Source organism: Artibeus jamaicensis, unplaced genomic scaffold (assembly GCF_021234435.1).
Source record: "Artibeus jamaicensis isolate MK-2021 breed Jamaican fruit bat unplaced genomic scaffold, CSHL_Jam_final scaffold_1964, whole genome shotgun sequence".
Lineage (NCBI taxonomy): Eukaryota > Metazoa > Chordata > Mammalia > Chiroptera > Phyllostomidae > Artibeus > Artibeus jamaicensis.
The window spans coordinates 17,927,240-17,988,862 of record NW_026522030.1 but is presented as its reverse complement, the minus strand read 5'-3'; the positions used below and the strand labels follow the sequence as shown (position 1 = coordinate 17,988,862).

The 61,623-nt window shown below is 49.9% G+C and overlaps 1 protein-coding gene across 1 annotated transcript; it reads left to right on the top strand.

Moving 5' to 3' along the window:
- Positions 1 to 1,344: 1,344 nt before the first annotated feature.
- Positions 1,345 to 30,022, top strand: GALNT12 (polypeptide N-acetylgalactosaminyltransferase 12). The gene is made up of 10 exons (XM_037140788.2): positions 1,345 to 1,771; positions 10,682 to 10,851; positions 14,044 to 14,233; positions 15,749 to 15,934; positions 18,729 to 18,846; positions 20,144 to 20,320; positions 22,994 to 23,125; positions 25,261 to 25,374; positions 27,189 to 27,335; positions 29,588 to 30,022. Exons 1-10 carry the CDS (start codon positions 1,407 to 1,409, stop codon positions 29,726 to 29,728), a joined length of 1,740 nt encoding a protein of 579 aa, XP_036996683.2. The 5' UTR covers positions 1,345 to 1,406; the 3' UTR covers positions 29,729 to 30,022.
- The last annotated feature ends 31,601 nt before the right edge of the window (positions 30,023 to 61,623 follow it).

Genomic DNA, 61,623 nt, shown 5'->3' with positions numbered 1-61,623 from the left:
TGTATTGCATCAAATGGAGAGTACTCGGAAGGTGACTGGAGTTTAAACATGTAAGAATAAATACACAATTTTTATAAATAAATTCTGTTTTATTGGAGGTCCCCTCTCATATATATATATCCATTTGATCCCCATCGAGATCAAGATATAGAAATCAGGGCTGGGATTAGGGTGTGTAAGGTGGGTGAGATGAACTGTGTAAGCATAGGGTCAGATTCTGCCTTTATTGAAAATTTTGATATTTTGTTTCATCATGGATTTTTGGAATCATTTTGATTTTTAAAATATTAATAATTTTGACCACTGAGTTTTTTCCAGCCCACTCTTAAATTTTGCACCTCAGAGGGATCCTCATGTCTGATTCTTGTCTTGACCAATTAAATATTCCCAGCACCCCAGGGGCTCCTTCATTCCCTCAAAGCCCCCAAAGGAAACCTGGAGTCAAGGCCTGGGGGATTGAACATGAATGAATGACCTGGGGTGTGTGTGATAATATTATGGGTGTTTATGTATGTTTTTCTAAGGGAACAGTTCATTGCTTTGATCAGCTTCTTGGAGGCGTCTGTAAGGTGAAGATAAGAAACACAAATATCCACTAGCAGAGCGCCAGAGGAGGGCTTGTTGAATAACAAGAGATCGAAATAGCCGTCTTAGGTAGGGCTTGCAGGCCTCAGTGGACAGCCTGGTGTCCCTGAGTCTCGCTGTGCCGGTTTTCTCTTCAGTAAAAAAAAAAAAAGGAGTTTATAGACTTAGTACCCCTCTTACTCGACTATACGAGTCAGATATCGGAGATAATGTCAGTCAAATTCTTAGCACTCTGCAGCCCACATTTACTGAACGCTTACAATGTGCCAGTTGCTGAGCTAAAGGTTTTACGCTATTATATTTTTTTAAAAACTGATTCTAGAGAGAGGATAAGGGAGAAGAGAGGGAGAGAAATATCCATGTGGGGGGAAAACGTCAATCCGTTGCCTCTTGCATGCCCTGGGCTGGGCGAGGTGGGGGGTGAGGGGTTGGGGGGGGAGGTCGGACCAAACACTCAACCCAGGTATGAAGTCTGTGCCCTGACCCTAATGGAACCCAGCGACCTCATGGACAACGCCCAACCAACTGAACCAAACTGGCCACGGCTGCGCCGTTACCTTTTAAAGAATGCACATAGCCCAGCCAGCAAGGTACTAGTCTCGGCAAGCCCGAGCAGAAAACCTGGTAAGAAGAGCCTTCCTACTCGGCTTGGGGCGGCGCTCCCGCGGTCTGGCGGGCGGGCTGGGAGGGAAGGGGGCGGGGCGCAGGTGGGGCGGGCCGGGGCGGGGCGGGGCTGCGCGGGGCTGCGGTTCCGGGATCCGGGTCCCCGACTGCGCCGCCGCCTCGGGGCGCGCCGAGCGCTAGCAGTTGCTGGTGGGCGCATGTGGGGGCGCGCGGCGTGGCGGCGCTGCCCACGGGGGCTGCGGCGCGGCCGGGAGGTGCTACTGGTGCTGGTGGCGTTGCTGGCGTTGGTCGGGCTGCGGTCGGTTCTGCGGGCACATCGCGAAGCCAGGGCGGCGGAGCCGGGACTCCCACGAACACCGCGCTCCGGCCGGCGCGACCCGGTCCTGTCACGGCCACCGGTGCCTGAGGACGCTCTGGGCGCGCGGGGCGAGGCGGTGCGGCTGCAGCTGAAGGGCGAGGAGCTGCAGCTGCAAGAGGAGAGCGTGCGGCTGCATCAGATCAACACCTACCTTAGCGACCGCATCTCCCTGCACCGCCGCCTACCCGAGCGCTGGAACCCTCTGTGAGTCCTCAGGTGGCGGGAGGAGCCCTGTCCAGGGAGTCCCGAGGCCTCAGTTTTTGCATCTGTGAAGTGGTGGGGTGTTAAAATACCTGGGAATCGCGCGTCTTACTGAGTCTTTCTCGGGAGTTGGCAGCGTAAGGGTTATATGGGGGGAGGGGCACAAGAAAGTTTTTTTAAAAGAAAATAGAAAAATGTCAGAAATTGAGAAATCTGTTCCTAGGTGGTCTCTTGGCTCCCTCCCCGTTGAGAAGGGCTGTCATTTGGTTCTGGGAAGTGGGAGTCTGGGCTAAGTAGACAGGTTTAAGATGAGACCGGTTTTGGGTCCCCTTTCTGGCTCCCACGGCACCCTCAGTCCCGCTCTGCCGGTATTGTCCGCTCCATTCACTTAAGTGTGCACCTGTGTCTGTGAGTGAACTGGAGGGGTGTGCACCCCGGGCAGGTGAGGTGAAAGGTGGCCAGAAGGCCACGTCAGAGGCAGTAAGCCACCTTCTTTCTCACCTGAGCTTTGGGAGGAGGGAGGCAGGAAGGAGTGGCTGGTGGGAAGGGCTCCTTCTGCCTGTGGTCTAGCCCACTTCACTCCTGTGGGTGGTGCAGGCTCAGAGTCTGTGTAGTCAAACGCCTAGTTCCTGTCGGAGCTGCTGGCTGGGCTCGTTGCCCCCACTGCCCAAGTTTCAAGAAGGAAGCAAGTTGGCAGGAAGATGACGGCGGCCCTTCTGGCTTTCTCCTCCTTTCCTTCATTGGTGGGAATCTTCCATGTCCCTGTTTGAGCAAGCCCCTCAAAGACCTTAAGGAAAAGCGGGGTCTCTGGGAGCATCTAGCTGGGCAGCCTGCTGTGTGCAGCAGGCACCTGCCTGCCATCCCTCCCTGGTCCTTGTCTTTCCTAATTTACAAGTGTGGAAACAGGCTCAGAGAGGACAGGTGACAGCTAGAGAGTGGGGGAACTTGAGGGACTGTGATCCTCCTGGTCCCCTTGGCACTGTGCTGATTTCAAGATTTAAGGGACCTGCTCTGTGGATCCTTGGCCAGAGAGCAAGAGTGTCTGCATGAGGTGGCCCTACCTCTGCAAAATTTGGATGGACTTGCCCCTACCTTTTTTCCCCCTTGCACCTGCTCATCTCTAGCCTCATGCTTTTGCCCGAAGCATTTCCCATTAATCTTTTTGAGAAGTTTGTTTGCTGGGGTGGGTAGCAGTTCCCCCAACTCCAGCCAAATGGCTGAATGCATGCTTATTTCCTTAAAACTCCAAGGGTGCTCACTGAGTGACCATTGGGAAGCTTTCAGGTCAGACCCAGGGTTCAGGCCCAGCCCACGGGAGATAAAATTCTGACTCTCTTGCTTATAAGCTCTGTGACCTTAAGCCAGCTAACTAGTTAGTGTCTTCGAGCCTGTTTCATTACCTGCAAAACAGGGAATGAGTAGAAATAAAGCACCAAACACCTGGGAACACACTACGTGTTCAATTCTTGTTAGTTTTTCTTGTCTTTCCTGTTGCTAACAATATACACAGGAGGTCACTTTTTAATTATCCAGGGATTGGTTATAAAGTTTTTCTTTTCTGGGTTCCAACTTCCTTTATTGTCCCATGTTGTGAAATCTCTTTCAAACACTGTGGATGACCTATGGGGCTTATGGTATCCCATCTCCATGGTGACCCAGCTGCTCTGTGGCCTATCAGAATTTGCTCATAGATCCTGCTGTGGCATTGACCCTGGGGCATTAATCCAAACCCAGCGTGATAAGGAGTATGAATGCCTCCTGCCTTTAATTCCTGCAGCAAGGCCTGTTGGGTTATTCTTGCCTAGCTGGAGAGAGGGCATGTTTATCTGTGTTGGGCTCAGCCAGGCCAGAGCTTGAGGCAGCGCTTCAGCGTGGCCGGTAGCGGCAGGGCCTTTCAGGGAGACTCGCTTTTATTATAGTTCAATACAGGGGCGGGGACCCTTTCAGGCTCTTAAGATTTAGCCTGAGGATTGGCAGATTATGAGTTGAGTTCGTGGTGGGGATGGGAGGGATGGTCCCCTGGGCATCAAATTAGTAAACCGAGGGGTGGCGAAGGTCCTTGAACTGTGCAGCAGGCAAGGCCCGAGGTAGCATCCACTCTCAACTCAGAGAAAAAGCCACAGGAACAGCCAGATGTGGACATGGCTGATCTAGCACCCAGATCTTTTATTCCCTCCTCCCTTTTAGGGTGCAGGCATTTATTTCTCTATTTTAATTATGAAAACCTTACATGTTCACTCTAGACATTTGAGCATATGCAGAGAAGCAAAAACTAAGAATAAAAACCACCCATAAACCTACCACCCCAGGGAGAACCACTGGTAACATTTTGCTGTGTATTCTCCTAGACTTTTCCAGGCATAGAAATAGATTTCGAAAAATATGCATATGGGTAAGTGGGTAAGAACGCATTCAAACCCGAGTATTTTGTAGGCCCACCCGCGTTTTTAACTGGTGTTTACGCTACAGCAGGTCCTCGAATAGCATCGTTTCATTCAAAGTTGTTTCGTTCTGATGTTGATGAGAGGGCGCAGGAACTCAGCTTCTATTTATATTGATTAACCCACAGTAAAGTTGGTTTCATTATACGTTGTTTCGCTTCAAGTCAGAGAATCTATGGCTGTTAAGTGAGGACTTGCTGTACAGTGGGTAAACCTGTTAGCACAGGCCGGGAGCTGGGAACTCCCAAGGGACGAGTTGGCTTGGCTCTCCCTGGCGTCTGCCAGCCTTGGGTCTGTGTGTGCTGCCTTGGACAGAGCCAGGCTGATAGGGAACCTCAGGAAAGCTGGTTCTAATTTCTTGAGACTGGGTGCAGCCCCCAACCCTCCTGAGTCTAATACTTTGCAGGCCAGGGCATTAGAGCACAGCTTTCCCTCTGTTAGCTATAGTATTGAATCAAGGAGTTGGGGGGAGGCCGACGAGGAATCCTCGCATGGTGATACAGTAAGTACAGGGTTTGCAATACTCTTTAGCAAACACCATCTCATTTGAGGTTAGGAGGGAACTTTCACGCTGAGATGACAGCAGGCCAAAGCAGGGAGCCAGATAAGCTGCGTTTGGGGCCTTTGGAGACTTGTAAAACTATTGATGCTAAGGACCTTCCCCAGAGCAAATAAATAGAAGTTCTGTGGGTAGAGCCTGCGCTAAGGCTGATGTCAGCTGGGGTTGAAAGCTGCTGGCTGAGAGCCTGAAGCTTTCTCATGGGGAAGATTAAGGGCGGGAGCTTTTCAGGGTGTGGGAGAATACCAGAATTAGACCACTTGGGGGTTAAGGTCAGACCAAGTGCAGTTGAAGTTAGTGGTGACATCACAGTGAGTTGTGTAAGGTGTGTCACAAGTAAGAGGTTGCTAACAAGTTTGTACTACTATTTGCAAAAGGTTTTGGTTTTCACAGATCAGAGAAACCTCAAGATAATCACTAGAATGCCATTCTCGTTTGCATTCTGACTTATGTAGACAGAGATCAAGGCGGAGTGAGCGCGTTTCCAGGGGCACCTGGGTGAGGATCTGCTCATGTGAACAGCCATTCCTGCTGTGGCAGAGGGGTTGTGCAGCCCCGGGTAGGGGATTGTGTAATTACACACAGGTTTTACGTTTCTAAGAGGCGTGCTTTTAGTCTCATTCATGCTGCAGTTGCCGATGGGTTTAAGTTCAGGGATCGGGATGTGCAGGCTGGGATGATGGTCTGGAAATGGCTCCGAAGAGGTAGTTTAGCAGAAGTGTTTGGCGTCTTCCGAGGGTTGAGAAGAGGGAGTTGGTTGGGTAGGATTTCTCTTTTTGCAGAGAGGTAGCCTGCTTGTATGTTCTGATAACATTCATCTTTGGAAAAACATAACCTGGTGTGGAGACTAGAATGGTGTTTCTTTTGCTTCTCCAACAAGGCTGTAAACTGCAAGATAGTTTATTAATTCTCACTAGACTCGTCTTGTGGCCGTCTGCATGGCACTCTTTCTTCAACTCGGTTCACGTTTAAAACATGTTTAGTTTTTTTAGTATTTTCATACCTTTTCTCACTTGCTCCATGCCCTCGTGTTTTAGGTGTGTCTCCAGCATGTTGCTAGATTTGTGTTTCTTTTAAATCCAGACTGATAGTCTTTGACTTTAACTAGATGGTTATGTTCATTTATATTTATTGCGCTTATTGACACTTTGGGATTTCATTATGCCATCTTATTTTATGCTTTCTATTTGTTAAGCTTTTTTCTTTCTTAGTCACAGTTCTTTGGGTTGAAAGTGACTGAAAACCCAATGGAAACTGACTTAAATATAAAAGAAAATATATTTACTTCTATCACAGAATATCTGGTGTGAGAGCTGGGTCCAGATTATTTCAGGCCCTGGATTCAGGAATTCGATTGATGTCATCAGGAAGAGGTTGACTGGTGAGGCCTGGGCATTCAGCCTTCCTGGAGGGCCGTGTGTATGTAAATGTACATGTGTATGTATCCGTGTGTGTGTGTTTAACCCTGCACAGACCACACAGACGAGAGGTCTCTGAGAGAGAAATCCCAGTGCAGTGAGGTGAGAAAGGAGAAGGTGTGTTTCTGGGCCGGTGAAACACACAAATGGAGGTTGTGACCTTCCTGGCCTGTTCTATGAAGGCCAGGAAATATGAATTTTCATTTTTTAAAGACATTTATGTGATAACCCTGAATACAAAGCTAAAAGATTGGAGGCATCTACTGCAGCCATTTCATTCACATCCATGGACTACATGGACATGTCCTGTGCCAGTAGAGAATGGAGTGGTCCCCACCCAACAGGGCATTGTGAAGGGTAAACAGAATAACACAAGCAAAGTGTTCAGCGCACTGCCTAGCATGTAGTAACCACCCATAAATGTTACTGTTACCACCAGGCACAGTACGGGCATGCTGAATAGCCAGGGGAAAATGCAGTTTGGCCCCCGCCCTCCGAAAGTTCATGGATTATATGTACTTTCTTATAATCCATGGGAGAGTCAAGGAAAGGATGGCTGGCTGGGATTTGGCAGTCAGTTTGGCTGCTAAACTCAGGGCGGGGGTGGAGCCCTGAGTGATGCAGACCAAGCCTCTTCTGATCGAAGGGTGCACAGCTTCCTGTATAAAACCCTAACTCCCCTTTTCCTGACTAACCCTATCAGTCCGGAAAAGGGGAGACCGTAAGGGATGTTTTAGAGAAAGGAGGAGAAGCTCCCAGACCAAGAAAGAAAGAAGTCAGGATATTACATCGTTGTTCAATGAAGGCATTTGCTGTGGGGAGCTAAAGAAATATGATCCCGCTTTAAAAAAATTATCTTCCTTTGTGATTATCAAAACAATGCATATTCATTGTAGGACAGTTTTGGCATGCAAGAAGATACAAAGACCTAAATAAGACTCTGCGATAATCCACTACTCAGAGATCAGAATTGTGAACACGTTGGCATATTTCTCTGTATTGTGTACTGTTTACGTGTGAGCGCGTGTGCACACGTATCGTCATGTATAGAAGTGGCATTGTGCCGCACAGATCTGAACCCTGCTTTTCTGACTTCACGTTGTGCTGTGGCCATTGTCTTTTACTGTTATATGTCCTCTGAAATGTGATTTGGATGGCCGTGCAGCATGGCCACACGCAGTCAGTCATGCTGCGCCTTAGCTACTTCTTGTTGGATATTGAAGTTGTTGCCAGATTTTTGCTACTCTCAGTGATATTACAAAGAAAAATTCTTGCTGCAAGCCTCCTTCAGGGTATCTCTGATTATTGCCTCAGGTGAGGAATTCCTAGAATGCTAGTAGGGGATCAAAGAGAAGAGGAACATTTGAAAGCTCTGAGTGTGTGCTGCCGAAGTGACACCCAGCTTCCTTGTGATTTAAGAGGGCACAAACAGAGCAGCCACCTGGACCCTGGAGAAAAGTGGCCTTGGGCTTTGGGCTGTCACAGACCAGTGGAGACGGAAGAACACCGAGTAGGGACGGACACGAGGACCCGACTCTGTCCAGCGAAGCAGAGCGTTTTCTTCCCTCCTGCTTACGGTCGTGAGGGGAAATGAATTTTAATCCCAAACCACAGAGACATGATTTCAGACTAAAGTACAGTTATTTAGGTTGAATAAACTTTATTTTTCAAGACCTCACTTCATTATCCTTATTTCTACTCATTTTGCTTTGGATCTATGTATATTTGAATATAAATTTTAACTTTACCTTTTTTTTTTTAAGGTAAAAAGCTTTATTTTTAGGTTTCACAAAAAAACACACTTTCCATGTAGTGTAAACAATTCTTCATGATCCTTCCAGTGGGCGAACATAGCTTTTCTGTGCACCCTGCCCAGCACGCAGGGGCTTATTAAACCCAGACATACTTACTCATATTTTCATACATGTACATGTCTCCCTGCGCTAGAATGTCTGTCTGCAGGAGGACAGCTGCTGTGGTGGGAGTGGAAAAGAAGGAGAGAGGACGGGGCCTTCATCGCGTCCATTAACCAGCTTGCTCTCCCCTTGGCAACATTGCACTTTTCCTTTTTGCATTAAACTTTTAATTTTGAAAAATTGAAACCTAGAGAAAATTTGCAAGAATAGCACAACAAACTCCTATATATCCTTCACTTAGGTCCACCGATAATGTACTTTGCCCCGTTTACTTAATTTTTCTCTTTCTATTAGTGTATTATATTATTACACACTTCTGAGAGTAAGTTACAGAAATAACCATCCTTTTATCTTTTGCTACTTCTGGGTATATTTTCTAAGAACCAGGACATTCTCTCATGATACTGTGGTGTAGTTATCAAATTCAGGAAATGTGTGCAATATTGGAATGTTCCACCTGTCCCAGCGTTTTTCTTTCTGATCTGGTACCTAGTTAGAAATCAGGTAACTCACAGGCACTCTGTGACCTGCCCACGTCACTCACCTTTCTGAGCCTTGCCTTGAAAATGAGAACTATAAATACTCACCTAGGAAGCGGTTGTGAGCGTTAAATATAAGTACTGCAGTTCATTGATCCCAGGGCACTTTCTTATTTTTAAACGTTTCTGAAATGAGGATATGTATTAAAATCCATGTACCCTACAATTGTCTACCTTAGTGGTTCAAAAAGAGGGACATGTCTCCCAATCCTCGGGTTCTTCACTTGAATGAAAAATTGTAGACCGGAGATAGGATAGCATTAAGGAATGACTGATTTTTAAGGTGTTACAGTGATATTGTATTTATTATACAAAAGAGTCCTTATCTCTCAGAGATGTATATTGAAATGTTGTGGACATTGTGATATGCTGAATATTGCTTAAAATAGTCTGGGATGAGGGTGAGTGGGTGAGGAATATTGGCCAGGCTGTACTTACCTGGCCAAGGAGGTACCTCGATCACGGAGACTGACCAGGCTAGGTGACATGGAGTTTCTTGCAGTATCTCTCTACTTTTTATATGTTTGAAAATTTTAAAAATAAGATAAAAGACAAAAACACAAAAGAAAAAAGTTGCATACATAAAGGACTCTTCTGTGGCTTTTTGTGGAACTGAGTCCGTCATCATTCAGGTCTCATCCTAAGTGCCGCTTCCTCTCAGAGGCCCTCCTTGATTACCTGTCCTGCGGTTGCTCGCCTTCTCCCTTCCCTCTCCCCTCTGTGTCGCTCTGTGTCATCGCCCTTCTTCCGGTCATTGTCTGGTCACTTTTGGAAACCATTGTTATGTTTGCTGTCTTTATTATTGCCCCCCTGGAGGTAAGCTTCGTGACAGCAGGGGTTTTGCCTCTCGGTCACATAGTAGGCCATCAGGAACGAGCCGATGACGGGCCTCGCAGGGGGCAGATCATCAGCAGATGTCAGCTGCACCCCTCGTCCTGCTTGGTTCTCCATCTCTTTGATTGGCCACTCGGCGTGTTGGTAAGGCCATCCCTTCCTGCCTGTGGCCTGGCTGGTTGTCAGCACTTCCCCCTTTCTAGAAGTCCCAGCCCAGCGTCCAGTCCACCTTCAAACCTTGGTCCTTCTGGTATCCCTCTTAGGTTTTTGTCCCCTCCATCTTGCTGCCAGCCATGGCCTGCTGGTGATTTCCAGGCACTGCCCAGTCCCTGGGGTGACACTGGGAGTTTGTCGTGGGTCACTCTAAGGAGAGAATTTTGTTTCAACCAGTACCATCCTTACACAGGAGTAGCAAACCCTACCAAACGAAGAGGGAGCCTACTGGTTCCTGTCACTGCCAGTCAAGGGCCACCCCCAGAGAGGGTGGGCTCAGCCTCCCCACCACCAAGACACTGCCACAGAACAGAGTAGGGATGACATGGGGACAGGGAGGGGGGTGGTGGGCAGTCACTGTCCTCTCTCGAGCCCTCCCTGGAGCGTTTGTATGTCCTGGCCCTGGTTCTGGCTGATGCACTCAGTGCAACACCGTTGTTAAGTGTAGGCAGACTCTGCTTGGACGAAGTGTGGGGACGATGCTGGGAACAGGCAGAGGGAGACGCAGATGGGGCGTGAGTGACCTGAGTACTGTGAGTGACACACAGGGAGACACAGGTGAGGGGTGGGCAGAGCGGGGAGGTTCCAGGCAGAGGGCACGGTCTGAGCAAAGGCCCAGCAGGGGGATGGAGAGGAGTGGACAGAGGGGAGAGCCGCGGGGCAGGGAGAAGTGGCAGAAGTCTCCCTGCCTTCTGATTCGCTTAGTGTGCACATCACTCAAGCCTGAATGTTGCTTTAAAGCGTAAAACCAGCATCCCACAGTTCAAGTCTGTGGGGTGTCATTTTAGAACCTTTCTTAGAATCTGTTTGGCCTCCTAGTGGAACGTGGGGGGATCTGCAAGATCCCAGAAGATTATTTCCCATTCCCCAGAGGGAGGCTTAAGATGGGGACCTATGTTCCGTGCACCACCCCATCCCCAGCACCCGCCTGGGCTGGGTTCACGCCCGGTCAACAGCAGGTTCTTCATTCCTGAAGCTCTGTTGTATTTGCAGGTGCAAAGAAAAGAAATATGATTACGATCTTTTGCCCACGACATCTGTTATCATAGCATTTTATAATGAAGCCTGGTCAACTCTCCTTCGGACAGTCTACAGTGTCCTCGAGACGTCCCCGGACATCCTGCTGGAAGAAGTTATTCTTGTAGATGACTACAGTGATAGAGGTAAGCCCCCGATGTGGCCTCTTGGAGGAGCCCAGCTTTCCGTGGCAGTGCCTGGGAGATGACAGTGTGACATGAGGCATGTGGGAGAGGCCCAGTGAGGACAGGCTCCCTGCATGCCCCCGTGTCCACCAGAGCCTGGTGGAGGGACACACTTGTCCTGACAGAGGGCTCCTCCACATGGGAAGCTGGAGAGGGATCTACTCTGCCCGCGTGCCCAGGATGGGGCAGTTGGCCTTACTCTCGAAGGTCGAATAGTTTGTGGACAGCAAAGGAGGAAAGAGGGTGTTTCAAGTGGAGGCACCGTTGTGGGAAGGCGTGGAGGCGCTGCGTGGATCGTGTAGGATCTGCCAGTAGTTCAGAAAGGACGGAGGGCCCGCTGCTGCGGGGAGTAGTAGCAAGAGAATGGGGAGGGGGGCTGGAGATGGAGGCAGGCATTAGACACAGGCCAGGGAGCTGGGACTTTGTTCGAAGGGCGGGGAGAGCCAAGGCAGGGTTTAAGGCAGGAGGGCTGTTTGGGAGAGTCCCTCTGGCTGGAGTGAGGAGAGGAGTGTACCCAGGAGCTCGGTGAGGGGGACAGGGGGCTGTCGGGGTGGCCCAGGTGAGAGATGGAGGCTAGGAGTCAGGCGGTGGCAGAGGGAGGGGAGAGGGCGGATGAGAGATTTTCGAGAGGCGGTGTCCGCAGAGATGAAGACTGGCCAAGGTGCAGGGAGGACTGTGAGCTTCTGGCCTGGGTCCCTGGGTGAATGGCAAGGTCATCTTAGGGCTGGATGAGCCACCCAGGACAGGAGGGCTGGTTTGGGAGAGGAACGCGGATGTTTGGTTTTTGGATGTGTTGAGTTTGAGATGAGATCAGAGGGGCGGCCCAGACAGAAGAGCTGAAGCCAGGGAGGGGCAAGCCAATGAGAGGGTGGTCTCGTGCCTGCAGGCCTGGCCAGTGACCGGGTCCAGCAAGTCACGCACAGTCCGGGGCAGCCCTTTGTTATTCGGTGAACGGTTTTTGAGTTTTAAGGTGTGCAGCACACTGGTCTAGGCACTGGGGACTTCCTGGGGAGCAAGGCAAGTCCCTGTTCATTTGTCTTCTCGCTCGTGACCGGGTTTGTCCACACCCGTCTCAGAGAGTTGCAGTCAGGGGTAAGTGAGATCCTGCGCACACAGACACGTATATGGAACAGAACCTCGTGGCCCCAGCGCGCAGCAGGCACTCGTCTCTGTTCCCTTTGTCCTTTCCTCCCCTGGTTGTTTTAAACCTGTCTGGGTGGACTCTGGTTCTGGGTGGGACTACATAGGCTTGGGTCCGGCCCCAGCTCCTCATAGCCGTACCACCTCGGGCAAGGAGCATGGCCTGTTTCAACCTCGGCCCTAGCCCGTCCGTGTTTTATAATAGATTAATATAATCAATTAGCATAAATTAAATAATAACAGTTCCTTCCTTGTAGGGTCATTGTGAATATTAAATGAGGTAAAGCAAGGCCAGTGCCTGGCATATTGTTAGCACTTGTTAAATGATAACTTCTACTTTTATGAAATATTAAACCATAAAATGCTGAAAATATCAGAAATATCTTCATTCAGAAGCAGATATTAGATTTAAAGTTTTATCTTTAGGGAATTAAGCAGGATTTTTGGGATCCTGTGGCTGGCGGGAACACGGTCTGGACCCTCCGGCACAGCGCGGTTCCCTCGTAAACGTGCAGCAGGGCCGTGGTCCCCCCAGCCCCCTGCAGGTGACCTGTAAAGCAGGCGAGGTGCCCGCCCAGCCTGTCCTGCCTCCTCCCGCCCTTTCTGCGCTGCCAGGCCGAGCTCCAAGACGGTGGGTCAGCCCCTCCCCGGTGTGGGAAGACAGTTCAGGCAGACAGAAGGTGAAGGCCGACCGAATCTCTGCTGCGTGTGTGCGGGGAGGCCGCAGGTGCGCTTCTGTGGGCGTTGGCTGAGCATCATGGTGACGCCTGTGTGTGGGAAGTGGCCGGTCTGACTCCTGCTTTAGGCTTATTTACAGTTATGTTTAGGATTGAAACAAACCAATTCATGTGATGAATCTTTTCTTTTCTTTTTGAGTGGCAAGAATACTTAGGGAAACATTTTCACTAATTGTGAAGCAACCTGGAACAGTTTATAAACTTTTCCGCTTCCTGATGATTGAAGACTTTGAGACAAAGCCCATGTGGGTGTGAGGAAATTCATTCACACTTTTGCCCGAGTGGGTGCCCACTCACCTGACTCACAGAGGCCTGTGAGTGGGGGCCTCCATCGTGGGGCCTGAGTGTGGGGTCGGGCGTCCTGGAGCCAGCCCTCACTGCGGGTGCTTCCTTTGAACTTTGAAGGACTCATTTCGTTTTCTGCAAAATGGGATGTTCTCCCCACAAGTTTTGGGTTTGTTAACAAGGATGAGAAGGAGCATGCTCTGTGGACTCAAGAAGGCAGGGTCTCTGGGTTTAAATGACAGGTCCTCAGCACACTTGGTCTGTGACCTTGACCCTGACAAGTTACTTAGCCTCTCTGGCCTTAGTGTTCACCTCTGTAAAATGGGGATGATAGTGGCACCTCCCTCACAGGATCTCTATGAGAACTGCGTGAGTTGTGTGCCACTCACTCAGGCAGCGATGAGCTCGGCAGGCCCTCGCAGGTCAGCTGTCATCGTTACTGGGTCACTGGGCCACCTGATGTGTGCTCCCGAGAAAATGCACAGTAGCATAACTGTGATCACATGATACTGTCAGATTTTCACTAACGTAACTGTAGTAGTGTAACTATAATGACACAAAGTTTGTGTTAACATAATTTCGTGTAAATCAAAAGTTTGTAGCATATGGTATCATTAATTAATGTAACAAGTTTATGTTAACACAACTTTTTAGAAAGATGGTGGTTGGGTGGTTCCTGTGCTTTTTATTTTTGAGTGTTCACAAGTCAATGTATAATGTATTCTGGGGGCTCATGCCTCTATGTATTCAGCTATATCCACATACCATATCATGCATGTCAAACATCCCGAGATTCTGGAATTCCTCCGCCCCAGCCCCCTGGCCTGCGGGGTGCGGCCAGCCTTGGCTCGCATGGGGGCCAGTGTGTCCCAGGTGGCACAGCGAAGGAGGCTTTTGTCTATCTGGCCTTCTTTTGGGGACACGGAGGCCCTGGAAGGACCTGGCTGGGGATATGTGGGGGTGACCCTCGTTGTTCCGCTTGCCTCCCCAGAGCACCTGAAGGAACGCCTAGCCAACGAGCTGTCGGGGCTGCCCAAGGTGCGCCTGATCCGTGCCAACAAGAGAGAGGGCCTGGTGCGAGCCCGGCTGCTGGGGGCTTCCGTGGCCAAGGGCCACGTGCTGACCTTCCTGGACTGCCACTGCGAGTGCCACGAGGGCTGGCTGGAGCCGCTGCTGCAGAGGTGCGCCAGCCGTCCGCGGGGGGCGGGGCCTTCACATTGCGTAACCGCTATTCGGAGTCCTCTCCTCCCGTTCTGGTTCCCGGCTTTCCCTTCTTGGCTTTCCCTTCTTGTAAAAATTAGGCTACCCATGCTTCCAGCCAGCTTGTTACAAGTCTCGTGTTCTCGGGGTCTTTGCCAGGGGCCACACAGCACCTTCGAACTGGCTGGCTGGTCTGCTGTTGTCCCTCTCACCCTTTTAATAATGTCCTTTGTTTATCCAAAGACCTGGGCGTTGGCAGAGAGTGAAGGCAACTTCCCCAATTTAGTGAGCTCACAGTTTGGATTCTCTGGCTTACATAATCTGTCCTGAACAGTGCAGTTTCCCATAAAACTGTAATTCTTACCTCAGGGTCATATTCATCATACCTCCTTAACTTTCTGGTGTTATGCTAAAAACACGTACAGCTCAAGTTTGGCTGATCTCTGTTTTTCACACCATTTTGTGTCTATGTGTGTGTGTGACTTCTATGATTTTTTAGGGTCAAATTCCAGATAAAAGCCCCTAAAATGTAACCCAGAGAAATCTAGTGTTCACCCATGGTCCAGTCTCAGATCATCTTTCCTGGTGTGCTGTCAGATGCCAGAAAACAGTTGGGAAGCCGTGCCGACGGATGGCTGGGCTTGCGGTAACCGCTGTGGGGGGACCAGTGAAAGCAGGCACACTGGCTGGTGCCTGCCACAGAAAACCACAGTGTTTCCCTCTGTGTGAGATAGTTCACAATGACAAAGATTAAAGGAAAAGAATAGCAATAGTTCCAGGTTCTCTGCCAGCCATCCTACGTGTATTCTCTGGGCGTCTTCATCTTAACCCTGTGGGAATATACAGGGTGGGGCAAAAGCAGGTTTACAGTTTATTTTGCATTGTTCTTTAGTAAGTATTGTATTATTTTCCCTGCAAACCACCTGCTTTTGCGCGAGCCTGTTCCAGTGTTACCCGTGAGGCAGCTGGCCCTGAGAGCTGAGGTGACTCAGCTAAGGTCACATGGCAAACAAGGGGCAGGAGTCAAATAGATACTTTTACTGACCTGACCCTTTGGTCTGGGGACGTCTCTGCACAGGGAGATAATTATTTCTTCACTTTTTGAGATTCGTTGTGATTCAATGAAGAAGCCTTCTGCGATCTTGAGAAGTCAAAAATCTGCTTTCTGTTTGAAAAGTTACCTTTGATTTTTCACGTCTTGACTTTCGTAGAGGGAGGCACGTTGAGCCGGAATATCCACAGGTCCAATCAGAGTGTCAGAGCCGTGGGGCGTTTCATATGAAAGTTGGGATCCTTGCTCCCCCCTTTCCCCCAGGAGTCCCCCAAGATGCTCACCTGCCTGACACGGCCGCAGACCTGGAACAGAGAAGCAGGTCTTCCTCGTGCGGGGGCTCCTCCCTCCTGGGGGAAGGGCGAGGCCAGTTCACCCCCAAATCTCCGCATTGTCCTCCCGCGCCTGTCCACACAGAGAGACGGGGTGTCCTGGGTGTTTGCAGGATCTGGGAGGAGGAGTCGGCGGTGGTGTGCCCGGTGATCGACGTGATCGACTGGAACACCTTCGAGTACATGGGGAACTCCGGGGAGCCCCAGGTCGGCGGTTTCGACTGGAGGCTGGTGTTCACCTGGCACGTGGTCCCCCGGAGAGAGCGGGCGCGGATGCGATCCCCCGTCGATGTCATCAGGTCAGGAGCGATTATTTGTCATTCTGCTCACTAACGCGTCATCGGTAGAGTCTTTGGTCGAGCCTCTGCATCCGGCTGACATGTCGGTGAAGGCCATCGGCAGGGACATGCTGCCGGGCCCCCACCTTCCTCCAGGGTATTTGTTTGTTATTTTTATTAAAAATCTTCTCTCTGTACATGGATTTTATCTTGGTGTTTGAGTATATTTTAAAAATCATGGTAAAATATACATAGCCCCAAATTTACCATTTTTAAGCATGCAGTTTCGTGACACCAAGCACATCCACAGTCTCCAGCGGCCGTCACCTCTGCGTATTTCCGGAGCTTCTTTGTCACCCTGTACAGAGACTCTCTGCCCTTGAAGCAGAGACTGCCCTTCCTTCCCTTCTCCGGATCCTCGTAACTTCTCTTCTGCTTCTGTTCCTGTGAATTTCCCTGTTCCAGATACCTCGTATAAGTGCAGTCACTCAATATTTGTTGTTTTTGTAGATGAGGGGGAGAGAGAGAGAGATTAATTTGTTATTCTGCTTATTTATGCACTCATTGGTTGATTCTTGCCTGATTGGGGATTGAACCTGTGACCTCGGTGGATTGGGACGATGCTCTAACCAACTTAGTTACCCAACCAGGGCCCAGCTTCATTCTTTTTTATGGCTAAAGGGTATTCCATTGTCTATACATCCACAGTTTGTTTATTCATTCATCCATGGATGGACACTTGGGTTGTTTCCACCGTTTGGTTATTGTAAATAGTGCTGTTGTGGACGTGGTGTGCTATTATTTGCTTTGAGTCCCTACTTTCAGTTCTTCGGGTACATACCTAGGAGAGAATGGCTGGGTTCACGGTGGTTCACGTTTGACATCTTGAGGACATACTGTCAGGCACCTTTTGGACTGGGGAGGTGAGTGGACCTGGGGGTGACGAGCCTGGGTCTGAGTACAGTGACTCGAGGGATGCTAGTGCTCCTCCTTGAGGTGTTGAAGGAACAGATCGTTGTTCCTCCCCTTCCAAGTTCAGGACCTGTTGGGAGACAGAGGTAAGAGTCAGGCAGATAGAGATCGGACTTCAGCTTCATTGCTGGCGTTTTGAGCTAGAAATGGTCTCTGCACCCACATTTGGGCTTTTGAATCCTTCCACTTGAGTTCTGACCTTGCGATGACCCACTGCTGTCTGAAGTGGACTGAGTATAGAGATGGTATTGAGGGGTCGGGCGGAGAGGTCAGTGGGGTCAAGTGAGGTGCAGCCTTGAAGGCCACGGAAAGGGTGTGGGCTTCACCTCGAGAGGGTAGAAGCTATGAAGGGACTTTAGCTGGAAGTGACCTTGGCCTGTTAAATTCTTTAAAGATTGTGCTGGGTGCCAGTGGTGAGGGGCCTGGAGGGAGCAGGCTGCAGGCAGGGGCATCACTGGGAGGCACTGCAGTGTTGCAGGGCAGGAGGAGATGGTGCAGGAGAAGGTGGAGGGAAGCAGTGGGCTCAGAGGTGTTGTGGCGGGAGAACTGGGGGGACCGACTGGGAGTACGGCAGGGAAGAATCAAAGGTAACTCCCAGGCTTCTGGGGGACCCCTGAGGGAGCATCTTGCCTAACCTCACATTGTACAGGTTTGGAGACGGAGGCACAAAGCAGGAAGGGTCTTAACCAGGGTCACATATCCAGCCTGTGATGCTGACATGTACTCTTGTTGCCTGACCCCCCCACTGCCACCCTACACACATGCTTAGGGACGCTGTGGCCAGCTACCCCACCCCCATAATACCCTAGGCCTCAGTTTTCTCACCTGTGCAGTAGGTACGAGCATATCCACCCTGTCTATTTCCTAGACTTTGAGGATGAACACGTGTGAAAGTGTCATGTAGTCTAGGACCTTCCTTCCCACAGGGAATCTGGCTGTCCGTTCCTCAGCTGGCCTAGAGTTTGGGGCGCAGGGAAAGTCGGTACTTTGTCAAGGCCTGGATGTGCGGCTGGAGGATCGAAAACTTAAACTTGGGTTCTTTGTATTACACAGTTCCCCGTTTCCGAATTTATTCTTTTCATTTGTTTGTCTGCGGTGTGCTTACAGCTTTCTGCTGTGGTGGGGTGGAAGCCTTGGGCTATTTCTGAGGCCAGTGTTATCTTCCAGAGGAACCCGGTAGAGAGAAAATGGGGCCAGCTGAGGACACAGGCCAAAGCCGGCGTCCGGATCCTGCAGGGGGCAGTGCTCGACCTGGAGAGGAGCAGGCAGGCCCTCCAGGAGCCGTTAGAGGCCGGTGCCTGTTATGATCTCCTACTCACCAGCTTCTTGGGGGCCTCTGTGAGTGCCACCACTATGACTGGGTGCCCCAGGTCGCCACCACCTGGTACCTGCCATTCTCTGGGGGAACGTGGTCTTATCTCCTGGTCCTCTGTGCTTCTAAAAGTACAGGGTTTCTCTCCATCTCATGCCTTTGCTTCTGATGGCATCTTCTTGGAGAACCACTCCATTTCTTTTCTCGGCTAACTCCCCTTTGTTGTTCTGCATACCCTGCCTCTTCCAGGAAACTGAGCTCCCCGCCTCTGGCCGCCCCCCATGACCTCTTCTGTGTTCACACAGGCTCAGGGCAACTTAGTTAACACATTTGTCCTACACCCAGTTCTGTCCCTGCCTGTTGAGCTGCCTGTGCAGCCCCCAGGTCTCGCTCGGTGCCGGCCGGAGTGTGAGCTCGGGGTACTCTTTAGAGATGGATGACTGGACTGGCGGGCATGTGGTGGGCGGGGAGGTCAGCTAACTGGTGGTTTCCTGCTGCTTGCGCTGCAGTGTGGGTCTCATATGCTTCCAGGTCTCCGACAATGGCTGGCGGGCTGTTTGCTGTGAGTAAGAAATATTTTGAATATCTGGGGTCTTATGACACAGGAATGGAAGTTTGGGGCGGAGAAAACCTCGAATTCTCCTTCAGGGTAAGTATTCCAGCTTTCTCTTTGGACTCATTCTTAACCTGTCTCTCTCTCTCTCTCTCTCTCTCTCTCTCTTCGGGAAGGATGGAATTTTATGAGAGCCTGGTAGACTTTTCCTCCATATTGTCAGCTTATCCAGCAGTGCTGAAAGATGGCAGTGGCATACGAATCCTGTAACCATGCTTGCCTGCTTGTTTGAACTTTTAAAAATATCTACTTTTAAATAGACTTGGGGTAGGAAAAGGCCTCGCAAGTCACCCAGTTCTTTCCTCTCACTACAGCGGGGAGGGACTGAGGCCCAGGCCTGAGGGGGAGTGGCTTCGCTCAAGGAGTGGGTGTCAGAGACTAGACTGGAAGTGAGGTCCCTACCTGCTGATCCCATCTTTTGGAGACTTGTTTCGTAGAACTATTTATGAAGTGGCCTCTTTATTTACCGTACTGACTTCCAAACTTTGACCCACATAGAATTGTTGGGGAAACGTCTTAAAAAGGCCGATTTACGGGCACCATCCCCAGAAAGTCAGACTCGGTGGGTTTACGGTAGGGACCAGGAATCTGCCTTCTGTGATAAAGCCCACCCAGCAGTCCCACTGGCCGTGACTCACGGATGACACCCCTTTAAGAAGCTTTGAGCATCTCTGTGGGGTCTCCGGTTAACCAAACCTTGTATTTTAAGTATCAGAACCTTAGGTCAATGTTAGTGCTTTTCAATAGAAAATTTAAAACTTTAGTAATATTTGATATGGTTTCCTGCTTAAAAAGTATGATTTAATAAATAAGAATTTGGCCCTTTGCCCCAGCAGGAAGCAGCCCGGACACCTCAGCCCGCTGAGTTTCCGTGTGCTCTTAATGGTCTTTCTGCCTTCTCCCCAGGTGTCAGGCCGCCCTGCCTGCCTCTAGAAGCTCCTCCTTTCCCCCTTCCACACTTCTCTTCCTACTTGCTGCTTTCCTATCTTCTGTGGCTAGGATACCAGGTAATTAGCCTGTATTTTACGCACTGAGTAGCTGGGTTCCCAGCGAGGTCAGCTATGGGCACAGCCAGGAGTCAAGCGCGTGAGCTTTAGTGCATGGACGTGGGGTCTAGGTTCCAGGGCTCGTTTGCCTTCAGGGCTGCCTTCTTACTCTGACTGCTTTCTGTGTTCCAAGTGTGCTGGGGGAGCCACCTGCTGTCCCACGGGGGGAGGGCTTGGCAGTGGTCGTCATGACGTCTGTGTCCAGCCACCTGGCTGTGGGCACTCTGGCCAGCACCTCATTCCCTTCCTGCCCCCCCCGCCCAGCCTCTTCTCTGCTCTGTGTGCAGATCTGGCAGTGCGGTGGGACCCTGGAGATACACCCGTGTTCTCACGTTGGCCATGTTTTCCCCAAGCAAGCTCCCTACTCCCGCAAAAAGGCTCTGGCCAACAGTGTCCGTGCCGCCGAAGTGTGGATGGATGAGTACAAAGAGCTGTACTACCATCGCAACCCCCACGCCCGCCTGGTGAGTCCCTGGGCCCCTGCACCCGGTCTGGCCTCCTCTGAACAGGAGGAGCTGACTCTGGCCTCGGTGCCGTAGCAGACTTGGTTCCAGAAACAGAAAATTAGTTGGGTGCTCTTGATGCAGTATGGGAAAATGTTATTCCTTTATTTATAATTTACAGTTGATTCTTATTATCTGCAGTAGCTCTGTTCTATATAGTCACTGCAAACACTGCATTTGGGAGTCCTGACCCCCTGCTCTTGAAGGAAATAAAGTCAGGGTTAGGTTCCCAGAAGCCTCTAGCAGGTTGACATTTTTGTCAGCCGATCAACACGTAACCCTGTTTTATGTGTTTCTGTTTAAAGATACCTTATTTACCATGTGTTGTTGGTTCACTACATTGGGCTCGCGGCCTCCAGTACTGCCACTCATGCCTGAAAGAAGTTGATCAAACACTGTCTCTCTGCATCAGGCACGTCACAGCCTTCTCCATCTGAGGCTGTGCTCCGGCGCTCTGCTGGGGGGCCACTCCATAGAGCGGAGTCCCCATCGTGAAGCACAAAAATCTGAAATGTGCAGCACTAGACAGACCGCAAAAAGGCACTCGTGTACAGTGTGCGAACGGCACACTGGGTGACTCAGATTTTTGCCCCCCTGTGCATGTCCTCACATTGCAGAATACAGAGAACAGCCCAAGTGTTGGTCTGAGGGTTACAACCACACTTTTTTCTTACTTTTAAAAAGATTTTATGTATTTATTTTTAGGGAGAGGGGAAGGGAGGGAGAAAGAGAGGGAGAGAAGCATCAGTGTGTGGTTGCCTCTCACGCATTCCCCACTGAGGACCCGGCCTGCCACCCAGGCACAGGCCAGCATTCAGTCCACTGAGCCACACCAGCCAGGGCCAGTTACAAACAAATTTTGACAAATAGGTCCACTGCCCCTGCACGGGCCAGCTCTGCATGCCCCAGGACCTGTGTTCCCGTAGCTAAGAGGGCTACTCGGCAAGACGAGGTCTGCTCCAAGATTTGCTGGCCACTTGATGAAAATCTCTCCTGATTCCTAATAGCAGCCCTTCCTTTAGGCCAGCTCTGAATTTTTTATTTAAGAGATGGGAAAACTGACGTGAGCAGAACTGGGCCTGGGGTGTGCACACTCCAGTGGACCCCCGTGCTCTGCAGAGCCCTGGGGACCCTCCCCCTGACCTCCTTCCTGGCCTCTCTCTGCCTCTGAGTTCCAGGGTCATTGTTTCTTCTGCCTGCCTCCAGGCTGTGGGGCGGAAACATCCGCTCTTCCCAGTCACCTGGTCTGGGACCCCCAGCTCTTTCTTCCTGAGAATTCTCAAAGAACAGGGTGTGAGAGGGGGCACTGTGTACACCTTTTGCCTGAGTGCCTGGTGGCCTTGAAATGGACATTGGGTTGCAGATGAAGGTACAATGACTCTGATCAAAAACGAACTGGAAGGGCAGATAAAGTGCTTCTCAGATAAGGTCAAGTTCAAGGAGGTCATCATCACCAAGCCCTTATTATATGAAATGTTAAAGGGACTTATCTAAGAAAAAGAAGATAAAAAAGACGAACAGTGAAAGGATAGCAAACTCACAGTTATTAACAACCACACCTAAAACAAAAGCAAACTAAGAGGACAGCTAGATCAGGAGCAAAACCATAGAAATGAAGATCACATGGAGGGTTAGCAACAGGGGAGTGGGAGGAGAAGAAGGGGGGAGAAGGTACAGAGAATAAGTAGCATAGATGGTAGGTAGAAAATGGGGGGGGCAAGAATAGTATGGGAAAGATAGAATCTAAAGAACTTGAGACACGTGGCCATAAACTAAAGGGGGAATGGTGGGGGAGAGGGTGTGCAGGGTGGTGGGGAATGAAGGGGGGAAATGGGACAACTGTAATGGCATAATCAATAAAATATATTAAAAAAATAAACTGGAAAATAAGCAGAAATGTCAAATTCTCGTCAAATGTATCATACCATTCGGTTAAGTATTTAACTTAGCAAACTTTATCAGTTTGACGTCACAGTGCCGGGATGGCAGTGTCCAAACTCAGCACCGTTGGTGTGGCTTTCGTGCTAAACGGGCGCTTCCTTTGTTTAGCCGTTTGGAAGTTTTGTACCCACCCTCTGCCCAGAGCACTGAATGTCCGCTCATCTCCGTTGTTGCAGCGTTTTGCTCTCACGTTGTCAGTGCACATTTTGACTTAAGTACGTGGGGCACATCAGGTTTGCATGCACCATCATGTCTAGAAAACTTACCTGTGTTAGAAAGCGAGTGTCAGACATCAGCAGTAAATCAGAGTGTCATTGTACCTGTGCGCTGTGCTGCCGACATTTGCTGGTCTGTGGTCGTGCGTGCATCCATGGGGCGCAGGCCCACAGGTCCAGCACAGCCCCGGCATCTGGATCCCTCATTCCATCAGCGGGCGCCCCACACCCTTCCCTCGTGACCTGCTTGCACCTCCCTGCGCGAGAGCGCCTGGGAATGTGACTGTGGGACGGTCTCACCGGCCCGAGCGCTGCCACTGTGTCTGAGGCTGTCGTTTGCACTCTGGGTCCTGCCCAGGGCCTGGCACACATTTGGTGCTCCATAAAAGCTTATTGCAGGAGTGAGCAACAGTGGAGAGAGGGCTTTGCTAAGAAGTGCCATGACCTGCAGGGGCTCACTGTTTCGTCGTTTTGTCAGGAGCCCTTTGGGGATGTGACAGAGAGGAAGCAGCTCCGTGCCAAGCTTCAGTGTAAGGACTTCAAGTGGTTCTTGGAGACCGTGTACCCAGAACTGCACGTGCCTGAAGACAGGCCCGGCTTCTTCGGGATGGTGAGTAAGGCGGGCCCGTGCTGGGCAGGGAGTCCCAGGCCCCCAGGTCCGGTCAGCAAACCCTGGGCAAGAAAGACCTCTCAGTGGGGACCACGGGCGCCCCCAATCCCAAACTCCTCTCCCTTTTCATCCACTGTTCTTCCTTCTCCCTGCCAGTGTTTGGGGATCAGGTCCAGAGTGTCAGTCCTGGGAGCCAACTTGAAATTGGCGAGTGTAAACTGGAACATGGGTGTTTCCAGGTGCTGGTTTTTACTGTCGCCTTACAACTTTACCTCAAATCTCAGTGGCTGGACAAGTTTGTTTCCAACTCAGGGAGCCCCAAAGCCAGCAGTGAGGAAAGGAGAGTTCTGTTATTTCAAAAACCTAAAAGGAGTGCTTTTGGAATGAGGCCGGCTCCTGGCCATCATCCGAAAGTGCACCAAGTCGGCAGGGGCGGCCTCCTGTGTCTTTTTGGCCAGAAGTGCTGGTGTTTCTGGGAAAGTCTTTGGTTTCCCACCAATTCAGCGTTACTGTGAAAGTGTTCAAATGTATGGAAACCCAGTGGCGTACTGAATCCTGCCCCCGAGGTCCTAGAATTATCAAGCTTTGGCCTCTCTTGCTTTGCCTCTCCTCTGCTCCACCCTCCCCCATGTTCCCTTTTTCAAGCAAACCCCGGACACTGTGTCGTTTTACTCCTGTGCCTTTCAGCACGTATCGCGGTGAAATTCGGATATCCTCCCACAAAACCACAGGCCATTGTCACCCCGGTCAAAGGAACAATGATTTCTTGGTATCATTTACTGTCCAGCCCCTGTTCAGAGTCCCCAGATTTTCACGTCTCTCTTGGTTATCTGTGCGTTCCCTTGGGGTCCCAACAAGGCCTGCATGGCGTGTGTGGTCACCGCCTCTCCTGTCCTCTGTCTCTCATGGCGTGTGTGGTCACCGCCTCTCCTCTCCTCTGTCTCGCTAATCGAAGGCAGCCCTTTCCCTCCTTTGCTCCCCCCTTTGCTACCACATTCGTTGCCCCATACAGTGCCTTACTCTTGGGACTATCCGATTGTTTCTTTGTGATGACTTTTAAATCGTGCCTCTCTGCCTTCATATTCTTTACGATGGGAGTGAGGTCTAAAGGTTCGATGGGAGTTGGCGAAACCTTTTTGGCCAGGACACTTCATGGGTGTGCTTTGTCTTTACGTGTGTCGTAAAGGAAGCACAAAATGCCTGGTCCTCCCGCCTTTAGTGACAAGATCAGTCAGTGGGTTCATGGAGGGTCCCCGGGACGTGCCCTGTTCCCAGGTTCCTTCACAAAGCACAGGGATCTCAGGGACGCGGAGGGCTGTGCGTTATGAGCTGGTGGGCGGCAGCATCCTTCTTCCTGTACGACCGAGTCTTATCATCAGAGCCAGGCTGGTGGAGAGTGGACAGGGCAGGGCAGCGGTTGGGTTCAGGGGGACTATCGAGGGTACTCCGAACGCACCAGGTAGCAATGTGAGTTTTCCCCTGGAGGCTTTGGAAGGGAGGAGGGAGCACGGAGCTTCCGAGGTGCTTTGCTCTTGCGGCTATTGAAGGGTTTTAGAGCCAAGCGATACGTCAGAGATGACACTAGATTAGACAGTGTGGAGTGACAGAGAGCACCGGGCTTGGAGTCAGAGTCCTGGATTTGAGACTCAGGTATCCCCACTTGTCCAGGTACCCCGGGCAGCTCGCTGGCTTTTGGTATTATGCTGTCACTATTCTAGTCTAGAGTGGTGGACTTGTGACCCGGGGAATGCTGAGCCTCTAGATAGGGGTGTCCTTTGCTGACGCTGTGGCAGGAGCTCTGTGGTGTACCTGTGAGGCGACATCCCAGCCGCGTCCCGCCCAGCGCAGTGATAAGGCTGCACTCACGAGCAGCGAGGAGGCATCGGGCTTTCAGGCCCTAACCAGTCGGTCTCGTTGATGCCCAGGTTTCCCATCTGAGAGCGGGGGTTGCGATTCCCGCCCATGGGGTAGGGCAGGAAGGCACTTTCAAAGCCAGAGATGTACGGGCCCTTGCCATGGAGTCCAGGTCCTGAGGCAGGCCCGTCTCTCACCCCATTTTGCTCCCTGGGAGCCTTGGGTGACCTCCGTCATTGCGTCCAAATCTGGACCAAAACGCCACCTTGTGTTTTGTTCAGCTCCAGAACACTGGACTGAAAGGTTACTGCTTCGACTACAACCCTCCCAGCGAGCACGACCTCACGGGGCACCAGGTCCTCCTGTACCAGTGTCACGGGATGGGGCAGAACCAGGTGGGTGCGTGCTGTTCCCTGGGCCTGGCAGGTGTGTGTGTGGGGGCTGCTGGAGGTTCTTCGATCCGGGGGTCATCGGTGTGGGCCCCGAGAGGGGAAAATGAGGGCCGGTGAACGTGTTTTTAAAAATTAATGTTTGCTATTTTTTCTATTATAAAAGTAACACATGCTCATTACAGAACATTTGGGAAATCTAAGAAGAAGAAGTGAATAGCAAAGGACAGCACCCAAAGCAGCCACCGTTACAATTAAGACATGCTTGCTTCCCATGTTGGTTTCCACGCACGGCCTTCGGATACGTGCTTTAAATGCTTGTTATCCAACGTCTGTGTGTTTTCTCTTCCATGTTGCCATTTACTTCATCCTACTTTGCTTGTATTACTAGACATCCTGTGAGAATGTCATTCCTAATGGCCACTTGTACCTTTGTGTGGTTATGTTACTGTTCAGTAACCGAGTCCCTGCCTCCCTGTTTTTGTGCATGTCAGTAACCCTGCTGCTAACACCTTTGGTTAGGGGAAAAAAAAGAAAGGAAACAAACAACAGATCCGGATTTGGGATGGCCTCCTTCGAATCGATTCTTCACCGCAGTCCTAGGTTTTGAAGGAGATGCCACACTGCAGATCAGGGCTCCACTGGTTACCTCGGCGGGGGCCCTGGGCGGATTTGTTAAGTGCTGTCCTCCAGGGTGGGCATGGGGGCAAGGCCTGGATGGTCTGAGGACCAGAACCGGACCCCAGCCCAGGAAAGCAGACGGACCCACCAGGGCGGGGCCGGCGGAGGGGTCAGGAGAGGAGGGGAGGGTTGGTTCCGGACCTTCAAAGCCTGACTGTCCTAGGTGGTATCAGACACTAGAGATGAAAAAGTGGGGATTCAGGTTTTCTTCCAACCCGGGACTCCCACAATTCCACTTGAATGTGAAGCCCCCTTGGGGTCCATAGCCAACTTTCATAACTCAGACCCCGACAGCCTTAAGTTACTCAGGTTCTCCAGCGCTTTTTAGAACAGTGCTCCTCAACGGCGGTCCTCCCAGAGGTGACAGCAGCATCACCCAAGAGCTTAGAAATGCAGATTCTTAGGCCCGCCCCTCTGGAGTCCCAGTCTGTTGTTTCAGCCAGCTTCCTGGGAGTGTCCTCTGAGAGGCACTGCTCCGTGAGACTGGAGAAGAGCCAGCCACCTGCGTCAGAACCTCCTGGAAGGGAGGCAGTGGGCGGTGTGGGTGGGCAGCTGAGTGTCTGGTTAAAAATGTGAAAACATAGCCCCCTGGGGTCTCAGACTGAAGGAGTCCACATCCCACCCTGGGCGGGTCGGAATCAGCATTTTCCTGGTCACACTAGAGGAGATCATTGCCCTGAAGAGCCCAGCCCTCCCATCAGCAGTCCCATTGTCTGCTTGAGCACAGCACTGTACAGTTTCCAAGGCCCGGTCGCACTTGTTGTTCTTCGGAGGGGGGAGGCCGAAAGGACTGAAGAAAAGGAGAGGTGCCCGCACTGGGCAGCTGTGCATTTTCTTCCCCGCTAGTCAGCACTGGCACAGGGTGGGCTTAGGCTCTGGGGGCGTGAGGAGCCCAGGCACCTGCAAGTCAGACCTGACAAAGGGCCCCTCCATCCCCACTTGGTGAGCACCACACTGGGCTGCGTGGAGTGCCAGGGGACACGCAGGAGGCTGACTGATCAGACAGGCTCGTGTTCCTGGGTGAGGGGAGAGTGGGGGACCCTGACTCCCACACTCTTGTGACCCCCAGCTCTCATCCAGCAGTTCTCCGCTTTCCCCCTCAGAGGGTGACTGATGCCTGGTGGCTTCTCTGATTTTAGTTTTTTGAGTATACGTCCCAGAATGAAATTCGCTACAACACCCGCCAGCCGGAGGCCTGCATAGCCGTGGAGGCAGGAGCAGACACTCTGGTCATGCATCTCTGCGAGGAACGGGCCCCGGAGGACCAGAAGTTCATCCTGCAGGGGGTGAGTGAGCTGTCTCCTCCATCCTTGCTGCCGTCTGTGGGTGGCAGAGGGAAACGTAGAGGTCAGGTCCGCTCTCCGGGGCAGTCCTGGTGAGTCCGTGTAGGAGACCGGGAGTGTCACAGCCACCCTGAGCCCGTGGCCCCACGGTTAGAGTCCCAGTGTCCGGTGTCAGCTGTGCTTTCCCTCTCCCTTCACTGTGGACTCCCCCCAGTCTCTCCATCTGCCTCCACCTTGAGCTGCAGCAGCTGAAATGGGAAGAGGACCTGTCACAGACATGTTCTGAGATGCAACGGGGTTTAAACAAGCAAAACCAGTCGCCAGCGTGTGAGGATGGTGGGTTAGATCCAGGTAGAAGTCGCTGCACTTCTCTCAGCCTCCTTTTTCCTGGCTCTAAAACAGGGGCGGGCAGAGCAGCCTCGTCTTAACTGTAGTGAGGATTTGATGAATGGCCTGGAATGTATATGTTCAGTGGAAGCTGGGGAGCTCTATCGAGAGGATTTGTTACTTGCAGTGGAGTCAACAAGATCTCTCGGAGGGAGGTGGCTGTCCATCAGGATAGTCACCGAGAAGGGACTGCGTGTTAGTTCAGGCATGGAGGCTGCGAGCGCCACCCTATTCGCGGTGAGCCTGGGATGCGACTCATAAATCCGTCATATCCTTTGACTCACAAAAAAGTACTTGAAGAAATAAAGCCAAAGAAAGTAATTCGAAAGAAGAAAATTAGTTCTCTTTTATCTCTATGGGAAGTTGTCATTCCCAGCCTGGCCCCAGGGGTGGAAAGATTTATTGTGACTGCTTATAAATAGGTTAATTCCAAGAATGAATAGAAGTTGGAGTGTGGTTTCCTGTAGGAAATGTTATGATTAGCAACGTAATTTGCAGGCTCCTTGGAAAAGCCGTGTACCGTAGTTAGTATTGTCTATTTTGTGTAAAAAAATGAGGGAAGTATTTCTGCAAACCCCAATGTCTGTGACCCCCCAGTTTGAACTCTCCCTTCTTTCTTTCTACTGGAAGCCATTCTAAGCCCTCAAAGAATAGCAATGCAAGATAGAGATGATAAAATTGGTTTGAAATGTCATTAAAATTTTATCTTAAATTTCAGTGACCATTTCAGGAAAAGTCCGTCTCTTCAGAAGGCTGGGAGGAGGGCTGCTTTGTTTAGTTACAGGCAAGTCTCAGAGATGTTGCAGGTCCTGTTCCAGATCACCACGATAAAGCCAGTTTTGCAAGGCGGGGAGTCATGTTAATTTTCTGTTTTCTCAGTGCCTGTAAAAGTGATGTTTACCCTATATTAAGTGTGCGGTAGCATTATGTCTAAAAGACAATGTCCATACCATAGTTTTACAAATACTTCATTGCCAAAAGATGCCAACTGTCCCCTGAGCCTTCAGTAAGTCGTGATTTTTTTGCTGGCGGAGGCTCTTGCCTTCAATTTGTAAAAATATATTATCTGCAAAGTGTGGTAAAGCGAAGCACAGGAAAGTGAGGAAGGCCTGGGTTTACCTTCACATTATTCTGAGGGCAACTTGAGAGCACTTTTTAGGGTTTTCAGGGTTAACCCTGGGAGACTATTTCGCAACAAATTTTATTTCTCAGGTCACTTCTCACCCTGGAATGGGGAGGCCGCTGTTCTGCCCATGCGTGGCTGGACCACGATTGAGTTCCTTGGGGCGCCCTGCAGCTTTCAACAGAGGGAGTTGGGAGAGGAGCCAAAGAGAAACTCCAGGGCTGGGGGAGGGGCTGCTGCGGTTAACTCAGCACAGTTTGGGGAAAGAGGAGAAGGGGGGCGGCATTAAAGAGGATCGTGGCCTTTCGGAGTTTGGGAATTGGCAGGGTCTTGGAACCCACTTCCGCTCTGGTGACTTGCTGGTCTGTAGCTGAGCTGGGACTGAAGCCAATTTTCCTGACTCTCCATTTTAATACATCAGAGAGAGATCCCCAGGGATGAAATTAACTGACCTAAGTGGAAGAGATTCATAAAGGGTCTTTGGTCTTGGCTTCCCTAAAGGAAAAGCAGTGGGGATGAGACAGTGTCCGACGATCCCTAGAGCAGCCAGCAGGTGGCACCATTGGCCCTCTCTGTGCCCCTGACAGTCCTGGATGGCCTTCCAACCTGCAGACCCTGCTCAGCCAATAATTCTGAAATGATAAAGTCACCCTGGGCCCTTAAGAACACAGGTTAAGGAGAAAGAGACTTGCCGAGGGATGGCCTGTAATTCTCTTGACCAAGCAGTGTCTGTTATCTTTTGCAGGATGGCACTTTACTTCACATGCAATCCAGAAAATGTGTTCAGGCCGAGAGGATGGCTGTCGGCGACGGTTTTGTGCCGCTCCTACGGGACTGTGCCAACTCGGAGCATCAGAAATGGTTCTTTAAAGAACGCGTGTCATAGAGTGTCACTGTACCCAGGAGACCAGCAGAGGAGATGGGGGGCCCCTGGATTCAGCGCAGCGGAGACTCAGCTACGTGCAGGGGCAGACCCACTGAAACCGGGCTGCCCTGTTTTCACAGGGAAATCACTGTGCAATGTGTGAAGGGGATGCGGGCGTGGTGAGGGTGTCAGTGAGCTTTGTACTGATTCTGAAAACTTTAAAATTGTTCCCAAATACTCTATTTTTCACAGGATCACAAAATGTTAACGTTTGGTTGTCAGAGAATTAAAAACCTTCAACTATTTTTCTATCAAGAGGTAGTCTTCTACTGTCGTGTATTTTAATTCTCCCCAGCAGAAAAGTACATGTTTTCTGCAAGGTTTTCCAGCACAAAGGTGTTTGCGTGTGTGGACGTTAGACTCTTGGTCGCGTACTTGGATTAAACTGGTGATGCCTCGGATGCCTCAGACTTTTCTCCCTGTGGACTGATGGATGGCGGGAGTGCCGTGCCGGTTCCTTCAGGTCGCCGAGATAACCCAGGTTTGTTTAATAAAGTGTGATTTGATTCCACGTTGCTGCCTTGGTCAAACCTGCAGTTAAAATTTGTGTTGGCCAGAGAAAACCCGTCAAAGCGCAGAGCTCAAAGGAGCAACTCAGTGCCGGTGTACACCGGTTACACCGATTACACCAATACAGACGCCCACCGCACGGAGCGTGCTTCCACTCCACCTCCTGGTGGTGTGTTGGTGCGGTGGGCTGCTTTTGGTAGTTACCACGGGGGCTTGAAAACGTTTTTTATGTCATTTTTAGTGTTTATCACACATTCATGTCAGGGAGAAATTTAATGGTCTCTGCGAAGCTCCAGTCTCAAGTTTGTTCGTTAATAATATCTGGTCATTTAAATCGTTTTTTGCCTCGGCAGCAGCAGCTGTGCAGGTTTCTCAGCGATTCCGGTTTGCGGGAGATCCCACATCCTCTCCTGAGATCTTGTCAGGGTGATGAAGTCGGTGTAAGCGATTTAAATGCATGGGGGAGGGCGCTGCGGGTCTTTGTGTTCACAGCCAGCCAGGTGTGAGCAGTGAAGACACACGCGCAGTAGATTAAAAAACTCTCAACTTGTGTCTCAGGCTCTTGGGCCCCTCATTATGCACATTCCCCTCTTAGAGGGTCCCTGTTCATAATTACCCAGGAAAAACCCCAGCCGGTCTGGCTTGGGTCAGTCTGCGGTATTTCCACCACTCTGAACTTCAGCTTCTTCATCTGCAGAATGGGAATAATGAAGCCAAGCTTGCGGGACAGGTGCCGTGTTTTGCCGGGTACAGTGTGCTCCTGTGTGTAATGCACATCTGTGTTTCTGACCCAAGCTCTCAGGAAAAAGTTTTAACTTTTAATTCAATTATGTATTTATTTATATTTAGATACTTGTTTTTTATATTATAAAGGAATTTCAGCATTTATTTTTGAATATGTTATAGTACAGGAAAGTTTATGTAACAAATAATTATGAAGCACGAGAACAGATACAAGTTATGTCCAGCAATACCCATGTACAATGTGCATCCTTTTCCCTCAAAAATTTGGGCAAAAAAAATGCATTATACACGGCAAAATATGGTGTTAGGATAAACAGAGCAAGGTGACGGCTTGGCCTCGTACCTGACATAGAGTGTGGGTTTGTTAAATTTGTTTTCACAAATGCACTTTATAAGATACGACACTGCTAACTTTGGTAGGTGTTTATTCAAAAATAAATATTAAATAATTTAGTGATTTTGTGTTTATGGGATTAAGTAGTTCCTGAGCAGACAGGCACATCGTCTGGACCCTCCGGCACAGCGCGGTTCCCTCGTAAACGTGCAGCAGGGCCGTGGTCCCCCCCAGTCCCCTGCAGGTGACCTGTAAAGCAGGCGAGGTGCCTGCCCAGCCTGTCCTGCCTCCTCCCGCCCTTTCTGCGCTGCCAGGCCGAGCTCCAAGATGGGGGGTCATCCCCTCCCCGGTGTGGGAAGATGGTTCAGGCAGACAAAAGGTGAAGGCCGACCGAATCTCTGCTGCGTGTGTGCGGGGAGGCCGCAGGTGCGCTTCTGTGGGCGTTGGCTGAGCATCACGGTGACACCTGTGCGTGGGAAGTGGCCGGTCTGACTCCTGACGTCAGCATATTGTATTTGCAGTAATTTTTAGAGTGGGGGAAAAAAACAATAAAAATAATATTTTGGGGGTGTCAAGGGAAATATTTTCAGAGACTGGGAGGCAATTTGCAATATTTTGAAGCTTTCCCCTCACTGATGGGTGAGGGGGCCGAGCCTGGCAGGACCCCACCTGCCCACGGGAAGGTGTGAACCGGCCCTCAGTTCTGGTCATCAGTGCGATCATTATGACAACTGCAGGTGCCTTTGAAACTCAGGTTCAGGGGTGCCCGTGCCTGTCATCAGACGCCCACTTACCATTTGAGAGGATTCCTTTTTGAAAACGTGTGTAAAGCTTCCTGTGTGTTAGTTGGGGATGATTTGTTTTATTTATATGGCTCAATCCCAGATTTATTTATGGCTTGAGTGCATATTAAAACTTAAATTTTCTGCACCGACTACCTTCCTTTTTCTCAGACTGGCGTAATGCTTTTCACACTCTCACGTGTGTGGAATCACCTGGCGTTTTGTTTAAAAGGCGGATTCGGCTTCAGGAGCTCCAGCTCGGGGCTCGGGACCCTGCGTCTCTCACAAGCTGCCGTCTGGCACCATCGCTGCTGGTCTGAGGACGGTATTTTGAGTAGCGAGACATTCAGGGGAGAGAAGAAAGCTCCTGCTTGGCTGGCGGCTAGTGTCTTGCTCTCACACACGCACACCAGAGGGTGTTGTCCCCGCAGGAAACAGGACCGCGCTGCAGTTGAGGCCAAGTCCGTTGGTCAAAAAGAATCTCCAAACCGTAGGCCCACGGGGTGCAGGCCCGAAGGTGCCCAGAGATCATGGTCTGCCCAGTGTGGCCGATGGGGGACGGAGGCCCCACAGCCAGTCAGGGACGCGTCCTCCGACGATGACCGCTCATCCCAGGTGGTGCTCAGTGTTCTGAATTTGGCCTGGGTGTGACCTTTTTCTTAAAGTGCTCAGTGGGCACTCTTTTTAAAGATTGTGTCTTCGACCATGGACTTTGCTTTATTGCAGTAAATTACAAAATAAAATAACTAATTTTATTTTGCTAAGTAACTAACTTAGCAAAAAGTTCTAAAGACCGTGCCCATGGCGGTTGCATCGTAGCCACAAGGTTAGCCTAACGGGTCGGGCGGCACCGGCCTCGTGGGTGAGGTTGGATGCGCCACAGGCCCAAGTCCTCCCACTTACACTCGACTTTAGTTTTGCTGTGGGGTGCACCGTTCGACCCTGTAAGGCAGGGGTGTCGGGCTCGTGTTCACCGGGGGCCACATCAGCCTCGCAGTTGCCTTGCAGGCCAAATGTAATTGTAGGACTGTGTACACGTAACTAGTCCTTAACGAGGGGCAAGGAGCTCCGTGCTGCCTCGGGGTAGAAACTAGGTGCTGGTTCTGGTAAAACAAGGTGGAGGCCTGGACTTGGCCTGAGAGCCTTGTGTTTGCCACCTGTGCTCTAAGGTCAGCTGTGGGAGAAGTGCTGGGTCCCGTTTGCAGTTGCTGATGACCCTAATGCTAATCATTCCATGAATTAGGCACTGCTCTAAGCACTTCAGGTAAATGAGCTAATTTAATTCTCAGCTGCAGTGATTTAATTCTTGAAGACAAGACACTGATGCTCAGAGAAGGCAGGGTCATATGGCTCATCAGTGGCTGTGCTGGGATTCGAACCCAGAGAGTCTCGCTCCAGAGCTCACTGGTAACTGCTCTGTCCTCCTGCCTCCAGGGAGGGAGGGAGGTGACTAGCCCCAGTCACACACTCACAAACCGTGACCCCGGGTCCTCCCTTCACTCTCGGCCCAGTTACGCCACACTGCCAGTTACGCAGGAGAACTGGGGAGCCTGCCCTGCTTGGAGAGCACGGGAGGTCCCAGCAGGCTCACGTCTGGGCAAGCACATCTCTTTCAAAAGTGCCGAGGCTGGGAGCACTGTGGGGACAGCCCTGGGGGCTCCGACCGCTCCTTTAGACACGGGTGTTGGGGCGCAGTTCCAACGAGTTGCCCTCTTTCTCTTTCACGGGGGGCGGGACGGGGCGGGCGGGTTGGGAGGGTGTTTCTTCAATCTCCCTTTCGAAACCCGAAACCCTCGTGGGGAAGCCGGGGAGGCTCCCGACCCGCGGCCGCAGTCGCTCCGTCCAGCTCTTACCCCTCCTCAGAGTGCTTCCGCCCCTCGGGACCGGCCGTGCTGTCCCATCGGCCGTGTCATGATTCCTCCCGGAATTTTGAACCTTCTTTTACAAGGCAAGGGTCAGTGGGACTGATTGCTCATCAGAACTTGAGCTGGTTATTTCGGGATCCTAAAAAGAAATCGCCAGATGGGTGTGCCTATGGGGCAGCTCCGGTCATTAACTCCAGAGCAATTGCAAAGCACCACTGGACCCTAATTGCCAACTGTTACCAAAGGAAGCAAATTATCGGGTTCCAGAATGTGAAGGGACTTTAAAGTCGAGGACTCAGCTCCCTCCTCATGCAGGAATCCCTCCTTGTCCCCAGCACGTGGTCAGCTGACCCTGGCTTGCCCATTGCTAGTCAGGGCTACTGCTCCCTTTCCCGGCCATCCTGTCCTGTCCTCAGATGGCTTCGTACAAAGCTCAACCCCCTTGACCTGGAGCTTCCCTCACTGCTCTGGGGGCCCCTCACAGGCCGCCCGGCTGGTTCGTTCTCTCTGCCGCTCAGAGAGCCAGCGAGGGGCCTTCTGCTCCTGAACCTGCTCTGCTGCAGGCTGGCCAGCCCGGGTTCTCCACTCCATCCGCACAGCAGGTGGTTTTCACGGGTGTTCTGGGAGGGCAGGCTACATAGATGTTTGCGTTAAATCTGCTATGTTTAACCAAAGGCCAAGACTCTGTTTTCCATCCTGCAGGGCACCCAGGCTCACTCCGGTTTGCCCAGGGCAGTAAAACGGCCTCAGTAGGCTATCTGGTGGTGTGTGTGTGTGTGTCCACAAGAGTGAGGGGGTGTAAGAGAACCTTTATTTTCCATAGGAGGAAGTCAACAATAATGGTCCAAAACTGAAAAGTCATGAGAAAGCAGGGCTAATGATTTTCGAAATATGGAGGCAAATGCTGGGAGACCAGCTGGAAATGCTGGGAGTGGAGGCCTCTGGGGAGCCAGACCGAGTGGGGGGGGTGGGGAGGGGCTGGGGGGCCCCTGGGGAGGTGTGGGGGCGGGGCCAGGGGGCAGGGGACTGCTCGCTTTAGTGTCAGCCTTGAGTATTACTAGGCTTTTTGAGCTAAGTATGTGTCCTTAAGCTAAAGTACATTTGGTAAAAATTATCTTTAAAAATTCTCCTAAATGGAGTCTTGAGTTCAAACTCTTGTTAGTAGGGAAATAATTAAGGGCCTGGGTTTGGCTTTATTTGTCAGAATACATCGAAAAGAGGTAGGATTTTGTAGGAGGGTGGACCTGGATATAGATTCCCTTTGGTCACTTGCTAGCTGTGTGACTTTGGGCAAGTTACTTAACCTCTCTGAGCCACAATTTCCTATCAGTAAAACAGACCATGCTAGTACTTAACTTCAAGAGGGCGGTGAGGATTAAATGTATGAAGTGGGCAAAGCTGGGAGCACAGAACATTCAGCCTGAAGAGGTGCTCAGGTCATTGACTGACCAGAGAGTCTGAGGTGCTCCCCCCCTCCACCCAGGAATATCCTGGGGACTATAACAGCCTCAGAAGCCACAGGGCTATGTTCTGGATTCTGTGCTGCCTGGGCCAGAGCAAGCAAACAAAGAAAGTTCTGGAGGTTTCCCCAGTCCTCCTCCTCCCTCAGCAGGGAAGCTAATTTTTTAACTATTCCCTCAGAATTAGTTCATCCCTGGGAAAACTTTGAACCCAAGAGCTGCAAGAAGTTTTCAGGGTCATTTCAGTCCAATCTTTTCTCTGTCAAGAGAGGGGAAGGGGGCCCTGGGCCCCTTCATCCTCTGTGCCTGGGGGTCAGACACGACCCCAGACATGAAGTGGGAGCTTCGGATGCCTCTCAAAACCCCAGCGGCCACAGGACCCCGAGGACTCAGGGAGTTTGTCCTGAAGTGGACTGGGCTCAGCTCACTCCTTTTGGAACCAGAAGCTAAAGGGAAATAAACTGCCTTTTCTGGGTAAAATTCTAGACAATTCTGGGAACTTGCGCGCAGAACGAATTGATTTATGGGGACCCAGCTGTGCAGAACTGTACAAAACAGGGATCGGAGAAGATACACTCCAGATGTGGCTTCATTAAAGGCAGGGGTGCACCACTGGGGTTAAAAGGCTTCTGAGGTTCGCTGGTCCACGGAGGCTTTGAGAAAGTGTGGCCAAGGGCCTGTGGTTTCCAGCTGCTGAGTCTGAGCTGGAGAGCAGCTTCAGAACTAGCTCATTCCACCCAACTCTTAAACTACGGAAGGGGACCCTGCGGCTCAGAGAGGGAAGGGGCTTACCCGGCATCACACAGCAACAGGACTCGAGGCTGGGACCAGAACCCACACCTGCTGCTGCCAGTTCCAACATCTGTCCCATCACCTGCCTTGACCGCTTACCCCTGCCTTCTCAAATCCAACTCAAGGCTGTTTTCTTAATTAAAAGTTGAGGGGGACCTGGCTGAAAGACCCCCTCCCCGCCTCATGGGCTCCTGAGACCCTTAGTGACATCTCCCATGGGAGCAGTGGTCCCTGCACTCCCAGAACTGAACTCAGTGGTACTTTGTCAGGTGCCTATTCTCTGTCCCCCAAGGGCGAGGTCAGGTATGGCCCAAGAGAGGGCAGGGGGACACCCTTCTGCTGCATTACCTCTGTCGGAAACGGATTTCAGTTGTGAGAGTTCTAAAAATGAGCTTGGTAGGTCTCCGACTACAACGTTCCTGACATATGCCTTTTTTTTTCTTTAACACTTTTTATTTTCCAGATTGCTCAAAACAAAATGCTCAGCTGAAAGGTTAGTTGAAAAAGCACACAAGAATATGCAGAAATCACTAAAGTTCTCACGACCCAAAGAGAGCTCCACTGGGAAGTGCAGTTGGCCCTTGAACAGCACGGTGTGAACTGGGTGAGACCACTTATGTGGGTTTTTGCAATGAATGCAGACCGTGCCGTACATGTGTTTTCTCTTCCTGATGATTTTCTGAATAACATTTTCTTGTTCTAGCTTCCTTTATGGTAAGAATGCAGCACATAACACTTATCACATGCAAATCTGTGTCAGTCGACTGGTACTGCTAAGGCTCCCCGTCAGCAGCGGGCTGTGAGTAGTTAAGTTTGGGGAGTCAAAGTCAGACACAAATTTTGGACTGCGCAGCGTGGGGGTGTTGGCACCTCTAACCCTATACAGTCAAAGGCCAACTGTATTTTCTCTTCAGTCTTTTTATGTGGCTGAAATGGGCTCAGTATCGGTTTTCGCCAAATGAACGTGGTTCCGTCCTCTAGGAAATGCAGAATAAGTCTCCTTTCTCCACCCACGACGGGGGTTCAGAGGTGCAGAGAAGATAGGCATCCCTAGATTTTTCCCAGCTCTGGGAGGAAACCTGAGCTCCATTCCAAATGCCGGCGTTTCAACGGCAGTTACTCTCATTGCCATTTGTTAAGAGTGCGCTACTTACAGGCCACTGAACTAATTAGCTTTTCATACGTAACCTTGTCTCATCTTCACAGCAGTGTTAACAGAATGGTATTTTCTAGCTCCAACTTATAGGGGAAGGAACTGAGGCTCAGTGAAACGGGTCCCGTGTAGGCTGCCGGGAACTGAGTTCGGTGAGTTGTCCCCTTCAACCCGGACCCTTTCTGAGCACAGCCACATGACACGCGGCTTTCCCGACAGCCTCACTAAGACTGCCTCTTGAAGGTGTTTACATTGTTCCTGGAGAATTCCTCTCCGTCACTCTGGCCCACAAAACACTTCCCCTACCCTTATGATAATTTCTCTGAGGCAACATGACTCAGGGAGAATTCCTGGCAATGGTTTACCAAAAACAACAACAACATCCTTCTAGCACAGCTCCAGGCACGTAGTACTCACCGAGTACCTGGTTGCTATTATTATATAAAGTGGGAGACACTGTTTGGTGCCCTGTGTTTCCCTCTGTTCCCCACAGAACACAGCCGAACACTGTGCTAAAAGTAGTGTCTTGCTTAGGAGGGGCCCATCCACCGTGGCTGGGCTCTAAGGTAGCTTCCAGAAGCACCCTTCCTCTCCAGCTATTGGTAGAAACAAGAAACCAAGGAGGTGCTTCCTTGAATTTGGTTGGGTTCATCTGCCCCAGGCCTGGCCCACCCCTCCCTGGGGTCTCATCACTCCCCCTCTTTGCTGGTGTGGTGTGTCTGTCTGTCTGTCTCTGGTGCATCCCACCCCCCGCCGGCCTCAGAAACTGGGACAGCGAAGCGGGCCTTGCTACCGCTTCCGCTCCTGGTGCCTCAGGCACGGTGCTCGGAACAGACATTCCTCAAAGCGGGTGGAGCTGTCAAAATGGATTTTAAAATATAGGTTGTATTTTATTTTAATTTTTGGTGGCTTTCTAAATTTGGTCACAATTGCGTCTTGTTCTAAAACAAGAGAAAGGAAGCAGCTGCCCTCTGGGAGTTTCCAGAGAGAAGGGAGGAAAGCCCTCGGCTTCTCTGCCGATTGTTCTGCTTCCTTCCTGACCGCCGACAGCAGCCCTGTGGGCGAGGGAGGGGACAGATGTGGACCCGAAGATGCCCAGGAGGTCTCCCCGACCTGGGAGCTTCCGGTCGGGCCTACTGTCACCAGTCCATGACAACTGGCCAAGGCTAGGGGCCCCCTGTGTGTGTGAGAAACATGGGCACTCCTCACTCCTGCACCCGGGCACGCGAAAACCACTTGCATGCAGACAATTATGACTCAAGGTTGGCGCAGGGACGTGGGAGGAACCCCAAAAGGGCTGATCTTGTCTTCACCATAGAGAAGTGCCTTTTGTGCCACCTGATGGCTGGGCATCTGAAATGCTGGGCAGGCTGTGGACAGGCAGGGGAAGGCGGTCAAAGGGGAGGGCAGCTTGGCCAGGAGCGGAGGGTAGGGGTGTGGTTGCAATGTGGGAAGAGAGGCTGGGGAGGTGTGGCCTGGTCCTAGCTGGTCCACACCTTGAGGGGGTTGGATGCCAAGCCGAGGAGTCGAGACTTCAGCTTGGAGGCCAGGAGGAGAATTAGAGCTGGCCCAGGAGTGGTTTCCTCCCCTTGCATCATCCTTCCCCGAGTGTCCAGCTCCCACAAGTGAGCTGCAGAGGGCTGGGATTCTATCACACTGCGTGGTTTGGCTTCTGTCCCCAACCCCGCCAAGGTCAAGGATGTCTTGTTTGCAAAATCCCTTGAAAAGTTTCCTTCCTCGTGTTTCTGCCTCGGACCGTTGCCTTGGGCCTCTCCGTGCCCGTCTCCCGCTGGCGCTCTGTCCTCGGTGGCTCTGGTCTCCACATTTCTTAGCTCCCCACTCACCACGGACTCCTCTCAGCCACTTCTGTGGGCTTCCTCTGCCTCATGCTTGAGCCCCCTTCCCCGGGATGCTGCGGATCCTCTCGTGGCCTCTCACCTTCTCTCTGGGCAACCTCAGACGTAGATACGGCTTTACTGCCAACTGGATCCGTGTCTATCAGGTAGGAACTGTATTCAGCTGCAAGCATCTGAAACCTGAAAAACAGTGGCTTATGGATTGGAGGCTTTATTTTCCTGACCTAAGAAGGCATCCTGAGTTAGGCATTTTAGGGCCGATGTGGTGGCTTCGTGGTGCTGTGAGGGATGGAGGTTTCTTCTGTCTTTCGTCAGCCATACTTAGCATGTTCCTGTCACCCTGTGGTGATAAGATGGTGCAGCCCCTCCTGGCACTGAGTTTGTCCCATTCTGGGAGAAGAGTAAAGGGCAAAGACCTCAGCTGAGTCTGTCCCTCATTAAAGACCTTTCCCATCTCGATATCAGTCAGGTATTGGCACAGTAATGCTCAGTAACAAGCACACCTCAACTCAGTGTAACGGGTCAGTTCAGGCCAGGCTCCGCTGGGCAGCGCTCCAGACTTGGATTAGCTGTCTCTGCTCTAGGTCAGCTCCAAGGGCACTAGTTCCAGGACAAGGCTGGACAAGCCACCATTTCCCAGGGCAGGCTCTTCTAACAGCAAGTGATCAGGGCAAGCAGCAAGCCAAACCGCAAACAAATCTAAGGTCTCTGCTTATTCCCTCTGCTAGCTTTCCATGCTAAGTCACACAGCCAAGCCCATCAATGGGTAAGCTCTCACACTCAGTTCTTGGTAGGGGAAGAGGAGAATGCATATTTGTTCTGTAAAAATCTTCATGACATGATCTCACCATTCAGTCCCGTGTCATGTCCTCCCTTCGCTGCAAAGGAGCTGAGAGTATGTTTTTCTAGGTGGAGTGTTGCCGTCCTAGACCAGTCTGGAGGTTCTGATAGGAGGGAAGGAGAGGGGGAAGGAAACCAGGTAGGCACACTTTGACAGGAGGCCCCAGGTAACAATGAAGTTAGAGTCCATACCGGTTTGCAGTGACGCTAAAGACCTTACTTTCGTGAAGCCACCAGGACAGAGAGACAGGCCACGTTACAAGACCTAGGTGGCCACCTCGTCCCTTCTCCCACTGTGACATTTCACAAAACCCCCTCCCAGTGCTGTCCTAGGTCCCCCTGCCCAGTGGCCCAGGGAGAGCATGATCAGGAGGGCTGGGAGGGTCATCAGTAGTGTCCCCATTTGGAGTTGCTTGTCCTCTGTTTCCTAGTGAGATGTCAGCCTGTGTGATTCCTGGCACCTGCTCGTCAGCCCTGGAGGGCCCGGCTCTGTCATGTAGCCTGGCACTGTGGCCTGGCACCTCCTTTGCAGCATCAATGACTCAGGCCACTGTCAAACACACTCAGGTCCTGTGCCAACTACTGAAGAGGAAGGTGCAGAATAACGGAGAGAGAGTGTGGGAAGATGGGTGCTCCACCGCTTCACCCTAAGAGCACAGGGAGGGGCAGGCTCTCACTAGACCAGGCTTGCCGTTCCTGAGGCAGGGAGTCCCCAGTGGCTCCCAGAGTCCATGGCGTCCTTAAGTCTCTCACTCACCACCTACCCACTGGCGACCCACAGATGTCTCTGCACACCGGGTTTTTCCTTAGCCTGCTGCCCGCTGAACCCCTCCCTCTGCTTCTCCCGTCGACTCTGCAAATAACATGTTCTGATCTGGACTGTGAACCCTGACACTAAGAAGGGCTCCTGGTGGCCAAGTGGGCTAAAATTTAAAAACAAAATAAAGTGAGCTTAGGAGCCATTTCTACACAGGGGCCTCTCACGCAAACTGCACTTCACAGAGAAGCCTTTGCACTATCCCGCCTGCCTCTGTGCCATCAAACTACCTGCCAGTAGTGTGCCTGCCATCTGAGCTAGCCCTTATAGAGAAGTTCTTAGAGTCCTATTTCAACCAATAGGACTGAGATTTTCCCCATCCAATTGGAGCTGCACACTTCTGACCAATCAGAGTGGCTCTATTCTGACCAATCAGAGACCAGGGGTAGGGACTTCTGTCAGCCAGCTCCTCCCTGGCCCTAGCATCCTTTGCACTGAAGGCTGAAGATTATGTGTCCCGCCTGGGACTGAAACACCAGAGCGGAGTGGAGCTGCCTGGCTGAAGACGCTGTTTTCATGGCCGTGATGCAGCACCATTGAGCTGTCCATAGCAGTGCCATTTTCACAGCCGTGCCATATTATTGTTGAGCTGTTGGCACTCGATAAAGTTTCCTTCTTCACCACGCCCCAAGCTGGGGATTCCTGTTGGCACCAATTGAATTGGCACCAATTGCCATCAGTTGACAGGATTCATTGTCTCATTCTCCCCTAACCTGCTATTTTCCCTCCCATGCTGCCCACAAAGGTGGAAATATGTGATTCATCTCCCTGGCTTCTGTTTCCCTTTACTCTGTCAAGAGCTCCAGTGTTTCCTCAGGAACTACCCCTTCCCCTCTTAGTCTCTGTGGTTTGTATGGCTCCACCAAAGCTCATGGATCAGGTCCAAGTCAACTTGCCCGAGCACAGTGATTGGTTCCAATTAGAGAGAATCTCAGAACTTTCATGGAAACGCTAAGGCACAAGCTCTTGTTTATTTTTACTGAATTTAAACCTAGAAGGATATAGCTCATGGAGGTGTTGGCAGCCATTTTGTGACCATGAGGCTGGCAGTTATCTTGTGCTTTGTGAAAAGATCTGTCATGAACAGAGTCAGCACAGGGCACCTGCATCAAGGATGGAGAGAGAATAAGCCGATGATGTGGTTTGAACCTCCGGATCCAGGTGTGCTGAAAGCGAATGAGACAGACTCTTGCACTGTTCAGTCAGAGGAACCAGTACAATCCCCCTTTCCTTTTTTCTAAGAGGTCTGTCTGATTAGGTTTTCACCCAGTGTGACCAAGTGTTCTGCTACACCTCTGGCAGTGAACGGCAGCACCGTTTATTCATCTGGTGAGCCAGAAACATGGAGCTCTCCTTTAGACCCCCACATCCACGGAGAACCGAGAAGCTCTTGGTCCTGGGCCAGCTTTTTAGCCATTCCCCTCCCTGCCATCCCCACTACTCTTGTCTCAGTTCAAACCATGTCCTTTCTTTCCTGAGCCTTGGAATAACCAATAAAGTGGCCTCCAGGTCAGACTAGCTGTCTCAACTTCTCCTTCCTTCTACTCAGTAGTGTAGTATTTCTAAAAGCAAACTTGGCCGTGGCACAGTGATCAATCATCCCGCACACTCTCATGGTTCATGTCAGGAATGACCGTGCTCCAAGTACTGCACGGGCCCGGGCAGAGTGGGTGTGAAATCGAGAGGTTGTTGGAACCTGTCCTTGGGGGCTCTTTCCCCCTTCTGGGTACTGTCTCCCACCCCTGCTGAGCATGGCTGGGAGCTGCCCAGATGGGCTGGGCCCACAGATTTAGAGGGCCATGCACTTCTGGAAAAGCAGCCAGGAGTTCAGGGTTCCCTTGCCTAGCTTGGCAAAACCAGAGACTTGGGGTGGAAGGAGCCTGCCAGGCCCTCACCTCCCTTCTCTCCCCTGGCCCTCTGCTGCCTGGCTGTGGCTTGATCTCCAGAGTCAGCCAAGCTCAGCAGGTAAGAGTGAGGTAGTGGCATAGAAGGAGGACCAGGTGGGGCTTGGGCCTGACGTTTATAGGCTGTTCAGCCTGCCTCAAGCTTCCCACTTGCTGAGGGACCATCTCTGAATTGGTCAGACCACCTTCAGGGGCATTTAGCCTGTCCACTAGGCCCCACACCTAGATGGGCCCATGCTTGGTTCAACGCTCTACCATTACCACCTTAAAGTCCTTAATACTTTTGAACAAGGGGCTCTGTGTTTTCATTTGGCGCTGAGCCCCACAAACTATGCGGCCTGTCTTGGTCTTGGTCTCGGTCTCCCCATCTGTGTAAGAAGGTGCTGGACGAAAGGACCAGAGGAGCTCAGAGGTCCCTTCCAGCTGATGGCAGGAGGAGGTGGCCCTCCAGAGGGGCCGTTCAGGGGCCTGCACATGGTGATTTCCCCTCAGGAGGTCACCCACAAGCTGCCGGATGTCAACACCTCCAGCCGAAGTAGCCTGTCCTCTGAGGTGGCCTGTGCCCAGGATTTAGGGGACACCAGACGTTCCCTCTTCACTCACCCATCAGCTTTACCACCTGTTTGTCCCTTTGCTGTTCAATGTGTGGGCCGTGGGCCAGCAGCCTGGGCATCACCTGGGAGCTCGTTAGAAATGCAGACTCTTGGGCCTCACTCCCGACCTGGGGAACCACGTGCGTTTTCACAGGCTCTCGGGGTGATTCTTAGGCACGTTAAAGTCTAAGAAGCTCTGTGGAATGCTCCTTAAGAGTCCCAGGGTCATGCCTGGGGTCCAGGCCTGGGACAGAACAGCCAAGAGGTACAGACAAAGGCATGAAGCTGGAGAAAGCGCAGTGGATTAGTTGGCTCGAGCTGCCACACAAAGGACCACAGACGTTTTTTCTCACAACCCTGGAGGCTACAAGTCTAAGATCAAGGTGTTGGCAGGGTGGGCTGGTTCTGAGGCCTCTCTCCTTGGCCTGTAGATGGATGTCTTCTGGGCTCAGGTGGTCTTCCCTCTCTGCTGCTCTGGGCCCCCACAGCTTCTTATCAGGACGCGGTCATTGGATTAGGACCCATCCCGAAGAACTCAGCTTTAATGACGTCCTACAGAGCTGTCTCCACACACAGTCACATTCTGACATACCGAGGGCTTCAACCCCTGAATTCCAGGGGACACAGCTGAGCCCGGAACACAGGGTGGACCCAGGAGGACGGGGAACAGGAGCCACCGAGCTCCTTCTCTGTGCCAGGCGTGGAGCAGGGGGCTGTGTGTGGTTTTCTCGCCGAACTCCCCAAGCAACCCGAAGAGGCACGAGGTGAGCCACAAACACTGTTCAGATTCTTCTGGTGTCAACACCAGGCCACGCACGTTGGACACCGTCCCCCCGAGTCCCCACAGACACTCTCCTTCTCACACTCACAGTGGAAACTGAGGACCAGAGAGGACAGGGGACGTGCTCAAGGCCACTCAGGGCACTGGTGCCAGATCCAGGACCAGGACCCGGTGTCTGTTCTCCATCCTCGCCCTTCCCTTTCTGCTGCGCTGCACGATTCCTTGGGGACAGTCACTTTACAAGTCGCTTTATACCGACGTTATATCCAATATAAAGGGTAGGTCTCTTGTGGAAGACAAAAAGCAGTAGTAAGAAACATAAAAAGAAATCTTCTAGCTGCTGGGGTGCCTCAGAGAAAAGGTGGCAACCATCCCCGGCATTGGGTCCAGAGTGTGACAAGTGGGGGGTCCTGGATTCTTTGAAGTTGGGGGTGGGGTGCCGAGACACTGGGGTGCTGGGACGTTCAGCTGCAGGGAGGGGAGGTGCGTCTGCATTGACCTTGCCAAGTGGGAGGCTGGTGTAGTTGGGTTTCATGGCCCTCACAGTGCCCCTCAGCCCCAGACAGCCCTCACCTCCTTCTGTCACTCTCCTGCGCTTAGTCCCATGGGTGACAGACTGAGTAGATAAGAAGTCACACCCCCAGATTTTGCCTGTCTCCCCAAGGTTCAGCTGCGCTCCTTTCCTCACTGGGGAAGGCATCCAGACCCTCCCAGCCGTCTCAGCCCCAGACATCCTTTCATTCTGCAGCTTCTCAGCATCCCCACTGGGCTGGCCCCCGGACACAGCATTCAGGAGCGGCCTGTCCAGCCCCAGGAAAGCCCACCACTCACCGTTTGGTCTGGACGTTAGTCTCGATGTGTGTAGCTTTGGGGACGGATGTGGAAAAAAGCAGAAACAGTGGGGTCAACTCAGACCCCAATTCTTCTCCCTATAAATAGCTGCCTGGTCAGCTTCCTGTTGGATTTCAGAAGTTTTAAACTTGAAACCCAGCCCTGGCTGGTGTGGCTCAGTGGATTGAATGCCAGCCTTTGAACCAAAGGGTTGCCAGTTCAACTCCCAGTCAGGGCACATGCCTGGGTTGCTGGCCAGGTCCCCAGTTGGGGGAGTGCAAGAGGCAACCACACATTGATGTTTTTCTCCCTCTCTTTCTCCCTCCCTCCCTCTCTCTCTAAAAATAAATAAATAAAATCTTTAAAAAATAAACCAAAATCCTCAGTTAGACCACGGACTCAGGTTTCTGTCCCATCCTTTTGTGGCCTGTGGTGTCCTCGCCCAAAGACTTTTCCATTCCCGAGCCTCAGTTTCCTCATGGGTTTGTTGGGATGGCCAGATAGACAATAAAAATGCTAGAGCATTGAAATGTGTAAAAAACAAAACAAAACAAAAAGAACAAACAAAAACGCTTTCTGTTATGTGTTATTTTGGAAAGGTTTTTGGTTGTTCCCCCAAATCCATTTGCCCCTTTTAACAAGAAGCAAACGTTCGCCTTGGCACGTGTGTGCTCAGGGTAAGGCCGCAAATCCCAGCGTGCCTGGCCCCAGGTGTGACCCTGGCAAGTGGGGTGGGGGGGGTGGCGATGCGCTCAAAGTCCAGTCATACCCTTAGAAGAAGGGGTGAGCAGGGGCCCTCCAAGTCCATGTAACCAGGTCACTGTGGGGTGTTTACTGGGTGGTAGGTGAATGCAGAAGGGCAGCCACCACCACGGCTTGGGTAGGGAGCGGGGGAGTCCAAGGGTTGTTGTTGTTTGAGTTGGTTCCTGAGGGCTGAGTAGAGGTTCCCAGAAGGAAAAGGTAAGGAGGGGCATGACGACCACAGGAAACAGCTTGTGCAAAGGCGCCAGGAGTGGGGAACCCCAGGCTCACTGCTCTGAGGGTGGGGGCCGAGGGTGGGGGTGGGGGCGGAAGACGGGGCTGCTCCAGGACTTGCTTGGCTGCCAAGCAAGTCAACCACGAGTTGACTTCCCTCTGACGAGCTCCGAGCGATGAAGAAACAACTGCTTTGCAAACAAACACTTCCAGTGTTTATTTCCTCTGCTTTCCTCACATATCTCATCTCCTCCCTTGAAGGAGATGCCTCCTGGTTTCACTTAATTTCCACAGGAAACTGGCAAGAGCAAATCTATCTAAATGTCCCCTAATTCACTCCAGATTTTCAACATCAGAATGTGGACCTTGGGATGCATGGTCTCCGTGGGGTCAGAGGGGACAGCCCCAGAAATGGTGGACTCTCTTGGAGCCCCTGGTGGCAGCCAGCCCCTACTCCGGTTCCCTGAACAATACAGATGTTCGGCAAGAATTTCTCTGGGAGCAAAATCAGTGGCTGAGGCGGCCCCTGGAGAGGGGAGCGCAGGACTGGTTCCCATGGGCTCCTGCCCAATGTGCGTTCCTGAGTTAATGTTCCTGGGAGAGGGGCCACCAGCAAACGCTCCAGCTCCCACACCAGCTGGTCCGCTTTCCTCACATGGCCTGGGCCACACCCAGCCATAGGGACATGGTTTTATTCACAGCCGTCTGGTCGCAGCTTTCATTTAGGGGACGCTTTCTCTTCTGCCACCCACGAGGAGCAGCTTGGTGCAGGAGAAGGAGCAGAGATGGGCCTCTAGGGTTGGCGGCTCAGCCCTCAGGAAAGCTGTGGGAGGACCAGGTGGCATCCAAGGGTGGTGCGTGGATGAGGTGTGGACTTTGGAGACAGGCAGGTGAGGTGTGAGTCCTACCTGAGCCCCTTGCTGGTGGGATGGTCTGGCCTGAGAGGTCCCTCACCTCACAGCCTCGGTTCCTCATTTGTGACTGAGGGAGCAGGACCAGGCCACCTCTGAAGGCCCCATGGGCTTCATGGTGACAGGTCGGGCCCCCTGCACTCTACAAGGAAGCTGAAGAAAAGTGTTGTATTCCTTCTTTCATGACAAAATATTTTGCCTGTTGAACTTAAGCAGGGTCAGCACAAACTAACCGGCCTTCCTGAGTTGCCCTTCTTCCCCACCCTTTCCCAAGTCTCCACAGATCAAGAGAATATTTTTTTCCTAAAGCCTTGGATGAGTCCTTGGGGTGTCTTCTGGGGCCTTGTAGAATCCAGCCCCTCCTGACACCCTCTTCTCCAACTGCTCCACTTTCTGACTCGCTCTGGGCCCTTTCAGGCCCTTGAATGGAACAGCTATGGCCTCCTGTGGACCTGGTCCCAGTGGCAGTGCCAAGGGGTGACTAGGAGGTTAGCTCCACAGTCTCCATCTGCTTCCCCAAGGACACTCTAAAGACCTCGATCTAGGTAAAAGCATGGTGCCATTGGTCTATAGCAATGCCAAGGTCCCTGGGTCCCCCTTTCAAGCTTCTGCCCCCCAACAGGTCTCCGTAGGGGTATTTCCTGGGCCTGGAAGGCTCCAACCCTCTCTACTCGCTTCTGCTGGCTTCTTCTCATCTTTCAGATTTGGTGTCAACATCACTGTCCTCCATGGCACTTGCTGACAACCTGTGGGTCCCCCTTGTTTGTACCTCTCACCTGGTACTTTTCTTCAGAAAACTCATCACAGCTGCAGTTATAAATGCATTGTTTCTGAGAGGTGAAGGGAGGAAGCGAGGGTCTTGTTGACCTGGCCACAGAGGGTTATGGTGACTTCCACAAGAAGAGTTTCAAAGGGCTGGGGAGTCAGCACCTAGGCTGCAGGGCAGTGAGCAGGACGTGGGGGATGCGGAGACTGGGAGGCTTAGGGGCTGTTTTTAGACTCTAGAACAGGAAGGAGAGGAGAGACGACCTTTGCCACTTCTTGGCACACGGATCACATCAAAATTAATTCGGAAAGGTTTTTGAATAATAAAAGTGATTCATCTATTGGATGGATAGCAAAATAAGATGTCTCATCTTCCTGTCTTACTTCTCATAGAAAAATAGGATGTCAGAGTTGAAGGGATCTCAAAGGCCACAGGTTCCAGTGCAACTCTGTCATTTGGTAGATGAGGTCCCTGAGGCCCAGAGAGGGGCAGGGACTTGCCCAAGGTCACACAGCACGTGAGGGCCAGAGCCAGAGCCAGGTTTTGAAGCCAGGCTTCTGTATGCCCAGCCCGGGGTTCTTTTCCATGTCTTTCTTTTTCCTGTCCCTTTCACATCGCCTTCGTTGGCTCCAGGAAATGGGGGAGGATAGTTATTTTTAGTTTATTTTAAATGAGTAATGCTTTCCCCCCATATATTAGATCCAAAGTATGTCTGGGTAAGAGCTACATGGGATAAGAAATGGCTTCACAATGAAAACAAAGATTCCTTTGAATATTGAAAGCTCCAGGGTGAATCTTGAATGGACCCCAGTGAGGAGTGATGAGGGCCCGCTCCCCTCGCCTCTCTGGCCAGAGAAGGCTGGGAAGGCTGTGCGTGTGTGCATGCGTGTACGCGTGCGTGTGTGTGTGTGACAGGCTTCCTCTGTAGGGTGATTCCCTGAGCACCAGGCCAAGCAGCACAAACCCCAGGACCTCCCTTCTTCCTCTCCTCCTCTTCCTTCTTTTTGTCCTCCTTCTCCATCTCCCTCTTTTTCTTCCAAAAATATTTTATTTTAGAGCAGTTTTAGGCTCACAGAAAAATTGAGCAGGAGGTTCAGAGATTTCCCAGGCCCCTCCTGCCGAGGCACACGCACAGCCTCCCTGACGGTCCCACATGTCTGTTTCCAGTTGGGAAACTGACTGACACATCCTCACCCAAGTCACCATTCACACTAGGCTATCCTCTTGGTGTTGTATGTTTTATAGTTTTATAAGTTTTATAAGTTTTGTAAGTTTTATAAGTTTTGTTTTATGTTTTATAAGTTTTGACAAACTTATAATGATGTGACACTGAACCTCCTCGATACCTTATTAGTATTATTGTGAAATACACATAAAATTTCTCATCTTAACCGTTTACGTGTATACGGTTGTATAGATATTTATGTTGTTGTGCAAACATAACCACCATCCATCTCCAAAGCTCTTCCCATTTTGAAAAATAGAAACTCTGTCCCCCTTAAAACCTCTCCATCAGCCCCACCCCAGCCCCGGCAACTACCATTCTTCCTTCTGTCTAGATGAAGCATACAGCCTCGTGACCAACCTACTTCACCCTCAGCACCTCTCTGCGTGAGCTCCTTGTCCTCCAAGTCTGCCCTCGGGAATCCCTGCTTTTGTCAAAGGCCTTGATTATCTGCTGAAGAGGAAAAATTACCTCTGGGAAGAAAACCCTTCAGGATTTATTGGCATTGGGTAGATGCCAAATCTACCAAAGATTAGCTCTTTTTAATGCTAATCAGTGGGTGATCTCCTGAGATCAGGTTTTGATGGGGGTAGGGGTGACCCAGGCTGGGTAGGAGTGAGAAGAGGGAGAGACATTAATGACAGAGAAATTTTTTTTTCTCCTCGAAACAACGTTGTTGGGACGATTGTAAGTGAATCTGTGTTGTTAGTGTTATAACATGGCCACGTCCTCAATTCGTGTGTCTGGGTCTCTTGACCTCATGTCTTGTTGAACTTGACTCCTTAGTGCATCATGGCTGAGAGGACCTCTAAGGACTGCTAGTGATAATCACAACAATGCTCTTGTGTTTGGGTTAAATTTTACACTTTTGGAACAGGCCTTACCTCTATTTTTGAATGGGCAAACTGAGGCTCCGCTGAGTGAAGGTTCTAGAATCACTCGTTGGTAGAGCCGGATCTAGAACCCAAGTCTCTAGTTCATGGCTCTGTCCATGAACTTCCATGTTTTGCTGGAATTTATTAGCTTAAAACATGAAGGGTAATGTTTATTTAGGAACCCATGGTCCTCACTCCCTGCCCACCCAACCCCACATCCCACTTGAGGTCAGACCCAATTTTTCCCCAAGAATGATGCGTCACCACCCAGATGCCCAAATTAGAAACCCAGGAGTCAGCTGTCCTTGATATTTCCCTTTCTCTTGTTCCATATCCAATTTCCAATTAAGTGCTGTGGTTTCAATTCCTGAATATGTTTCCAATTCCCCCCCCACTTCTTTGCCATTCTGGACCCCTTGTAGTCCAGGCCTCTGACTCTTACCTGGAGTTGACCCTTTACATTGTTCTTCTGTCCTTTCCATTCCTCTGTGATTTCTTGGGAAATGTGGATTTGAACAAAGCTAATCAAGTTCTACATTGTAAGATTTCTCAGAGTCTTTGGCATGTTAACTGTTGTCACAGTGACTCCTGAAGGTGGGGGTTGTATATTTTTCATGTGCTAAACCTACTCAATCATTCCGAGGCTCCTGCAGCCCATCTCTGCCCTCTCCTGTGTCCAGACCGACCTCTACTGACTGCCAAGCTGATCGTGCTGCCCTCCCCACAATCCCGCTGCCACACTGCCGTTCAGGTTCTTGGGCATGTGTAGGACATGCCATTGGTGCGCCCCCACCCAGCTCCCCTTCACCAGGCTTCTGCACCCACCTCCAGCTGCAGCGGTGCTGACTGCTGATGCTCTCAGCTGCCTCTTCTGGGAAGCCACCTACCAGGGAGGCTGCTCCCCTCCACTCTCCACAACCAGTGATGACTTGGTGGGTGGCTCACAGAAGGATGTGCACCCTCGCCTGGAGGTGAGACCCCGGCTGTTCACTGTCTGCTCCCCAGCCAGCTGTGGGTCAGGGTGCAGTTGGACTTTATGGAAGAGTACACGCACGACAGGCCCTTTCCCCATCCTTTCTGCTTTCCTCACTCCCTGTGGGCTTCCCTGAAGATCCTTTCCTGGGTACCTTCCCGTGTCAGCTGCTCTTCAGAACCCTCTCCAAGGCATTTGCCCAGCTCTCAGCCACCAGAGGGATGCTTACACGCTGTGTTTGACATGTTGGCCTTATTTTCTCATAAGTAGGTCTGTCTGCCCCGCGGCGGGGCTGCCAGCTCCACGAGGCACCACGTCTGTTTCTGTCCACTGCTCCATCCCACACACCTGGTACGTGTTCAAGATTTGCCAAATGAAAGTTAGAAAGCACTGTAAATAAACAGAGTGCAAATGAGACATATTTGTAAAGTATGGCAGGCAGCAAGTTACCATCTAGAACATACTCAAAGCTTTTGCCAGTAAGAAGAGGCAAACATCTTAATACAAAAAAGAACATGAGCAGACAATTCGCACATATAAATAGAGATAATTGCTAACGTTTATGGGAAAGTATGTTAATCAAACACTAGCAGCCTTGGCTGGTGTGGCTCAGTGGATTGGGTGCCGGCCTGTGAAACAAAGGGTTGCTGGTTTGATTCCCAGTCAGGGGCACATGCCTGGGTTGCAGGCCAGGTCCCCAGCAAAGGATGTGTGAGAGGCAACCACACACTGATGTTTCTCTCCCCTTATTTTTTCCTCCCTTCCCCTCTCTAAAAATAAACAAATAAAGTCTTTAAAAATATTTAAAAACTAGCAAATTAAAATAATAATTGAAAGTATGTTTTTGACTATGAGCTTACCTGATGTTTATTCTTAAAAGATCATCACGCGGGCAAAGGCATAAGAATCAGGCCTCCTCATACGTGGCTGCTGGGATGGCAGGTCGGGACCGCCATCAGAATATAGCTCCCAGGGCACACCGTGTGCCAGGACGACGCCTGGCATTTGGGCATCTGATTATGTGTGTTGAACAAATGGAAAGCAACTTGGCAATATCTATCAAGAAACTTAAGTTTTTCATATCCCTTGGTTTAGTAATCCTACTTCCTAAAGAAACCCTAAAGAGAGTGGGGCAAAGATATCTCTCCAAGGTCATTCATTCATAAAATCAGAAGACTGGAGACAAGCTGTGTCCCCCATCCGTGGACCATGTAATTTGATTATGGCACAACCACACTGAGCAACCTAAGTGATAAAAATGACATGCGTGAAGAACACTGGGTATATAGGATGAGGTTACTGATAAATGCCGAATGAAAGAAAAGACAAGATTATATGTATGATACCACTTCATTTTTTGTTACAAAAGTTGTTCATGGTGGGTTACAGTGATTTTTTATTTGTTTACCTCTTTATCTTCCAAAAGATCAACAATGCATATGTATTACTTTTATATTTAGAGAAAAAAACTTTGAAACAGATAGCATGGTTAATAACAAAGTTGTGGGCAACCAAGAAAAGTAGGAATAACTTACAATAGTGCTTTTCCCATTCATACTCTTAACAGATCATTTAACAGTGGGTTGAGGAACATAGTCCTGTGCTTTGACAGGACTGTTTTTTTATTTAAATATTTTATTTATTTATCTTTAGAGGGGAAGGGAAGGAGAGAGGGAGAGAAATATCAATGTATGGTTTGTATGGTTGCCTGTCTTGCATCCCCTGCTGGGAACTGGCCTGCAAACCCAGGCATGTGCCCTGACTGGGAATTGAACCGCAATCCTTTGGTTCACAGGCCCGTACTCAATGCACTGAGCTATACCACCCAGAGCTCGACTGCCCTGTTTTTATTTAAACAACGATGAGAAGTAAATTTTGTGCCACTGGAGGCACTTTGCATTGTTTTCGTGTTCTTGGTGTATATTTCTTCCATGACCTGAAGAATCTTTAACAATTTCACAACTCCTTTGACTGGAACTGATTTCTCCTGTGGCTCCTGGGGTCTGTAGAAGTCATCAGGATGCAACATGACATTGACCTTTATTCTTTGCCTTGCCCAGAGAATTTCCCTGTGGTTGGCTCAAGGTTTCCAAGAGGAAAGCAATCAAGTGACCTAGTACAATTGCATGGATTCTTGGCCCTGGGCTTATCGTGATTAGGAGGAAGTAGATACAAATTTAGAGCACAGAAAGACCCAGATGTTGAAGACTCTCACACAGAGACAGCCTTAGCACATCAGGGGGTTTGTCCTGCTCGCCACTTTTCATATATCTGGTTATATCTACCTTGACACAGAGCAAAGGGGCTTTGGGTTCTAGCTTCCTCTTCCCGAGGGGTTCTGTCCACTCTTCTAAGTCCACACAAAGCTCGTTTCCCTGCAAAGTACTGAAAGGACCCAGGGCACATTTGTTGGCGCACGTTAAACCTTCCATTGTCTATCTATAAGGCGGAGCCCAGGATCCCAAGTCTGGTGGCTGAGGCTCTTCACCACCAGACCCTGCCTCCCTTTCCCGCTGTGCATCCCACTGCAGTGAGAGAACAGCATTTCAGAGAGCAAACTCCGGGACTAAGGACAGACCTGGGCCGAGGGGAGGCAGGAAGCCGTCACTGAGCACACCTCTGCCTGGGATCTGGGTTTGAAGACTGGATAGACTCTTACTGGCTGCGTAGTGATGTTGGAGAAGGTGTTTCATGCCTCTGTGCCCTACTCATTTCCTTTGTTAAAGGGGCATATAATAAGAATACCAAATTCATATGGCCTATGTGAGCTTTACATTGTTTGATATGTATAAAGCACTTAGTACAATGCCTGCCCGTATAGTTAGTGCCTAAAACCCGCGGGCTCTTCTGTTCACTTATTCATTTGCTCGGAAAAATTCTGTAGAGTTCTGACCAGGCTCTGGGCACTATGCCAGGTGCTGAAAACTTAAAAGGGGATAATGCACAGTCCCTGGCTTGACCCCAAGCAACCTACAGTTCAGTGATGGGGACTCAGTGGGAACAGGCCAACATAACAGCTCCAGGTTCCATGTTCCAGGAACCCCGGTGCCTTCCCCTTTCCCAAACACACCGTGCAGATTCATGCTTTGTGTCTTTGCGCCTTTGCTCATGTGTTCCTATGTCAGAAAAGCTTTTCTTCCTCCTCTGACACATGAAGACTTTCCATAGGCAGCTTAAATGTCGTCAACATTGTGGAGGTTTCCCTGACTCCCAGACCAGGATCCTGACCTTGCCTATGCCTCCAAGGTACTTGGTACAAATGATTGGGGCTGGTTGTATGGTGGTGTCTTGATCTTGGGTTTATTTATACTTGACCCATGTTTATGTCCCAGTGTCTGACTCAGGGCCAGGAACATGGTAGGTGTTTAGAAAGTATGTGTTGGTTGAACAAATACATAAATGAAAGGGCATCTGATAACCATGATTGAACCTTCTGCATTTACAGGGGAGGGGAAGACAAAAGATGCTTAGTTTCTGCTACAGTCCCTCCTGTTAACTCCACCTACAGCTACGAACAAGGCTCAGTTTACATAGTTTTAGGGAACTTGGAGAAGGTGCTTTCTCCTGGCAGCATCTGCCAGAGGGGCCTGTTCTGAGCATGGCTTTCAGATTGCAAACCGTTGAGACCCTTGTCCTGGTGCTGGTCTTGTTCCATGCCATCTGCGTTTCACTGTGTGGGTGACTATTGAGTTGGAAGTGGAGTTACTCTGGCCCTTAATTGCAACAGAAACAATTGGAGGTACCATGTATGGGTTTTGTGGGCTGGGACACAGAGACTTAACTTAGTTCTGTTTGCACACTTATTTGTTGGGTCATCTAGGATGCTCCCTCTCCTCTCTGGACCCCATCCATTAAATAGTGATTGCAGGAAGTGGGAGTTAGGCCAGTGGGACTGATTAAACTCCCAAGTTCCTTCCAGTTCTGATAAGTCACATCTGTAAGTTACATGTCAAATGGACAGAAGGCCCATTGACACAGAGTTGCTGGAAAGGGATGTCAGTGGCGCTCTGGGAGATGACCCTAGTGTTCGTGAGTTCAAGGCCATGGTTTAGGAACCAAAAATTTAGAAATACTCTGAAGCCACGGATGGCCAAATCCACCCACTGGAGGTTCAGCACGTACTTACTCAACTTTGTAAACTAAAAGCAGACTTTTTTTTAGTTGCTTGGAGCCTGCATGGCAAGATGGAACTTGGTAGTGGGTGTGTGGGTGGCTCATCCAAGTGGGAGAGGCCCTGTGCTGAGCCCTCATCATGAAGTGAGGAGGCGTGTCCTTGGCGACCCCGCCCTGGCCATCAGGTTGGTCAAAGACCCTTGGAGTAAGTCTTCCCCAGGCACCACACTGGAATGATGCCCTAAGGGAGTTTTAAACTCACTGTGTTCTAGCAACAACAGCAGGCTCAACCAAGAAGAACTGCACCCACCAAAAAACTGAGATATGTCACATACTGTGAAATTTGCCTTCTTAAAGTGTATAAGTCAATGGTTTTTAGTGTAGTAACAAAGTTAGGCAACCATCACCATGAATTCCAAACCATTTTTATCACATGCAAATGAGAATCTTGCATACATTAGCAATCATTCTCCACTCTCCTCTCCCATAGGTCCCCACCAACCATTAATCTGCTTCTGTGGATTTGCTCATTCCATTTGCTAGAGACTTTCCATAATGAAGAACTCATAGGACCCGTGGCCTATCCGTCTGACTTGTTTCACTCAGCATACTATTTTTGAGGTCCATCCACATTGACCATATGATTTCTGAACAATTATAAATTATGTATTTGTATCACCTTGCAGCTAGCATAAAGGCAAAACTGTAGTGTGAGTTTGATTTGCTCTAAAACCTTTTTTAGTGGACTTGATGAAGGACTAGGTTAGTCTAATTATCTCTGTTCCAGGTCCTCTTCACTTCATTATTGCAGTTAGATCATGGCCCTTTAAAAGTACTGTACAGATCTTTAAAATTAAAATTGACTGATGTTTTAATTTTTTTGTTCCATCTCTGCTGGCAGGTTTAAAAATCTTTTCTCAGTCCAAGATTATTTAAATAGACATGCAGATTTTTTGGTCAGACTTTCATTTTTACATTTATAGCTTTAATTTATCTGGAATTTGTGAGTGGTGGGAGGTAGGCATCCAAATTTATTCTTTTCCATGGGTTAGTAAGTTGCACCACTGTACGCCCTCTTCTCACTGATTTAGAAACAATAGCATTAGAACTTACTTTATATTCATGGTCAGGCTATTTCTGAACTCTCTTTTGTGCATTAAACTGTCTTCTCTTTAGCGGCTAGCATAATGTTAAATTCCTTGCCTCTTTATAATACCATTTAATATTTGTCAGGATTAGTTTATATTAACACTCATTTCAAAAATTCCCTAGTTGCTATCATGTTAATTTTCCTCATTCGGCTTTATTTGCAAAGGCGATGCTATTGGTTTAAGTACTCTGTATCGCCGTATTGTTTAAACATTGAAATTCTGCCTGAGAGAACAGTAAAAGAAAGTGGCCCTGTGGCACATTATAGGGAACTTCAGTAGCATGTACGTGGGCTGGACACAGGTGGGAAGGGATGGAAGGACAAAAGAAGCACGAAATGCTTGGGAGGCCTGGGACATGGAGTCTGCGTGGCAGGGTGGGCACAGTGGCAGCAGGAGAGCCACCCCCGAGCTGCCTGAGCAGAGAACCTCCAAGTCCTGGGGCTCCGGAGCCCTGCAGTGGCCGCTGTGCCAGCTGATCCGCTCCCTCCAGCCTAGGGGAGAGTGGAGGACGCTGGATGATGTGAAACCGAACGTAACCCTCGCTGCCACCACCCCAATTTCATTTTTGCATTTGGTTGTCTGGATGAGAATTTGCAGAGCAGTGTGGATAACACTGATGGGAGTGGACATCTTTCTGGTTAGGGGTGTGAACGGGAATGGCTCTCGTATTTCATTGTTAAGTGTCCTGCGGGGTTTTATCTTACCTGAGTACATTTGTCACTTGCAGAAAGTAAAAGTCTTCTCTCTCTTGATGAGGATGATGAGGATGATGAACTGTTGAATCTTCTCCAATTGTTTTTGTCATCTATCTAAATTATGTGGTATTCCTGCTTTACTACGTTGATAAGATGAATTAGATTCAAAAGTCTTTCTAAAGTTGAAACATACATGCAACTTTCTTTTTTTTCTATCTCCTCATTCTCTTCTCCTATATGTAGAAGCTCTGTTGTAACTCTTGGCTCACTCTTCAACTCTCCTTTCAGCATTTGTATCTCCTTAACCGTTTCCTTTGAGTTCTGAGAGAATTGCTCATGTTTGTCTTCTGACTTGCTCCTCAGTGTGCAAGTCAGTGTGCAAGGGACCAGCAGTATCAGCCTCACCTGAGAGTTGGTTCGGAGTTCAAGTTCTTGCCCTGGCTGGTGTGTCTCAGTTGGTTGGAGTGTTGTCCTATAACTGAAAGTCTGCTGGTTTGATTCCTGGTCAGGGCACGGACCTAGGTTGTGGGTTCACTCTCTAGTCTGGGCATTTACGATCCTCGTCCTGGGCATATGGGAGGCAACCAATCCACGTTTCTTCCTCACACTGATATTTCTCTCTCTCCCTTCCTCTCTCTCTAAAAGTAGTGAAAAAAATGTCCTTGGGTGAGGATGAAAGAATTAAAATTAAAATAAAAAAGAGAAGAAATGTGAGTTCTTGGGCCCCATTCCAGACATACCAAATCAGAATCCGAATTTTAACAAGATTCCCAATGATCCATGTGCACATTATAATGTGAGCAGTGCTATGAAATTCTGGCCGAAGAGGGAACTCTTTCCAAGTGCCCACAGCAATGCAGTGTTCCCCATTATCATAGCAGTTTAATTGTTTTAGTGAAAATTTGGAAGGAAAAGCAGTTTAGTGCAGGCTCTGGATCACCATCTGGGGCCAGAACCCCCAGGGTTTTCGTGGCAGGACATGGGGGAGGGCAGTTGGCTGTGTGATGACATGACATGGAGACGGTGGCCCAAATGTCATCAGAATCACCACCAGGCATCATTAGACCAACAAGAAAGAGTCCTTCTGTTGCATCCAGTGTGGATCTCCCAGAGGGCTTTGTCCACACAAATGTATAAATGCCGACTGGTACCCACATGAAAGCCTCTTGACCTCAGCTGGTGGAGGGGTTCTGGTAGACTGGTTTGGGTCAGGCACGCATTTGCCTCTTTGCTTGGTAAGTACAATAGAAGAAACAAAACTCTGAGTTCAGGAGGAAGTACACACTCTCTGGGGTCCAGCGTCGTGCCTGGGGGCTGTCTTGGAGGAGGGGGTGTTCCCACATCTAAATTACAGGAGTCTTAGCACGTGGAAAGATAAATTCTTTTCAGGAAAAAAAAATCAACTGAGTAATACCCATTCCTCATCAGTCACAGCAGGATTGGCAGGAAAAATCTTGGGAAGGCACAAAAAATTATTGAGCTGATGTTAAAAAGTACGAAAGTCTTTAGGACAAGTTGGCTCATTCTTTCTTGCTACCAAACCCTTTATTCTCTGGAGACTGTTGAAACAATACCGGCACATAACTCTCCTTGTGGAATCGACAAACATCCTATCTTTCTTAATAGTTTTGTGAAGTTGTTGTCTCAACAGGAAATTCTGGTCATTGTTACACATTCTTCTTGTTTATTATTAGTTAATAATAACCCTTTGCATCACGGTTGTGCTCTGAACCTCACAAGACTTTTTCACACTAAGTAGGCCATTCGGGCTTTCCTGAAAATCCCATGAGAGAGCAGGGAGAGCGGGCATTAATGTGCTCATTCCATAGACGGGGAAACTGAGGAGGGAAAGGACTCTCTCAGGGGCACAGTGTGCGGTAAGTAAATGTCAGCCCCAGACTCCTGTTTTCTGGCTGCGGAAAGATAGGTTTCTAAGACGCATTTTTGGCTGAGTGCCTTTGATCCTTAAGCTTTCCAGTCCACTCAGTAACCTGACCTTCCTGCTGTGCCTGTGCACATGGGAAATAATGAGAACGATCACATTCCGAAGGGAAGATTCCTCTCCACAATTTGGTGCTAAAATGCAAGATTTTGTAACCTCAGTGAGGTTACAAGCTCCAGGTGAGATTCAAATGGTCGGACATCTCTGGCTCCCTCACTGTAATGACAGAGCTGTGTTAAACTTCTGCTGGGGATCTACTCTGGCACCATATAAGGTGAGGTTCATTAAAAATCAGTGGAAAATACTTATGTTATTTTTATTTCCTAAATACGAGTTATCTTACTTAACGGGGAGGATGCAGGCATCTTATTTCTGCTCTTTCGTAAACTACTACTTCTCCTCACCTTTGTTCCACAGGACTCCCCAAATTTCCCCTAATGTTCTACTTATTCTCCTTTGCATGTGTTCTGTTTGCTTAGGACCCCCTTCCCTTCTGTACCCCCTCATCTTCTTCACCCTTCTTATCCTTTTTTAAAATTAATTAATTTATTTTTAAATTATTTTTCAACTACAGTATTCTTTCTTTTACTTCCCTTCTTATCCTTAATGGGACCCAACTCAAAAGCTATTCCTTTGTGACCCAAAGTTCGAAGTACCCATAATCCTAAAAGTGCTTTGAATATGTCTCTGCCTTACCATGAACCTACCTATCACAGTCTGAAATGCATTTCATTTACATCCATATATACAGGGATTTTAACTAGATTGATTGGGCACTACTTTGGGGTCAAAATCACATCTTGCTCTTTTTCACACCTTTTGGGTTTGGAACCTGACAACTGATTGGAATTCACCAAGATTTGATTTAATTTCTTCCACCTAATGACTTTAGTGCATCAGGAATTCTTTTTGACCAGATAGCTATCATTTTATTTTCTGCGGTGTGGGGGTTAGGAAGGTCTTAAGGGGACTACTCAAACAGAGCCAGAGAAAACTGTCATAGCTGATCATTTTAAAGGGCAGGGAGTAGATTAAACTTGACTCACTGAGTTATCTAATATTCTGTTCCTTTATGTCCCCCCAGGTTAGAGCCCTTTTAGAGTAGAGTTCCTTTATCAACATCCTTCATGACTTTGTCCAGGACCAGTCAGTCTTGAGGGGCTCTGCATTTTCTTTGGTACCAGGAATTTTCCTCCTAGCTCCTTCACAATCAGGAAACGAATGCTTAATACCTTTCAACATAGATGTACTTTGGAAACACTTAAGGAGTTCTGAAAATATTTATGCAAAATGTTCATGGAATCTCCTTAAGCCTTTTGGTGAGTAGTAGATGCACACACACAGGGAGACTGTGAGAGGCCTGGCAGGAAACAGCTACTGGGAGGCTGTAAGCTCACCATGGATTTAAAGGATGAGATCAGTATAATAATTGAACAGATTAGGAAATAGCAACAGAAAAGTGGAAACAACAGAAAAAGAACCAACTAGCAACTCTAGAACCAAAAAATGATGATATTTGAAAATTTAAAAATGAACAGATTGGATAATAGCAGACTAGACACTGCACAGGGAAGAGTGAGCCATAGAAAAGGTAACTGAATAGGTGGGCTCATTGAAAGACTGTTTTTCCTCAGGACTTACGCCAGGTGATTGAAGTGGTCATCAACAGGCGTAAGTCATGTTCCTAGTACAGACCCTTGATATAATGTGCAGAGAATTACACTTCAACTCTGTGCTCTTCCTCCCCCAAATCCTTAACTCCAATCTAATCTTGAGAAAAACATCAGACCAATTCCCACTGATGACGTCTGAGAAAATGACCAATGATCCTCAAAACTGTCAAGGTCATCAGAAACAAGGGAAGTCTGTCACAGCCAAGAGCAGGCCAAGAAGACATAATGGCAAGGTGGACTGTGGCATTGTGGGTAGAACCCTGGGACAGAAGAAGGACATTAGGTAACAACTAAAGAAATCTGAGTGAAGAATGGACCTCAGTTAATAATAACGTACCGTCAGCGTGTCACCACTTTTAACGCATGTCCCGCACTCTACCGTGTTAATGATAACTAGGCGCAGGAATACAAGAGCTCTCTTCACTACTTTTGCAATTTTTCTGTAAATAAAAATTTCATTAAAAAAGTAAACCAACAATAACTAATGCTGGAAAGGATGTGGAGTAACTGGAACTCTCATCCACTGTTGGTAGGAACATAAAAATGTTATACAGTATGAAAACCAGTTTAGAACTTTCTTATACAGTTAACCCTATACTCATGAAGGAACAGAGCAACCTCACTCCTGGGCATTCAACCGACGGAAATAAAACTGTATGTCCTCACAAAGACTAGTAGGTGACTGCTTACAGAGCCTTTATTCAGCATTTCCGCTAACAGAAAACAACCCAAACCAACTGCTGAATGGAGAGATGTGTGGAACACATCTGTAAAGTGCAGCACAACTAAGCTATGAAACAGGAGCAGAACACTGCCACACACGAGACATGGATGAATCTCAAAAGCATTATGCTAAGTAAAAGAAGCCAGACACGAAATAATTCATAGTGTGCCATTCTATTTATATGCAGTCTAGAACAAGTAAGACTGATTTAAGGTAAAAAAAAAAAAAAGGTAGAACAATGGTTTATCCTGAGCTCTGGAGTCTGAGGATGGCATTGATGAGAAAGGGCAGGAGGGTGTGTCCTGAGACGATGGAGATGCTCTGTGTCTCGACTGGGGTACAGGCTACATGGGTGCGCACATTTAAATAAACACATTCCCATGTGTAGTTAAGCTCTAGAAGTTTCAGAGGTATGTAAAGTATACCTATTTTTTAAAAGTAAAAATGCTAATGTCTGTGTCCCACCCCAGAGATTCTGATATTAAGGGTTTTAGGTGTAGGCTCTGGGTTTTTCGAAGTGCCACAGCCAAAGCTAAAACCACAGCTATAGATATTTGTCTAGTGAGAGCAT

Coding starts and splice junctions, on each gene's coding strand:
- GALNT12 (XM_037140788.2), top strand. CDS start 1,407: ATGTGGGGGCGCGCGGCGTGGCGGCGCTGCCCACGGGGGCTGCGGCGC. Junction 10,852..14,043: donor AGATGACTACAGTGATAGAG/GTAAGCCCCCGA, acceptor TTGCCTCCCCAG/AGCACCTGAAGGAACGCCTA. Junction 23,126..25,260: donor GGCCCGGCTTCTTCGGGATG/GTGAGTAAGGCG, acceptor TGTTTTGTTCAG/CTCCAGAACACTGGACTGAA.